Consider the following 72,089-nt stretch of genomic DNA (forward strand, 5'->3'; position numbering starts at 1 on the left):
CACTCGAAAAAGTCCTTTGCTCACCAGATTCAATCTGTTTCTATATCCTGTTACATACATCTAAAAAATATTTCCAGAACACACATGTATTTCACACAAGACACTGCAAAAACATAAATCATGCACTAACTACAATATATCGCCTATATTAACTATTGCAATCGCCACCTTACTAGTCTTCCCTAAATAGACAACTAAAGCAAAATTTACATGTGTTCTCTTTACATACTCAAACACCCATCTGAACCCAGGCAACATTACTGTATGACTGGATCACATAGCCCTAGAAGCACTTTTTACCCTTTTAATATGAATGGATAAATATGTAAAATACAACACATAATTACCTCATGTCTTATCTTCGTAATTCCCTTTAGATTGTAACTTTCTACCCAGTTTTTTTGGGGCTGTTTTCTCAATTAAAAAGCCCAATAGAATATACTGGCGTTAAAGATTTGTTAAAATAATAATAAATACGAGTATAAAGACCACTTGACTACATTTTATTATCCCTTTATCATTTGTTAATACTAAATTAAAATCGTGTATTTTCTATTATTTAAATTAAATCAGAAAATATTGATTTACTTGAAGTTAAAAGAACAATCACTGGATATCAGTTACTGTAAGAGGCAGCTGCCTTTATGACCACTCTGTCAGTAGAGGCATTATGTGAGATAGGGTACTTTGTAACTTATTCAGGGTTGAAGGCTGCAAACTATCTATTGGAACCAAGTAATATCTCTTTCTTGCATAATATTCCAGTGCACACCCACAAATTCCAAGTGTGACAACATCAATTAAACGGTGCCAATGCCCATTTTTAAAATATTTAACCTGTAAAGAGTAAAAGATATTGGGCAAAAATGTCCTATTGTTCTTTTCTACAGTTTTTTTTATATATAATATTATCCACATACTAAAATATTGTATCCATGTATCCCAGGGGTTCTAACATTTCTCTTTGTCCCTCTTGAATCTCTCCGAGTGTTGTCACAATCTTGTGCTTTAAAAACTACAAATGAGCAAGATGCTTCAATCACTCCAAAAGGCTAGATATAAGATACATTATGACCATACCTCCCCGCTTTCAGGTACTGTCCTGCCATCCCACCCGCTGGCTGCAGTGTCCAGCTGGGAATAGTACTGTGACTATGTGACTAGATGCCTTTGGCATGTGAGGAATCCCTTATTCTCTCTGCAAAATGTTGGGAAGTACACTGTGACACCCCTGTGTCCTAAAAGTTTTTATAGCACAAATATTGATATTTCATATTTCTGGCTGCAGGACTAAGTTGGTCATGCCCATCACATGGGCTACATATTCAACAGGATCACCCAGGTACACTTTGCAGCCCAACATCCAGCTTCATCTGCCAGTGAGTCCTATTGCCATGATCTCAGTGAGGTCACTGTGTATGAATCTGCACATTACCCCCATCAATGCTGCTGCCTGGCCTAGTCCTATGGGAAGGCCTGCCAAACTGCATCAGCCCCAGAATGCACATTACCCCATCAATGCTGCTGCCTGGCCTAGTCCTATGGGAAGGCCTGCCAAACTGCATCAGCCCCAGAATGCACATTACCCCATCAATGCTGCTGCCTAGCCTAGTCCTATGGGAAGGCCTGCCAAACTGCATCAGCCCCAGAATGCACATTACCCCCATCAATGCAGCTGTCTGGCCTAGTCCTATGGGAAGGCCTGCCAAACTGCATCAGCCCCAGAATGCACATTACCCCATCAATGCTGCTGCCTGGTCTAGTCCTATTGGAAGGCCTGTCAAACTGTATCAGCCCCAGAATGCACATTACCCCCATCAATGCAGCTGTCTGGCCTAGTCCTATGGGAAGACCTGCCAAACTGTATCAGCCCCATAATGATTACAGAAAAAATGACTTATATGACTCATATACAAAAGGATATAGCTACTAAATATAACAGAACTTAGCCTATACGGCTCTGAGTAGAAAGCTGCTATGCCACAGTACTAACAACTCTATAGTTTGTAAATGTTAATAGACAGCCATGGAAAAAACATAAATAACTAACCAAATATTCCACACAACCAATTTCAGTCAACATATGACATATAGCATTCCCGCTAGGCTGTTTTAGCGGGGCGGAGCGCCCTGCCCTCTTTCTGGAAGGCAAAAAGCGCCCTGCCCTCCAGAAGGAGGGCAAAAAGCGCCCTGCCCTAATAGCCTGCGGGAACCGTCTTCACCTGCGGGTCGCAGTGTCCCGCGGATGAAGAAATGTGCGGTGATACAGTCACCGCCGGGGAATAGATGCCGGGTGCATGCGCCCGGCATCTATTCTCCCTCTCTGTAGGGCTTGGGGGCTGCCCGGCGTGTCCGTAAGTGCCGGGCACGCCCCCAAGAGTGACAAAAAGGGGACGTGTCTTATAGACACGCCCCCTTTTCGATGACCACGCCCCTTCTCGGTCGGACGCGTGCCTTCGGCGCACGCACGAACGTACCCTCTCTAGCTCCAGCGCCCTGCCTCACACTGGAGTTAGAGTAAACACTAGACATATACATGTATCATATAACTTGAATGTGTATGCTATTAATATGAAAATATTACATGTGTTGACGTGAATTAAAACTTTATTACAAAGAATTTTAACTAAAATATAAAGGTGTGTGCTCAGTATAGATTCCATTTCACCCATAAATACAACTATACAGTATAATACAGCAGCTTCTAAGCCCAGGAGATGTGGTCCACATTGACCATACAAGTCATAATGGACATTCAGCATCATTATGACATCACTGCATAGTGTTTACGCTGGACACAGCCACATGTCCTCAGAGGTGATTTTACCTTGGTGACTTCAGGTCACTGCGTTTATTTACAGGTATTTTGTTATATGCTACAAGCATGGAGGAGAATGAGCGTAGTATAAGTTTGGAACCATCAAAGAAAAGTAGTAAGAGAAAGATTCCATCAGCTCTGATTGAGAAAGAGGAACACTCAGGAGGAGTGAAGAGGAGAATAGGGGACAAGGGTCCAAGTGGACAGGAGGGTAAGGCAGTGATGGTAGATCCTGCCACCCCAGGACAAAGCTGTAAAGGCAAACAAAAAAGAGGATCGAGCAAGAGAAGTGAGGAGAATGCTTCTAAGAACACTAAGCAAGACAGGCAGGGCCATACATCTTCCAGACAGGTTTCAGTGCATGAGGAGCCGAAGAAACAAAACAAAAGAAGGCTCATGCGTAATGCAGACATCGGGAATAGCCAAAAGAGGGCTAAACTGTCACCTGGTCAGAAGAGAGGGGAGAAACGGAGACGTGAGTCTGGAGAGGAAGAAAGAGACACAAAGATTCCGAGGGATGAGGATGACAGCAGGGAGGGTAGGTGATGACATAGCACTGTCAGTCCCACCTTTCCCTGTATGTTCTTTCTTCTTCTTTTCGTCTCCTTACTTATACATAACGTGACTGACCGCTTAAGGCCTTGTACAACTGTGACATGTTATTTTCCAGAAAAATATTACCTATATTTTAATTTTCTTTCAGTGGTCAGTGGTGCATCAGCCCCAAGGCCTGTAGCATCGCCCCATTCTTCTCTCCAATTTCACACCATCCTGGGGACTGGAATTTTTGGCAAGGTAGGTAATTTGCTAATGGAGGTTTCTCATGCTGACAAGGATTTAAATTAAAAGCAGAGACAATTAATCCCCTATCAATAAGAGGTTTCCAATATATTTATATCAAATATGCAAAAAGTGTGTTATTTTTATCCATGGACAAATTTTGCTATAATTATGTTCTTCTGTTGGGTGTATTTGATTTATTGAATTGCTTTGATCTGTACACCTAAATAATGTACAAAAGGAACACTTTGTAACAATATAGTAAAAAAATAGAAACGGTTGGTTGCGGAAGCTCATAAAATCCCATTATAAAATTAATCTAACTCAATATACTGCATTGTAATAGCATTAGATAGAAATCGCTAATTAAACACTGGACAATGTTTAATGGACTAAAGCAAAGTTTCCCAAACTCCGCCATTATATTCCAGGTTTTAAGGATAGCCATGCTCGAGCACAGGTGATATATACTTAAAATCTGGACTGTAATGGCGGAATTTGGGAAACACTGAAGGACATTCCCTATAAACCGGAGGCAGGTAACCCAACTGAAAATCAACCCTAAATGTGTGGCATCAATATTCCTCCCTTTGTCCCTGGGTCCCCATCTTTGTAGTGATATATTAGCAGCTGGGGTTCCATCTTAGTTTTTGTTTTCCTTTTCATTCACCATTACTTTGCCTTGCAGGTGATGTTGGCTACTTGTCACATCAACAACACACTAGTAGCTGTGAAGATACAGAGGAAGAAAGCCAGTAATAAAGCTTCTATACAGAAGGAGTGCCGTGTGCTGGACCTGTGTAAAGACTGCCTCTTTCTCACCTCAGGCCTCTATTATTTCCAGACTGAGGTACGGAAACTTAGGTTCCTTATTGTAGTTATCTGACAACAACAAAAAGTCTTTATTACACTCTCACAGTGCTAGAAAATGAATATGGAAACTGCTTAGTACCCACAGCTCTGCCTGGCGTTCTCTTTGTTCATCATATGTAATAATAAATCACTGATATAATAATAAGTGTTCCACAGTAAAGACTTTTAGTGCCAGGAAGCAAGACATGAAGCACCAGCTCACACATATCAGGAATGACAGACCATATTACACACTTACCCTACCAGTTCCAACAAATGGGCTTATGGTACAAATAACACAATGTTCATGCATCACCAGCTGTGTGTCACACAGGTTCTAATGGTCCTTCACTCAGATATTAAACATTTATTAACAGCTTTATTATGTTATTTGGCCAATTACTTTTACATCCATATCTTCATTATAGCCTATCCTATCTCACATGGTTCTATTCCCTCTGGGTACTAACATCTTCCATCCCATCCCAATGGTTACTATTATCTCAGCTTAGACTTTTCTCTTTATAGTGTAAGCAGTGGCGTCTCTACCTCTAGATGCACCTGGTGCAGGCAGCGGAGCAGTGAACGTGTCGTAGCCACGTGCCGGGAAAAGGGGGAGTGGCCTCTTGACAAGGTGGTGGGGTCGCCTACCAAACCCCAGTTTAAGTCTATCCGGGGGTACGGGAGGTGTGGGCTGCCTCCGTGGACCACTGTTCTTGTAGTGCCGGCTCCCTTGCTGTGACAGGAGCCAAGTGCTGCACATAATTCTACTGTGCAGCACCTGGCTCATGTCACTGAGGGGGAGCCTGCACTTTGGTGTCCCCCTTTGGTGGGTGACACTCGGGTGCGACCGGCACCCCCCTTGTGATGCCACTGAGTGTAAGCATGTTAGATAGGGCTCTCTATGCCTCTCTGTCATGTTTGTCAGGGACAGAGTGATGATGATGATAATGATGATGATGGACACTTATATTCTGAAACAGGAACATTGCTGCATGGTGATGGAATATCTTGGTGGAGGGACCCTGCGTGATTTGATGGCAAAACAACTAATCTTTGAGGAATCAGCAGCTGTGTAAGTCACATAGAGTACAGTGTATGATGAAGTAATGGGGTAAGATTGTGTATTATTCACACACATCTCTGCTATGTACTGTTTTCTCTAATCACCAGATAAGGTAGAGTGCATATAATCTAAAGGTGGGTTTACACTATGTTATGTATTGGCTGATCTTGCAGTCTGCGATGGATCGCAACAATCATTGTATAGAGTGTATGGGCAAATCTACCCAATTCGTCATGTAATGAATTGGGTGGTTGCATCATCCCATCAGATGTGCTGCACATCAGACGAGACCATGCAGTGGGTTGCACCATCATTCAGGTGTGTATCCAGCTTAAGGTAATCACATAAGGTTGTAGTATATGAGAAGGGTTGGTGCTCCTACCATCTTGCAGCATATATCTGGTAGGACATTAGTTAGTTATGAGTCCACATGGAACACTGGACATTTGGCTCTGAGCAGTCTATAAATTAGAGATGAACCGCTCAGTTTTACTTGGATCTCAAAAACGGCATCATATTGGCTATCCGGCTGTCACGTGTTTTGTATAGCCAATAAAATAAATCCAAACCAATCCAAACTTCTGCTATATTTGGCAAAAAGAAGAGTCAAAACCGAGCCGCTCATCTCTATTATAAATGCAAAATGTTTAAGAACTGGATGCCTATCTTTGCATCACAAATGCCAGTGCATATTAGGCTGGCCAAGGGGGTAACAGACCATTCCTATCCCATCTATGCATCAAAATGAAAGAGGAAAAAAAAAGAAACCTTTACAAACATAGAAAGAACCTACAAACTCCACACATATAGTTGCTGATTCCTGATGCAGCAATGCTATCCACTGTGCTGCAAATCAGTTGCATCATCTGTTTAGTATTGGATGACATTTGTGCTGTGCTTTATAGCTTTATCCCATATATTCCATTCATGTCTCTCTGTCTCTTCCTGTCAGCTTTTATTCTGCAGAGATCATTTGTGGAATACAATTTCTGCACACACATGGAATAGTACATCGGTAAGTGCTCTATGTAACTCTCAAATTCAATATAATGTTTTCATTAGAAAACGCTTCCCCTTCTCTGTGGTTCCTTTGCTGCTCCCACTATAGTCATCATACTTCTTAATTACACAGAACAATTGTGGCCTAATATATTTTGAGTGATCTGTTTCTTAAGGCATGCTCAACTCAAACAACTGCTTAAGCATGAGATCTTTTCAAGCTATGCCTGAAGCAAGTAAAGAGCTACAAGTGACAGAATGCCCAAACAATTAATTACTGGCAAGGCTTGATGGGAGTTGTAGTTCCACACACTTAACTAACTTAACACTTATTAATAATTATTGCATATTACCCTGCCTCCTGCTGCCTCCACTGGGCAAGACAGACCCCATTGCTGCTCAGCATGGGCCTGGCATTCCCTTGGAGGTTTTATATGTGCTTCGCCTAGGGAATTCTGGGCTGTGCTTTTATGACATTGGGACCCCATACTCTGGTTATTGCTGTTATAAAGTGATTAGCCTGGCTTAGCAGAACATGGTACTGGTTTTTGATTTTGCAGAGTGACCCCATGCTCTTTTGTCCCACTCATAAATGGTAACCTGGTAACCAGCCCAGGACATAATATGGATACGTGCTGTGGATAGCCATCTGGAACACGTAGCTTGAGGAGCCCCAGGTCTTATGTCTCCTAAGAAGGGTATTTGGAGATGCTGCCTACTATAAGTATTCAGCATCTCCAGGGGAGTGCTACACTTAGGTCTACACACCCTTAATTTGAATAAGTCACACTTAGGCAGCCCCTGATCTCTGCCTCTCTGACTACAGTAGGTACTGGACAGGGGCGGATTGGGCTGCCGGGAGATCGGGACAGTTCCCGCTGGGCCGACCAATATGTGCCCCTGCCCCCCTCCCCCAGGGCCAGGCTTCATGTAAACAAGCGCAGGCTCAGTGTCTGACTAACACTGGCCGCGCTGGAAAGCACCACGGCAGGCTGCAGGTCTCTGCAGAGCTTAAGTTCAGAGAGCATATGTACAGTATGTGTGCTTGTTGCCGCGTAACTAGTGTCTGCTGAGTGAGTGGGGGGCGGGGCTCCACTCTGTCTAATGAAGCAAGTACACAGCCCGTTCCCTGCCTAGACACTATGCAATGAGAGCAGCTGCAGGAGCACATAGGATGTGTTCACTGAGCAGGGATCTGTGTGACAGGAAGGGGAGGAGCCAGGCAGTATCTGGGCCCAGGGTCTCTCAGAGCCAGATTCAGCTGCCTGCAACACACTCACACACAGAGGGAATGAATCTTCTCATCTTCAATGACTGCAGCCTGGCAGCATCATGAATGGCTGGTGAGTACAGCAGGTGACTGACTGCTGTTATAAAGGGGCTGTGTTGTTATATAGGGATGTAGTGTTATCTAGGGTGGTCTGTGTTATATGGGGGTCTTTGTTATATGGGAGTCTGTGTGTTATATGAGGAGCTTTGTTGTTATATAGGGAGCTGTGATGTTATATAGGGGGTTGTGGTGTGTATATATACAGTAGAACTGGATTTTAGTGTATACAGTAGGTGGTTGTATCTGTATATATGGAGCTTTGGTGTTATATAGAGCTGTGCCAGTATAAAGGAGCTGCGGTATTATATAGAGCTATGTGTCAATATATAGGGTTGTGGTATATAGAGCTGTGTGTCAATATATAGGGGCTATGGTATATAGAGGATTGTCAGTATATAGGGGCTGCGGTGTTATATAGGAATTTTATTGCACCGTAACTCCCATGTAAAGTGAAGGGAGATTGGGGTGCTATATTCAATTGTTTTTGGGCGATCATGTATATCGCAGATGTCGTGCCCAAATAGACAGGGTTTAGCCACGTAAAACGACTAAGCCCATCTATAGACCTGCTTTGGGGCGGCCAAACTGTTAACTTATTGCATATTTCTGCTCACCTGCCTGGGAGACTGTGTGAAGAAATGTTTTCTCCTGCAGCTGTACATACCACAAACAGCTACAGTTGCATTGCTCTGTTGGGCGCTTACCGCTATCAGCCGTGGGCGAAAATATTTGAATTTACTCCCCATTATGTTGTAATGTTGTTGTGCTGTAACTATTTGCTGAGCCTTGAGTTCTGAACTGTTAGATATACAGGGGCAGTATCCTGTGCTCCCCTCAGTGGCGTATCAAAACTATGTCGTCTTTCACAATCAAAGCTCAGTTTGGGCAGCGTTCGGAGGTTCTTCGCATGCGCAGAGGATCATTGTATGGTGTTAATGAAATGGATGAGGGGGAGTTGCTGTGCATGCCCAGCCACCACAGCTCCTGCCATGGTCATTTGCTGATACCTGTGAGTCGCTCCTCACAATACGCCTCCAGCAAGGAGGTGAGAATTCTCTGCTAAACTCTTCTGACTGCGTCAGAGAATTAATAATGGTTTTAATAATAAGTATTTCAGTGTCTTGGGGAATTTGCTGCACCAGAGCACTGTTAAAATGAGGTGTTTTTTCCCCTTAAGATATTGTACGTGTACTGAAAAAAATAGATGTATATTCTAAATTCAGCCAAGTTTGCTTTATTGTTTTGGTGCAGCTATCCTGGAGCCCAGAAGGGAACAAATGTGTTCTACTTTTGTCTGGGGCGTGCTGCTGACCGTGGTAGCGTACAGGGCTGGTGCAAGTTTTGATGGTGCGACCAATGGTGGTGGTTAAAGAGGCACTAAGCATAATTGCAGAGTCTGTAGATGCTGTACATGGGCGTCTCAGTCCTTGCACATTTGGACACACGGCTGTACACAATGCAAGGGGTTTGTAATAACTGCATCCGACTCAGTATCAGGCCATATGAATAGGGAGTATCCTGCCCGCTCCACAGACCCATGCTCCCATTAGGGCTGCTTCCTGAAACTTCCTGGGCTGGTTTTCCATCCCAATACGCCCCTGGTACTGGATGAATCTGCAGTAACTACATGTAGAAACTGCCATGGAAACACATGGTGAGATGTGGGAGGTTGTAGTGGGGAGCGTCAGGTAGCATAGTGTACGGTAATGCACTTACTCGTAGCATTAGTATTTCTCTCCTGCGCTCTTTCTGTCTCCTCCTTTGCCCATTTCTGTCTATGCATCACTATTATACCATATACATATAGAGCCTGTTATTCCTTTGTATACTCCAGAGACCTCAAACCAGCAAACATTCTCGTCAGTAATGAGGGGCATGTGAAACTTGCAGATTTTGGGCTAGTTGTAGAGAATATCTACGGAACATCGAAAACCGACGGTTGGGCCGGGACGGTTAAGTATATGGCCCCAGAGGTAAGTTGTAGCAGGAGTTTTGCAATAGCTTGTCCACTAGCATTAAAGTAATGAATGTATTTTAGAGCTGGCTTAGGGCCGTATTCAATTTGAGGCGAAAAATCAATTTCCGCGATACTTTTTAGCTGATGACGTAATTTTCGCCTGTTTTGAGTTTCCTCCATATTCAATTTGGAAGACTTTTCACCTAGGCGGAAAGTCAATACAATATAATAGGCGAAAATGTTTCGCCTATGAATAGCAGGTGGAAAAAAGTGCAGAATTGCGGTTTTGGGGTACAACATTGCGGGAACCCCTGTGCAGCCTTCAGACAGTCCCCTAAAGGTGAACTCCATCAAAAAAAAGTTTAAAAATATTCGGGACACCCCCAAAAAATGATGTTTAATTTTGGGAGTAAAAAAAAGGGGGGACAAAGTGCCAAATTATCTAAATAAATTCAGGTCGGGTCCCTGTGTATGCGGCAGGTGTTTTCTCCATTGCGGGGACAAGCGGCAGGTGCAATTTTCCAGATTTTTAAAAATAACTTTAGGGACTTAAAAAAATGCTTACCCCCATTTTCATGTACCCCAAAATTGATAGATTATTTTTTTTGGGGAAAATAACTATTCCTAAGTGCTATTCTTTACCGCTTCTTCATAACCGCAAAATTGCACCTTGCGCGGCTATTACAAACCCCGACTTCTTTCAGCAGGCAACAATGGGGGTACCCATAGTGATCCCCCATGTCTGGACATCTTTAGGGGGGGTCCCAGGCATATTTCCAGAAAATTCCCATTTTTTTCCATAAATGGGGTGAAAGGTCATTTAAAAAAAACAGGGATAATTTTCAAATGACCTATAGCAGGTGAAAAAAAGTGCAGATTTGGGGTTTAGGGGTGTAGGCTTAAAAAAAATAGCCTGCACCCTTGGGAATGCCCCCTTAAAATGAAATGTGCCACACAAAAAAAAAAAATCGGGACAGCCCAAAAAAATTATTTTAAATATTGCGGTGAATTAAAAAATAAGTGAAAACAAAATGCCAAACTAACAAAATTAATTCTGGTGGGGTCCCCAAGTATGTGGCAGGTGTTCTTTTCATTGTGCAGAGTAGCCGCAGGTGTATTTTTGAAGAATTAAAAAAATTACCTTTAGGGACTTAAAAATATGCTTACCCCCATTTTCATGTACCCAAATTTGATGGGACCACTTTTAAAAGCGAACAAAAAAAACCTAAGTGCTCTTCTGCATCACTTCTTCAATGTCGGAAAAAAAGCACCTGCCGCAGCTATTTAAAAAGCCGACTTTCTTCTGCAGGCAAAAACGGGGGTACTCATAGTGATCCCCGAGGTCTGGACATCTTTAGGGGGGTCCTGCAAATATTTCCCGAAAATTCTCGTATTTTTTCGCTGATCCAAGTTTCGCCTGTTCCCGATTTCGCCTACTTTGGAATTGAATACGGGGAATAGCGGGCACGCGCGCTATACTTTTCAACCTGGAAAACAGGTGAAGGAGACGAAAAGTCCAGCAGGTGAAAAATCTGGACTTTTCGCCTCAAATTGAATAAGGGCCTATGACTACTTGTGCGCTTTTTTATGATATTATAAGATCAAGGGGTCTATTTACTAAGCAGTGTTAGGAGACAGAGTTAAAAGTGATAAGATAGTGTTAAGGTGCCAGCCAATTAGCTCCCAACTGTCACCTCACAAGCTGTGTTTGAAAAATGACAGTTGGGAGCGGATTGGCTGGCACCTTATCACTTTTCAATCTGTCTCCTAACACTGCTTTGTAAATAGAACCCTAAGACCTCTACTTTATGTACTAAGCCTTGGAGAGAGATAAAGTGGATAAAGATAAAGGGCCTGATTCAGAGCCGGATGCTCTTTGAGAGCGCTCGCTCTGAATCAGGGCGTCCCAGCTTTTTTTTAAAGACGGCCTCCTAGCCGCTCGCTAAACTGTGGGTGACCACCTACAGCTTTATCGAGTGGCCAGGTGATGGTCATGACCATTGGGGCTTGTGACGAGACCCTTGTGGTAGGGTCTCGTTCCCACAAGCCCCAGTGAGCTAATAGAGCCGGAAGCTCACCCACTGACATCACTCGTGATGTCAGTGAGGCCACCCCCAAACGGCAGGCGTTCTTTCGGGAATGCCTTCATTTGGCCAGCCACCCCCCCTGCCCACCTCCAAAATGCGGCAAGCTGTCAATCACAATCGAGAGCTGCCCCACTTTGGTGCGAGACCCGTAGCGACAGAGCCGGCTCTGGCGTGTGCATGCGCAGTAAGGGACCATCGACCCGCTTGCGAGCACTGTACGCTCACGAGCGGGTCTGAATCAGGCCCAAAGTACCAACTAACTTCCATGTTACAGGCTATGGGCCTTATTTATAAACAAATGAAAATACCAGCAGCAATTTTCATTTAGTTTCACTATGATACAAACACAAATGCCACTAGTACTTATTAATACTTACCCCTCCGGCGTGGTTCAGCGAAGTCCTCGTCCTCGGCGTGGTCCTCCGCTGGGCTGCTGGCAGTCTAACGCTGCCAGCAACGAGGCTCCAGTGTTATGCGCATGCGCAACGGTCCATCTGCGCTTGTGCATGATACGGGGACTGACACGGGGACCTGGTAGTGCCTAGAAGGCTTCGCTGAAGCCGGAAAGGCACCTTCAGGTCTCCATTGCCGGCAATAGGGACTGCATCTCTCTCGCCATCTAAAAGATGGCGAGAGCGATGCTGTGAAAACAGCGGTAATCTTAGATTCCCACTGTTTATTAAATGTAGAAAGGTGGCATAACCCCGTTAGTGAGCGCTAAAGGGGTTATGTTTCATTAGTAAATGGAACCCTATGTTTGAAAAATGACAGTTAGGTGCTGATTGGGTGGTACTTTATCTCCATTCTCTCTCTCTCTCTCTCTGTGTCTCTCTCCCTCTCCCTCCCCATAGATAGCTGAAATACACAAAATGGTTCATACAATGGAGCTCATTCAGACCCGCTCACTAGATGCGATCGCTCGCTCTGAGCTAATGGAAATTCGGCTAAGTGACGTCAAGGCAGCCGCTTTGTTTTGACGAGCGATCACCTTTTGTTTGTAGACTCCCATCAGCCTGTCTAAAGACGCCCACTTGCGTATGTTATCTACAGGAAGTGCATGAAACCATTGGTACATCGAGCACCATCGGTTGCAATCGCAGCGCTTGAGGTTGACTATACCCTGTCGCAAGCACTGCGATCACTTCAGTGTATATATCTAGCAAGTGACGTGTCCTATGACGCTGGCTGTTAATTATGCACGCCTCTGAAATGGCATTTAAAAACTTAGGCACACCTGCATCTGCAACTTAACTCCCCCGTTACTACTGCCCTGCCCCTGTTACCACCCACAAATGGCATATCCAGTCACTCATTCCTCTGGGCTGTTTTTGCAGGGCGAGCGAGCGTATCCCGATCGCTCATACTAGTTTGCGCACGCGCACTGTGAACTATACGCATGCGCACATTTGCAAGAATCGCCAGCAACAAGCGATCGCTTGCTAGTGAGCAGGTCTGAATCAGGTCCAATGTTCGATAGGTAGTTACATAGAGGTTTAAAAGGTATTCAAGTTTTGTCCATATCTAGACAAATATTTACTATAATTTTACATTAGAATTTTTTTTATTTATTAAGACCTAGGGGTAAATTTACTAAGCAACACATTTAAAAGCTGCCACCTCCTCTGTGGTTTTGGTCCCTAGATTTAAAGTGGCAATAATATTAGGTACCAAACATGTCTGGTTTAGCATATAAGATTCAGATGCTTTGAATACTGTAGATTAATTTAGTACATTTACTCCTTATTCTTCAAATATAAACATTAGTATATTTATTTTAGGCTTCCAGTAGAACTGAATATAAAATATTTCAGAAGTTGCTAATATAAGAACAGCTTTGTGTCATGTAATAATAATATTTCCTATTAGTCCATTTTCCGGGAAGATGTTTCTTATAATGATATAAGTGCTTTGAATTTTTCTTTCTTTTACATTCCAGATCATGAATAGAGAGCGTTATGGAGCGTCAGTTGATTGGTGGTCGTTTGGCATAATCCTGAGTAATATTCTGACAGGAAAGTCACCATTTGAAACGCCAAACATAAAAAGATCAGAGTACATAAGAAATGTGACCTCTCTAAAGACAATTAACACAAATGGCCTCTCAGACGCTTCTGCTGACCTCTTGACCAAGGTGATTGTGTTAAGTAAAAAGAGAGTATAACCAGCGGCGTCACTTACTTACGTGACACCTGGTGCGGCCGGTGGGAATTCTTGTGTGCGCTAAAGGCAAGAGGGCGTGGCTTTGCCCCCTTATGTATGCCGATCATGGGGGCATGACCGCATGTCGCGCCCCCATTCTCGTGCACACTGGGCTTACCCAACACTCCAGCAGCTGCTATGGCAGCCCACAGGCTCTCCCCTGCCACTCTTGTGGCTGCAGTGTTCGGTGACACCATCCGACAGGGTGACACCAAAATAGCAGCGCAGCTCTGCTATTTTGGTGTAACCCTCTCGAATGGTGTCACCCGGTGTGACCTGCACCCCCTGCACCCTCCTAGTGACGCCAGTGTGTATAGATAGAAGGTGTCACTACAAATTTACACTTTATCGCTGATATCACAGAACAATCACAATGATATCAGCCGCTCTAATTTTATAAAAGTTGATAATTATCTTTCTCTCAAATCTCATATTATAACTTTATCTTATGGTAAATATAAATGTACTTTTTCCGGATTGTTCCAGCTCCTGAACAAGAACAGCACATTGCGCCTTGGGGTGACAGGGGACATCAGGAGTCACCAATTCTTTTCCAATATCAACTGGAATGAATTGGAGAGAGGGAACATTGCTCCTCCATTCCAGCCAACACTAGTAAGTATGAAGCAGAGATCGGTAGGACAGACAGACAGGCAGATACTTTTGTTACTCCCATTATTATGAAACTTTATACTTGATGCTTTTCAGAAATCTGATCTCCATCAACAACAGATAGAGGAGCCCCTGTCGGTTTTGGTGTCCCCAGAGGTGAGCTCCAGTACAGCAGATCGCATTTGTATATCTGGGATTCCATTTTGCGATCTAGCTCAGGATAACTGAATCACTGGAGAAATCTAATGAGTTTACAACACATATCGGGTATGTAGTCACTAATTACACAAAAGAAAATATACTATATATATATATATATATATATATATATATATATATGTAGCAACATTTACATTCCTCCTCTCTTAATCAACAGGTAATGCCTGGCATAGCAAGCAGAGCAGCCTGTGGAGGAGACACTTTGGTTGCATTTACCAGCCCTCCCCACTGGCACTTCCAGCTGCCAGCTCTGCTACATTGGAGCATCAAGAAACCTGCATTACCGGCACTCCCGGACCTTAGATGCTGCAATGATGCAGCCTACACTGGGGTATATCCCCATACATGCTTGCAGCTTACCATCAGCCGCAAGCAGAGCAGATCTGGACACTTCCAGCTGCCTTATATACAGTGCATGTCAGGAGAACCTGGCCACACACTCAGAATTACGGAGCTTATTATTAGAGTGCGGTCCTTGCAGAGACCACATTGAGCAAGTGACTGGTTATGCACTGCAAGCCTGTGACAAACAAGCGCTGAGCATGTGACTGTAAATCAGTCACAGCGTACATCAAGTTAAGCAGTGACCTTGCTGGACAGCAGTCTCCAGGATGCTGGCAGCATACAAAATAATGGTGCTAACTGCATTTACCTTAGTAGCCATGATAGCTTCATTACAAGAACAAACTCCTAGTGGATCTAAATAATTATCTAGTTATTGGGAGTCAGAGGAAATTCACTACCAAGGGGAGATTCTTTCTGGTTCCTCACACCGAGATCAATAACCCAGCATCCTCTCATACCACAACAGGGAACGCCTGGCAGAGCAAGCAGAGCAGCCCGTGGAGGAGACACTTTGCTTGCATTGACCAGCCCTCACCACTGGCACTTCCAGCTGCCAGCTCTGCTACATTGGGGCATCAAGAAACCCGCATTACCGGCACGCCCGGACCTTAGATGCTGCAAAGGTGCAGCCTACAATCGGGCATTAACCAGCCCTCACCACTGGCACTTCAGGATGCCAGCTCTGCTACATTGGAGCATCAAGAAACCCGCATTACCGGCATGCCCGGACCCTAGATGCTGCAACGGTGCAGCCTACACTGTTAGTGGATCTAAATAAATATCTAGTTCTTGAGAGTCAGAGGAAATTTACTATCAAGGGGAGATTATTTCTGGGTCTCCACACCGAGATCAATAACCCAGCAACCTCCCACACCTGAACTCCCATTTCTCTCTGAAGTCCTCACTCCGTAAAGCGTGGGATTCACAGATTCCTCTCCATCAATGGACACCAGGGAGCAGCAATTAGTTTGCTGCAGACTTCATCATGCACAGGTGAGTACATTTGCGGGATGCTCCTTTAATTACTCAAGTTATCTGGGAAAGTGGGTGTAACCACATAAGAAGGGGCGTAGCCTCATAGAAAGGGGCATGGCCTCATGGAATGCCATACTCTCGAGCCACATCTTAGTTTTCTTAATGTTGCAGCATGGAGTACATACAATTAATTTCCAAGGCCAAGACAATTTGTCTTACCTGCCCGATGGTGTTCTAAGCTCTGTTGATAGTTGTCTAAATCTTGGAAAGTTTCAGACCTGTCTGTAAAAGAGAGAGGTAATAAATACCTACATTTAGAAGTCGCAAATAAGTTACATCCCTCCCCATGAATCTGCAACGGCCAGCCAACATAAAGCATTAGAATGCATGGATCTCTCTCATTGCTCTCTCCCTGCCCATATCTATATAACTGCCTTCTCCATAGCTGTCTCATTGCCACTGCATATATCCTTGATTGCCCCCATTATAGCCGTCTCATCTAGTCCTTCTTGCATATATCCCTGATTGCCTCCTCCATAGCTGACTCTCATTACCTGCTCCAAAGCTCTCTTACTGCCAGTTCCTTCCATATAACACTGCACCCCTCACAGCACACACTGACCCCCCCTCACAGCTCACTCATTGAGTCCCTCACTGCCCCCTAACAGCATCCACTGCCCACCTCACAGCACTCATTGTCCCTTTTATTGTCCACCTCACAGCACTCTCCCACCCACCACAAAGCACCTCCCCCAGCCCCTTTAACAACTACCTCACAATTTCCCCTTGGCCCATCCAATATCCATCTCACATCTCTCCCAACTCACTAGCACCCTGTGCGAGACATTTTTGAGCGCCCCCTTCCAACTATATCCAGAATTAAACTTTTAATATATTTAATATTGAAAAACACACACATTGACCCTCACATGAAAGAAATAAAACAAATTTGTAGTGTTCACTCTGTCCGGCAGCAGGCAGGGCGCCGGACCTAGAGATAGGGCTCATCTGTGAGCGCCCGAAAAGGGGTCGTGACCAAAGAAAAGGGGGCGTGTCTTTATGACGCATCCCCTTTTCACCACTCCTGGGGGCGTGCCCGGTACTTACGGACATGCCGGGCAGCCCCCAAGTGCTGCGGTTGGCTGGGGTAAACACCGCGTGCCATTGGCTGGGGAGACGCCATGCAGCCATTGCCTAGGGGAGACGCCGCTGCGCCGCAATTGGCTACTGCAGCACAAACAGCGCCAGTGAGTCCTACAGGACCCGATCAGTTTTTAAAACTGGGTCCCTAGTTTGCTATAGCGCGTATTTTGCGATCCCTGGTGAGTATGCGGGGACAGGTATAGTAGGTCACAGGGTGAGTGTGCGGGCAAAGGTCTAGTAGGTGACAAGGTGATTGTGCAGAGATAGGTCTGGAAGGTGACAGGGTGGGTGTGCACAGACCGGTCTAGTATGTGACAGGGTGAGTATGTGGGGCAGATATTGTGGGTGACAGAGCGAGAGAGTCTGTAGGCAGCCCTCCTTCTGTGTCTCCATCCACAACAGCCCCGAAGTTCTGTGTCTCCAGCCCCAGCAGCATTCCTAGTGTCCTCCGCAGCTCCCTCCTGTGTCTGCATCCTCAGCAGCCCCTTTCTGTGTCTACATACCCAGCAGCCCCCCCTCCTTTCTCTCCACCCCCAGCAGACCCCCCTTCTGTGTCTCCTTCCCCAGCAGACCACCTTCTGGATCTCTGTCCCCAACAGACCCCCCTTCTGTGTCTCCATACCCAGCAGACCCCCTTCTAGATCTATGTCCCCAACAGACCCCCATTCTGTGTCTGACCCCAGCAGACCCTCTTTTGTACCCACAGCCCCCTTTTCTGTGTCTTCATCCTCAGCAGCCCCCCTTGTGTCCCACGTAGCCTTGCTTCTGTGTCTCCATTCTCAGGAGTCCCCCTTGCATCCCCTGCAGCCCCCCTTTTGTGTCTCCATCCTCAGCTGCCTCCCTTGTGTTCCCCACAACCCTCCTTCTGTGTCTCCATCCTCAGCTGCCCCCCTTGTGTTCCCCACAACCCTCCTTCTGTGTCTCCATCCTCAGCTGCCCCCTTGCATCCCCTGCAACCCTCCTTCTGTGTCTTCATCCTCAGCTGCCCCCCTTGTGTCCCCCGTAGCCCTCCTTCTATGTCTCCATCCTCAGCTGCCCCCCTTGTGTCCACCGCAACCCTCCTTCTCTATCTCCATCCTCAGCAGCCCCCCTTGCGTCCTCTGCAGCCCTCCTTCTGTCTCCATCCTCAGCTGCCCCCTTTGTGTCCCCCGGCCACTGGTCTCATAACTACATCCCTTAGTAGCTAATTGTTTATTACAGTTTTTCTATCCACGTTATCCCTCTCTAAGCTTTGATTACTTGCCCCCTAAGTTTCAACAACTAGTATAACTGGCCTTTTTAATTTCAAACTTACAATGTACAATAATTTGCAAACATAAAATACTCAGAGATACATAATTGTGCTGCCCATGATATAAACAACAGCACAATAGTACTAGGCTGTTTATTTGTGTTTGTGGAAGAATTTCGTTAAAAGTAAAGTTTATGTTATAAATCTTTAGCAAGCAATATATTTATACTGTTGCTGAATTGTTTTCTCTAGAGACACTGTTATTTGTAAATAAGCTGAAATTAATTTAGTTGCATGCTTTGTAACAATTTTTAAAGTATATTTTACAGAACTATTTTAATTAGAAAAATACTATTTTTTTTATTTTCTTTTTTCAGAATCTATTGAGCAAGACTGTGAAGAAGTACCCTACGAGATAAGCAATGTAACAAAACTACATCACACTGCAAATTGTGTCTAATGTTAACTATTTTGCCTATTCATAAACAAATTTGTCACAAAAAAATAGTCCTTGTGTAATTCATTATACTGAAGGCACACAGCTATCCAATCACTCCACCACCATGATATGCAAAAGTCCTGTTGGCTTTAGTACAGAATCCAGTTCAAATCCAATCTTGAACATAAGAATCAGGTCTTCAATAATTCAATGGAAGAATTTAATAATTTTATGATGGATGAAATGGGAGAAATTACTGAGCAATTATTTGGTATAAATTCATCACTACAGACAGAGGTGCTATAAGAGAGGAGGGGGTCTATGTGCAGGCTCTGATCGGGCCCCCTCCTCTCTAGCGGTGCAGTAGCCTCTGGCATTTGGCCAGTCGACTGCACATGCACAGGTCTCCGGGAACATGGCGGCCTCGCCGCGTTCCCGGGATATCTCTACCGCGCATGCACAAATCCACAGCCAGCGCTGGTCTGACAGAAAGGTGAGTATATATAATTGGGTGCAGGGTGTGCAGTATGTGGGCGCCCTTGGACCCAGGGGTCAGTGTCCACCGCACACCTTGCACCTATTATAAATACGCCCCTGATTACAGAAAATTGTGGATAGTTAAGAAAAATTTCAAAAAATTAACTATATCATTAAACTCAATAGCAGACTCTTTTAATGTTCTAATAGAACTTAAAATTTGGATCAGCATGTCAGAAAACATATCAGAAAACAAAACAGTTAATACCAAAATTAAACCTCTCACTAGTGTGATGCCTTGGGGCTGTTGACTTGTTCTGGCCTGGGGAGTCCGATGCCCTAGACTCACTGGCGTGACTATAGAATGTGAAAGGGGCGCGCTTGCTATGGTGCACTGCGGCTCAGGGGGCCAACTGGCCCATCAAGCAATCCCATACACCCTCTATATTCAAGTACAGCGCCAATGTTATTTTTAATTAGGAGCCAGTCGCAAGCAAATAGGAACTCGCGGACCTGGAGCCAATCAGCAGCAGCTGTTGGCCTGCGAGTTTCAATTGGCTTGCGACCGGCGCCTGATTAAAAATTACATCGGCTCTCTTAGAAGCTGGGAGGAGGCATGGCTATAATGACATCCCCGGACCATGGCCACGCCTCCTCCCAACTTCAGTAAGCTCAGTGAGGAGAGATGGAGTGGTGCGCTGGGCTTAGGAGGAGGTAAGGAGTGCAGGGGTGGGTGGGCCTGTTTTTTGTTTCTACAGTATTATTAACCTTAATGACAATAATTTTCATGCATTTCCATGCATTTTTAACCACCTCACAGCTCACTATTACCCCTTTTACACCGGAGCTAAAACCCGGGTTTTTGAAGGGTTAACCCGGGGCAGCTCCCTGGTGTAAAAGGGGAGAGAGTTGGATCGCCGAGTCGAGTGACCCGGCAATCCAACCCAGGTAACTAGCAGGGTTTAACACGGGCGTAGCCTGTGAAACCCTGCTGTGAGAACAGCGCACTCCGGGTCACGATGACCTGGAGTGCGCTGCTAGCCGGCCGCTTGGTCCGGCTTCAGTGGCGCTTGGAGATGACGTCATCTCCAAGCGACCACTTTCACTCCGCAAAAGCCGGGTCTATGCAGCCACGACTGCGGTGTGAGTGGCGCTGACTCGGGAATATCCCGAGTCGACGCCGGCAAAATTCCGGGTCTGATCCGGATAGGAACTTTGTTCCAACTCAGGGTCAGACCCGGAATTTAGGTGGAAAAGGGGTATATATTGACTTCACTATTTTTCACCAATATAGGCCAAAGGCTGCAGCGAGCTGGCTGGCTAAAGTAAGCAACAGAGCAGTGGCACAAACGCATTGCAGTTTAAAAAAATATAGGACATCTATGAAACATTACCACACAGCAGTGGCAGATAGGATGGCAGTTTAATAAACTATAATAATGTCAGTCGGCAATGCCACAAATTGTGCAAAATGTATAGAAAAGAAGTGCAAGATGGAATTGTTCCTCCCACCCACTCTTATGTGGGATATTAAAAAGGACATGCACAGTTTAACAAACCAAGCACTTTAGCGACTAGGACTGACACTTTCATGGCTGAACTCCTTGGCTTGTATGGGCCCCCACAAAACATTTTTTGGAAGGACTACCTTCAATTATTAAGGAGGAGGTTGATGATGAGGGTGTTGGTGGTGGAGATTGCATGTGCTGGTCCAAACTGCTGGTAGCTGATACTGGACTGCTTGTTATTAATTTACAAATTATTATAATTTTGTTAAACAAATTGCATGAACTCACTGCAAATGACGCAACAGGGAGGAGGTGCCTAGATGGTTAATGTTATCTTCCTCTGCTAACTTTGGCTTTACAAATGGAACAGATGCCTTCACAACTGTTGTCAGAATTTAGATTAAAATAATTCCACACCCAAGACATGACTTTTCTGGCTTTCTTTTTATCACAAGCAAGAACTGCTGCCACTGGTGGCTGATTTACACAAACAACATCCTCATTAGCATCAGATAGGACACAAATTTCCCCCTCGTCCTCCTTTTGCACTTCCTCCACACTATCATCCTCATTTTCTATTATTTCACCATCTAATACTAGCACAGCCGTATTGCGTCAGTGATCCACTGTGAAACTGGGTGACAGCTGTTATACCTAATTCCTCTATCAAAGGACTGTTTAATAGTCAATTGCTTTTTTAAGTTACTACTAGTAATAGTCTTCTTGGTCTCTTTCTGTGATGAAGATGCACCCCCAGCAGCAGCAACAGGCGTAGCACTCAATGGTCCTTCTGAGGAATTACGGAGAGGAGAGAAGTCAGTCATGCTTATGAAATTGGATGCCGGACTACTTCTGATCACGATTTAGGATGTTGATGATGATGCAGGTGTTGGTGGTGGAGATTGCAGGCGCTTGGATCCAGATAGAAGGGAGCAGCTAGGTGACACTGGACTGATTGTTGTTCAGTTTTTCATCTCCAAAGTTTCAGAATTTGAAATACCCTTTCCAATTTGATGAATGCACTGCAAGTGACAAAACAGGGAGGAGGTTAAGATGGTTAAGGTCCTTACCTCTACTCACTGTTACATGGCAACGGTTACAAATGGCTTGGCAAAGGTTGTCTGGATATGGTTGGAGATAATTCCACACATGAGAAGTGGATTTTTTCGTCCTTTTCCCAGGCATGGCAACAATGGGAGTTTTCCCACCATGGGCAACAACTGTTGCCAGATTTACAGTTTTTACGCAAACATCCTCACCATCAACATGCTCATCATCCTTGTTGTTATCGCCAACTAAATAAATATCATCCTCATCCTCCTGGTGCAATTCCACAGTAGCATCCTCGATTTCTACATCAGCATGTTGACTTGTGTTGCTCATCCCCACATTTTAAGAGGGCACACAAATGGTGGAAGGAGGATCCTCTTCAAGTACAGTATTAGAAAGGTCAGGCTCACACATGGCAACCGTGGACACATTTGGACTCTCCTCTGGGATCTGTGACTTTTCGAAGCACACAGTTGGTTCCGTGTCTTACTCGTCTTAACAATTTTAAATTTTTTGTACCTCTCCTACAAGCAGAAGGGCTTAAATCATCACAACTAGAACCACCAGTCATAAATAAAGGACAAGGCCTTATCCTTTCCTTGCCCCTTCGTGTTGTAAAAGGCATATTGCCAATTTTTTGTTTCTCTAAAGCTTTAGATTTTTTTTCTTTAACAGGGTAAAAGTTGATTTTACATGGCCTGACTTAAGCTCAGGTGCATCGGCCTTCATAGATGACAATGACGGCCTTGCATCCCTGCGCAGCTAGCAATATTGCTGATAAGTGTGGCTAACGCCCACATACACACACTTATTAATTTCACAAAAAAATAAAAATATCAGGGCGCAAATCACAACAATATTTCAAACAGTAATAGATTGGAAAGAATGTCGGACGTATGGAAAAAATTTTTTGTGTAATCCACACCAATAGAAATGTTCAATATAGTCTCTCTTAAGAAATTTTCAAATGACAGTCCACTTTTCTTCTTTATTACACTGGACCAGCTTCACGTGGCTTCAATTGGACTTTTCTAAAAAAGACCCACTCACCAAGAAAGACATCCAAGACAAATTGGCCCAATGGCCCATTGTTAGATCTTTGAAAACATTGTTTTTATTAAAAATTATTATCTAATAGACATATATATAAAACACAATTTATTATATAAAATGCTTACACAGTTTCTTCAATAATCAATATAGAAGACAATATGGAATCTGCTATTATCCCTCAGGGGCCAGATTTTCAAAAATGGGCAGGTTTCTCCCTGCTAATGGTTCACAACCCAACGCATTTCGTCTGTTAGGACTTCATCAGGGGCATATATATATCTTCAATTGAAGGTAAACATTAATATAATAAGGGTGTACAATAACAATGGTGTGGGGTCTAAATTCTCATAATATCAATGATATCATACATACCAAATACACAAACTCCAACGGAAATTTGCAAAGTATTATCCTTAAGGTTGTCCTTGAAATGGACCTATGTATAAAATTAAATTTCACGTTGTAATTCCAAAAATGTCAATCTTACTTCCTAACAATAAGTTGCACCTTTAAAGATTATACACAGAAATATTGTACATACCAAATTAGGACATAAATCCAGAGTGAATATAGTACAATGCTGTCCTTTAGGATGGACCTATATATTAGAAAATTTCTGTCAATCAATACAGTTTGTACGGATATTCCACATGATTTATATCAATACAGTTTCTCAGGTTATTCCACATGATATCCTTATAATTTATATCAATAATTATGCCTCCATTAATTGAGGTTACCATATACCATATTTAGAACATCAATCTACCTAATGAAATTAATGATAATAAACTTGGTCATATATATACACCAGTATATACCTGCATACATATACACTAATATTACATCCATATCAATAATTTATATATCACCATTAACAATACTAGAAAAATAACAAGATACAGAATATACATTGCATAAATACAGCCTTTACTCAACCAGGATTGTACTGGAATTATTCAATAGGAATTAATGTACTCACTAGTTGATTTGAAGAAACTCCACACACTGAGATGTGCTCTGATCCCTGGATCAAATTATAATGAAAGGTTTGCTCTATCCCCCTTTATATACTCAAATGGGACTGATGTCAATTCCTGTCAATCATTCTGGGGAACGTTACTACCAATCAATAAAACCTCCCTTTTAAACTTCATAAAAGTGTCCTCAATAACTTTTACAGCTTCCTAATAGCTAGAATAACAAATATCTTTGAAATTCCTATAAATATAATGATTCTCCCCCATAGAAAATCTTTAATTGTAGTATTGGCTTGAAACGCCGGGAAAACGGCATTTCAGGGTTCGTTGCCCGGCAATAAATGCATGTCAAATGACATAAGGACTCCGGGTTAAATCCCTGGCTATATACTTGTATCAACAATCTCCACCTCTTACAAATTCGCTACAAATAAGCTTACACTCCGGCTATTCGCCAAAGTGTTCGCACTGATATCACAGTGCTTGCGCTCCAATAGCCTTGCTTATTAATTTAATTTTTTTTACACTGGGGTGGAGAGCACCCCTGACTGAGACAGCAGCCCTTTGATAAACTACACAGGCCGCACCCCTGCGCAGCTATGTTGCTGATAAGTGTGGCTAACACGCACAAAGACAGAAAAAAAGAAACACTTTTAATTTTTGGGGGGGGGGGGCACTTGGGGTGAAAGCACCCCTGAACGAGGCAGCAGCCCCTTGATAAACAACACAGGCAGCACCCCCTTGCAGCTACGTTGCTGATAATAAACAGCCCCTATGGACAGGACAACAGCCAGTCAGCTCCTATGGATAACAGCCAGCCAGTGACAAGTGACAACAGTAGCCAGCCCCTATACAAAGCAACAGCACATCACAGCCCCCTCCTTCCTCTTTACTCTCCACAGTGGGAATGAAAATGGCAGCGAGCGCAGGAACCTTTATAGAATCCAAAACCTGTGAGAATCCGACAGCGGGATGAAGACGTTTTGCCTCGTTTTGAGATCCGAGTCAGACAGGTAAACCAGAGCCGACTCGGATCTCGGCTCGGATCGCTAAGTTCATGTGGGTTCGGATCTCTGATATCCAAACCCTCTCATCTCTACTCTGGACACTGAGAGCTGGCATGCCTTTCCCCTGGCTACAGCTAGTTGACCTGCACTTCCCCCTGTACTTGTCACCAGGGCCGTAGCTAGGGTAGTGTGGCTGGTGCCATCGCACAGGGCACCACAGGTCAAGGGGCGCTGTTTGGGCCTGTCAAATTTCTGTTTATTATCATTCTCACTTGTAGCTTCCTCTTATTTCATCCCCAGCATCTCCTGGCCTCTCCTATCTCTTCCCTGGCCCTTCCCCATGAGGCCATTCCCCTTTTATGGGTGCATTATGTCCCTTTGAAAATGAGGGGGGGCGCCAATGCTCTTTCTGGCACAGGGCACCAAAAAGTCTAGTTACGGCTCTGCTTGTCACCACTTGTCTGTGATTTTCCTGCAATGTTGTATATTTGCTTTGTACTTATGTGATGGCTCACTGTTGTGCATTGCATTTATGCTGTTTATTTGTTTTATATCTATCCTATGTACAGTGCTGTGTACACCTTGTGACGCCTAGTATATAAAAGATAATAGGGCAAAGTAAACAATTTCAGATTGAACTGTTTGAAGAGCGACAGGTTTGTGGCTCTGAGAATAGCACAGCCATTACTATTGGCATGGCATTTAATAATAGCAAAAAGTCAAATAACAAAAGTGATGAAGGCTTCTACATACTGATAATTACAAAAAGGTTTAAGATTTCAAGTAACTTACACACCCTAATGCAGTGTTTCCCAACCTCAGTCCCCATTAATGGTATCAAAGTACGGCTATCTTTAAAACCTGGACTGCTAGTGTGCCTTGAGGACCGTGGTTGGGAACCCATGCCCAAATGGAACTTATTGTCGCATAGTTAGTCTTAATCAGAAATTAAGCATCAAACACCCTTACACCATCTCTATATTTCATAAGAATACCACAATCAACCCTACATCTCAAGTCCGCTGGCTAGGTGAGATTCTTGACTCGGAAAAGTCCTTTGCTCACCAGATTCAATCCGTTTCTATATCCTGTTACATACATCTAAGAAATATTCCAGAATACACATGTATTTCACACAATACACTGGAAAAACATAAATCATGCACTAACTACAATATTGCGTATATTACCTATTGCAATCGCCAGCTTACTAGTCTTCCCTAAATACACGGCTCAAACAAAATTTACATGTTTTCTCTTTACATACTCAAACACCCATCTGAACCCAGGCAACATTACTATATGACTGGATCACATAGCCCTTGAAGAACGTTTTACCCTTTTAATATGAATGGATAAATATGTAAAATACAACACATATTTACCTCATGTCTTATCCTCGTAATTCCCTTTAAATTGTAACTTTCTACCCAGTTTTTTTTTGACTATTTTCTCAATTAAAAGCCCAATAGAATATACTGGCGCTAAAGATTTGTTAAAATAATAATAAATACAAGTATATACACCACTTGACTACATTTTATTATCCCTTTATCATTTGTTAGCACTAAATTAAAACCGTGTGTTTTCTATTATTTAAATTAAATCAAAAAAATATTGATTTACTTGAAGTTAAAAGAACAATCACTGGATATCAGTTACTGTCAGAGGCAGCTGCCTTTTTGACCACTCTGTCAGTAGAGGCATTATGTGAGATAGGGTACTTTGTGACTTATTCAGGGTTGAAGTCTGCAAACTATCTGTTGGAACCGAGTAATATGTCTTTCTTGCATAATATTCCAGTGCACACCCACAAATTCCAAGTGTGACAACATCAATTAAATGGTGCCAATGCCCATTTTTAAATCTTTAACTGTGAAGTGTAACAGATATTGGGCAAAAATGTTTTTGTGTTCTTTTCTAGTTTTTTTTTTTATATAATATTATCCACATACTAAAATATTGTATCCATGTATCCCAGAGGTTCTAACATTTCTCTTTGTCCCTCTTGAATCTCTCCGAGTGTTGTCACAAACTTGTGCTTTAAAAACTACAAATCAGCAAGATGCTTCAATCACTCCTAAAGGCTAGATATAAGAGATACATTATGACCATACCTCCCCGCTTTTCAGGGACTGTCCTGCCATCCCACCCGCGGGCTGCAGTGTCCAGCGGGGAATGGGGGGGAATAGTACTTTCACTTTATGACTAGATGCCTTTGGCGTGTGACGAGTCCCTTATTCATTCTACAAAATGTTGGGAAGAACGCTGTGACACCCCTGTGTCCAAAAAGGTTTTATAGCAGAAATATTGATATTTCATATTTCTGGCTGCAGGACTAAGTTGGTCATGCCCATCACATGGGCTAAATAGTCAACAGGATCCCCCAGGTACACTTTGCAGCCCAACATCCAGCTTCATCTGCCAGTGACTCCTATTGCCATGCTCTCAGTGAGGTCACTGTATCTGAATCTGCACATTACCCTCATCAATGCTGCTGCCTGGCCTAGTCCTATGGGAAGGCCTGCCAAACTGCATCAGCCCCAGAATGCACATTACCCCCATCAGTGCTGCTGCCTAGCCTAGTCCTATGGGAAGGCCTGCCAAACTGCATCAGCCCCAGAATGCACATTACCCCCATCAATGCTGCTGCCTAACCTAGTCCTATGGGAAGGCCTGCCAAACTGCATCAGCCCCAGAATGCACATTACCCCCATCAATGCTGCTGCCTAGCCTAGTCCTATGGGAAGGCCTGCCAAACTGCATCAGCCCCAGAATGCTTACAGCAAAATTGACTTATATGACTCATATACAAAAGGATATAGCTAATAAATGTAACAGTACTTAGCCTATACGGCTCTATGAGTAGAAAGCTGCTATGCCACAGTACTAACAACTCTATAGTTTGTAAATGTTAATAGGCAGCCATGGATAAAACTTAAATAACCAACCAAATATTCCCCATAACCAATTTCAGTCAACATATGACGCATACATGTAACATATAACTTGAATGTGTATGCTATTAATATGAAAATGTTACATGTGTTGACGTGAATTAAAACTTTGTTACAAAGAATATAAACTAAAATATAAAGGTGTGTGCTCAGTATAGATTCCATTTCACCCATAAATGCCACTCTACAGTATAATACAGCAGCTTCTAAGCCCAGAAGATGTGGTCCACATTGACTATACATGTCATAATGGCCATTCATCATCATTTTATGACATCACTACATAGTGTTTATGCTGGACACAGCCACATCTCCTCAGAGGTGATTTTACCTTGGTGACTTCAGGTCACTGCATTTATTTACAGGTATTTTGTTATATGCTACAACCATGGAGGAGAGAGAGCGTAGTGTAAGTTTGGAACCATCGAAGAAAAGTAGTAAGAGAAAGATTCCATCAGCTCTGATTGAGAAAGAGGAACACTCAGGAGGAGTGAAGAGGAGAATAGGGGACAAGGGTGCAAGTGGACAGGAGGGTAAGGCAGGGATGGTAGATCCTGCCACCCCAGGACAAAGCTGTAAAGGCAAACAGAAAAGAGGATCGAGCAAGAGAAGTGAGGAGAATGCTTCTAAAAAGACTAAGCAAGACAGGCAGGGCCCTACATCTCCCAGACAGGTTTCAGTGCATGAGGAGCCAAAGAAACAAAACAAAAGAAGGCTCATGCGTAATGCAGACATCGGGAATAGCCAAAAGAGGGCTAAACTGTCACCTGGTCAGAAGAGAGGGGAGAAACGGAGATGTGAGTCTGGAGAGGAAGAAAGAGACACAAAGATTCCGAGGGATGAGGATGACAGCGGAGAGGGTAGGTGATGACATGAGAGAACTAAAACATATATATATATATATATATATATATATATAGCGCTGTCAGTCCCACCTTTCCCTGTATGTTCTTTCTTCTTCTTTTCATCTCCTTACTTATACATAACGTGACTGACCGCCTGAGGCCTTGTACAACTGTGACATGTTATTTCCCCTAAAAATATTACCTATATTTTTATTTTCTTTCAGTGGACAGTGGTGCATCAGCCCCAAGGCCTGTAACATCGCCCCTTTCTTCTCTCCAATTTCACACCATCCTGGGAACTGGAATTTTTGGCAAGGTAGGTAATTTGCTAATGGAGGTTTCTCATGCTGACAAGGATTTAAAATAAAAGCAGAGACAATTAATCCCCTATCAATAAGAGGTTTCCAATATATTTATATCAAATATGCAAAAAGTGTGTTATTTTTATCCATGGACAAATTTTCCTATAAATATGTTCTTCTGTTGGGTGTATTTGATTTATTGACTTGTGTTGATCTATACATCTATATAATGTACAAAAGGAACACTTTGTGACAATATAGTAAAAAATAGAAACGGTTGGTTGCGGAAGCTCATAAAATCCATAGATAGAAATCACTATTTAAACACTGGACAATGTTTAATGGACTAAAGCAAAGTTTCCCAAACTCCGCCATTATAGGCCAGGTTTTAAGCTCGAGCACAGGTGATATATACTTAAAATCTGGACTGTAATGGCGGAATTTAGGAAACACTGAAGGACATTCCCTATAAACCGGAGGCAGGTAACCCAACTGAAAATCAACCCTAAATGTGTGGCATCAATATTCCTCCCTTTGTCCCTGGGTCCCCATCTTTGTAGTGATATATTAGCAGCTGGGGTTCCATCTTAGTTTTTGTTTTCCTTTTCATTCACCATTACTTTGCCTTGCAGGTGATGTTGGCTACTTGTCACATCAACAACACACTAGTAGCTGTGAAGATACAGAGGAAGAAAGCCAGTAATAAAGCTTCTATACAGAAGGAGTGCCGTGTGCTGGACCTGTGTAAAGACTGCCTCTTTCTCACCTCAGGCCTCTATTATTTCCAGACTGAGGTACGGAAACTTAGGTTCCTTATTGTAGTTATCTGACAACAACAAAAAGTCTTTATTACACTCTCACAGTGCTAGAAAATGAATATGGAAACTGCTTAGTACCCACAGCTCTGCCTGGCGTTCTCTTTGTTCATCATATGTAATAATAAATCACTGATATAATAATAAGTGTTCCACAGTAAAGACTTTTAGTGCCAGGAAGCAAGACATGAAGCACCAGCTCACACATATCAGGAATGACAGACCATATTACACACTTACCCTACCAGTTCCAATAAATGGGCTTATGGTACAAATAACACAATGTTCATGCATCACCAGCTGTGTGTCACACAGGTTCTAATGGTCCTTCACTCAGATATTAAACATTTATTAACAGCTTTATTATGTTATTTGGCCAATTACTTTTATATCCATATCTTCATTATAGCCTATCCTATCTCACATGGTACTATTCCCTCTGGGTACTAACAACTTCCATCCCATCCCAATGGTTACTATTATCTCAGCTTAGACTTCTCTCTTTACAGTGTAAGCAGTGGCGTCTCTACCTCTAGATGCACCTGGTGCCGGCAGCGGAGCAGTGAGCGTGTCATAGCCACGTGCCGGGAAAAGGGTGTGGCCTCTTGACAAGGGGGCATGGTCGTGCACCAAACCCCGGTTTAAGTCTGTCCGGGGGTACGGGAGGTGTGGGCTGCCCACTGGGACCACTGTACTAGTAGTGCCGGCTTCCTTACTGTGACAGGAGCCGAGTGCTGCACATAATTCTACAGTGTAGCACCCGGCTCCTGTCACTGAGGGGGAACCTGCACTTTGGTGTCACCCCTTGGCGGGTGACACCTGGGTGCGGTCGGCACACCCCTTGTGATGCCACTGAGTGTAAGCATGTTAGATAGGGCTCTCTATGCGTCTCTGTCATGTTTGTCAGGGACAGAGTGATGATGATAATGATGATGATGGATACTTATATTCTGAAACAGGAACATTGCTGCATGGTGATGGAATATCTTGGTGGAGGGACCCTGCGTGATTTGATGGCAAAACAACTCATCTTTGAGGAATCAGCAGCTGTGTAAGTCACATAGAGTACAGTGTAAGATGAAATAATGGTGTAAGATTGTGTATTATTCACACACATCTCTGCTATGTACTGTTTTCTCTAATCACCAGATAAGGTAGAGTACATATAATCTAAAGGTGGGTTTACAGTAGGGGTGAGCGGGTTCGGATTTCTGAAATCCGAACCCCCCCGAGCCCCCCCGATCCGAGTCCGATCCGAGTCAGGCTCGACTTTTCCCGCCTGACTCGGATTCTGAAATCGAGGCAAAACGTCATCTTCCCGCCTTCCGAGTCTCGCGGGTTTTGGATCCTATATAAGGTACCCACGTCGGCGCCATTTTCTCACTCGGCTGTGGACAGTGAAGAGGGAGGGTGGGAGTTAGGGCTGTGTAGTGTAGTGTAGTGTAGTGCTGCTGTTGTCCACTACTTCAAAGTCCATAGGGGCTGGCTGTGTTGTGCTGTGCTGCTGTTGTTAATAGGGGCTGTGTCCACTACTTCAAAGTCCATAGGGGCTGGCTGGACTGTGTTGTGCAGTCAGTTCTCCATAGGGGCTGTGTCCACTCCAAAGTCCTGTGCAGTGGCCCAGTCCTAAAGAGGTGCTGTAGTGTTGTCCAGGGGGTGCTCTGTCCATCAGGGGTGCTCCCCCCAAGTGCTAAAAAAATAATATATTTTCTGTGTTTGTGAATTGTGTGCGCAGTAGCCGCACGTGCATCAACAAAGTAGTGCCAAGCGTGCGCCTGTGTCATAAGTAAAGGGCCGGCTGGCTTGACCGTTAAAGGGTGCTGTAACCCCCGAAAGTACACTCCAGTCCAAACCAAAAAAAAATTATTTTCTGTGTTTGTGAATTGTGTGCGCAGTAGCCGCACGTGCATCAACAAAGTAGTGCCAAGCGTGCGCCTGTGTCATAAGTAAAGGGCCGGCTGGCTTGACCGTTAAGGGTGCTGTAACCCCCGAAAGTACACTCCAGTCCAAACCAAAAAAAAAATTATTTTCTGTGTTTGTGAATTGTGTGCGCAGTAGCCGCACGTGCATCAACAAAGTAGTGCCAAGCGTGCGCCTGTGTCATAAGTAAAGGGCCGGCTGGCTTGACCGTTAAGGGTGCTGTAACCCCCGAAAGTACACTCCAGTCCAAACCAAAAAAAAAATTATTTTCTGTGTTTGTGAATTGTGTGCGCAGTAGCCGCACGTGCATCAACAAAGTAGTGCCAAGCGTGCGCCTGTGTCATAAGTAAAGGGCCGGCTGGCTTGACCGTTAAAGGGTTCTGTAACCCCCAAAGTACACTCCAAACCAAAAAAATATATATTTCTGTGTTTGTGACTTGTGTGCACTGTGGCTGCACGTGCATCAACAAAGGAGCAGCGCCAAGCGTGTGCCTGTGTCCCATAAGTAAAGAGCCGGCTGGCTCATTTCTTAAAGGGTGGTGTAACCCACAAAGTGCACTACTCTCCAGCAAAAATAAAAAAATATTTTCTGTGTTTGTGTGCGCTTTAGCCGCACGTATATATATCAATATAACATAAATGGAGGACCAAACTTTCTCTGATAAAAATAAAATAGGGAAAGATCAAGAACCACTTCCTACTAGTGCTGTTGCTGCTGCTGGGAGTTGTTCATCATCCCAGAGAGGAAGTAGGAACATCACTACTTTTACTAAACAATTGACCCTCCAACAGTCCCTAGCGATGAGGATGAAGTACGACAGCAGTCATCCTGAAGCAAAACGTATAACTGAGGCCTTGACTGCTATGTTGGTGTTAGACGTGCGTCCGGTATCCGACATTAGTGCAGTGGGATTTAGACAATTGATGGAGGTAGTGTGTCCTCGGTTCCAAATCCCGTCTAGATTCCACCTGCATCCTCAAAGCAGCAGCGACAAGCGTGCGTCTGTCTGTTAAAGGGTGGTGACACCCTCAAAGTGTGCTACACAAACAATAAAAATATTCTTCTTTTTTCTGTCTTTGTGAATTGTGTGGGCTGTAGCCGCACCTGCATCCTTAAAGCAGCAGCGACAAGCGTGCATCTGTCTGTTAAAGGGTGGTGACACCCTCAAAGTGTTCTACACAAACAATTAAAATATTGTTCTTTTTTTTCGGTCTTTGTGAAATGTGTGGGCTGTAGCCGCACCTGCATCCTTAAAGCAGCAGCGACAAGCGTGCGTCTGTCTGTTAAAGGGTGGTGTAACTCTCAAAGTGCTCCAAAAAATAAAAAACTATTTTTTTTGTGTTTGTGACTTGTGTGCGATGTAGCCGCACTTGCATCCTCAAAGCAGCAGCGACAAGCGTGCGTCTGTCTGTTAAAGGGTGGTGACACCCTCAAAGTGTGCTACACAAACAATAAAAATATTCTTCTTTTTTCTGTCTTTGTGAATTGTGTGGGCTGTAGCCGCACTTGCATCCTCAAAGCAGCAGCGACAAGCGTGCGTCTGTCTGTTAGAGGGTGGTGTAACCCTCAAAGTGTGCTCCACAAACAATAAAAATATTCTTTTTTTTTTCTGTCTTTGTGAATTGTGTGGGCTGTAGCCGCACTTGAATCCTCAAAGCAGCAGCGACAAGCGTGCGTCTGTCTGTTAAAGGATTACATCGGTGACAGCATCCAAGTAGGCATGTCAGACAGTCCGTACCTGTACTGGCAGGAAAAAGAAGCAATTTGGAGGTCCCTGTACAAACTGGCTCTATTTTACCAGAGTTGCCCCCCCTCCAGTGTGTACTCCGAAAGAGTGTTTAGTGCAGCCGGGAACCTTGTTAGCGAAAGGCGTAGGAGGTTGCTTCCACAAAATGTGGAGAAGATGATGTTCATAAAATGAATGATCAACTCTTCCAGGGAGACCAGCCTCCAGAACGTACAGAGGGACCTGTGGTTCCAGCAGGGACGAATTAATACTCTGTGAGGATGAGGATGTACATAACACTGAAGAGGGTGAGGAATCTGTGGATGAGGAGGATGAGGACGACTTCTTGCCTCCGTAGAGCCAGTTTGTGCAGGGACAGATTAATTGCCAGCTTGTTTTGTGGGGGCCCAAACGAACCAATCATTTCAGCCACAGTTGTGTGGCAGACCCTGGCGCTGAAATGATTGGTTTGTTAAAGTGTGCATGTCCTGTTTATACAACATAAGGGTGGGTGGGAGGGCCCAAGGACAATTCCATCTTGCATCTCTTTTTTTTCTTTGCATTATGTACAGTTTGGGGCCTAGTTTTTCAATGCCATCCTGTCTGCCACTGCAGTTTCACGCCTAGATGGGTCACGTGTTTGTGCCGCCCACTCGTGTCGCTTAGCATAGTCATCCAGCTACCTCGGTGCAACCTTTTGGACATAAAAACACTATTGTGAGGTGTGAGGTATTCAGAATAGACTGGAAATGAGTGGAAATTAAGGTTATTGAGGTTAATAATAGCATAGGAGCAGAAAAACCTACAAATTCTGTGATTTTAGCTGTTTTTATGCTTTTTTTCAAAAAAATACAGATCCAAAACACAAAACCCAGAACCCAAAACACGGAAGGGTGGTTTTGGCAAAACCAATCCAGATCCAAAACACGAAGAAAGATCCAGATCCAAAACCAAAACACAAAACACGAAAAGTGGCCGGTGCACACCCCTAGTTTACAGTATGTGATGTATTGGCCGATCTTGCAGTCTGCGATGGATCGCAACAATCATTGTATAGTGTGTATGGGCAAATCCACCCAATTCACCATGTCATGAATTGGGTGGTTGCATCGTCCCATCAGATGTGCTGCACATCAGACGAAACCATGCAGTGGGTTGCACCATCAGTCAGGTGTGTATCCAGCTTAAGGTAATCACATAAGGTTGTAGTATATGAGAAGGGTTGGTGCTCCTACCATCTTGCAGCATATATCTGGTAGGACATTAGTTGGTTGTGCGTCCACAAGGAACACTGGACATTTGGCTCTGAGCAGTCTATAGAGATGAGCCGCTCAGTTTTACTTGGATCTCAAAAACGGCATCTTATTGGCTATCCGGCTGTCACGTGTTTTGTATAGCCAATAAAATAAATCCGAACTAATCCAAACTTCTGCTAAATTTGGCAAAAAGAAGAGTCAAAACAGAGCCGCTCATCTCTACTATAAATGCAAAATGTTTAAGAACTGGATGCCTATCTTTGCATCACAAATGCCAGTGCATATTAGGCTGGCCAAGGGGGTAACAGACCATTCCTATCCCATCTATGCATCAAAATGAAAGAGGAAAAAAAATAAACCTTTACAAACATAGAGAGAACCTACAAACTCCACACATATAGTTGCTGATTCCTAGGTTTGGTGATGCAGCAATGCTATCCACTGTGCTGCAAATCAGTTGCATCATCTGTTTAGTATTGGATGACATTTGTGCTGTGCTTTATATTTTTATCCCATATATTCCATTCATGTCTCTTTGTCTCTTCCTGTCAGGTTTTATTCTGCAGAGATCATTTGTGGAATACAATTTCTGCACACACATGGAATAGTACATCGGTAAGTGCTCTATGTAACTCTCACATTCAATATAATGTTTTTATTAGAAAACGCTTCCCCTTCTCTGTGGTTCCTTTGCTGCTCCCACTATAGTCATCATACTTCTCAATTACACAGAACAATTGTGGCCTAATGTATTTTAACACACACTTAACTAATAAACTAATAATTATTGCATATTGCCCTGACTCCTGCTGCCTCCACTGGGCAAGATAGACCCCATTGCTGCTCAGCATGGTCCTGGCATTCCCTTGGAGGTGTTATATGTGCTTCCCCTAGGGAATTCTGGGATGTGCTTTTATGACATTGGGACCCCATACTCTGGTTATTGCTGTTATAAAGTGATTAGCCTGGCCTACCAGAACATGGTACTGGTTTTTGCTTTTGCAGAGTGACCCCATGCTCTTTTGTCCCACTCATAAATGGTAACCTGGTAACCAGCCCAGGACATAATATGGATACGTGCTGTGGATAGCCATCTGGAACACATAGCTTGAGGAGCCCCAGGTCTTATGTCTCCTATGAAGAGTATTTGGAGATGCTGCCTACTATAAATATTCAGCATCTCCAGGGGAGTTCCACACTTAGGTCTACACACCCTTAATTTGAATAAGTCACACTTAGGCACCCCCTGCTCTCTGCCTCTCTGAGTACAGTAGGTTTTGGATGAATCTGCAGTAACTGCCAGGGTCGCCGAGAGGGGAGGGAAGAGGGTAAAAATTACCCGGGTTCGGGCATGCTGGAGGGGCCCAACGGAGGCCCGGGTCCAGTACTGCTATGAAGCAGCCACAGTAGTCTCCTATGCCTGTGGGGGGAGCGATCAAGCTGATTACGCCCCCCACTGGTTATGCGCCGGGCTGATGGGGCTCAGAGGGCCCCCCTCGCCAGCGATTCGCACCGCTGCAAAACTTTTTTAGGAATTTTTCCTCGAAGGGGGCGTGGCCACGCATCCCGCAATTAGGCCACGCCCCCTTTACCCATGCCCGCCGCGGCTCTCGGCGGGCCTGGTAACTACATGTAGAAACTGGCAGGGAAACACATGGTGGGATGTGGGAGGTTGTAGTGGGGAGCGTCAGATGGCATAGTGTATGGTAATGCACTTACTCATAGCATTAGTATTTCTCTCCTGCGCTCTTTCTGTCTCCTCCTTTGCCCATTTCTGTCTATGCATCACTATTATACCATATACATATAGAGCCTGTTATTCCTTTGTATACTCCAGAGACCTCAAACCAGCAAACATTCTCATCAGTAATGAGGGGCATGTGAAACTTGCAGATTTTGGGCTAGTTGTAGAGAATATCTACGGAACATCGAAAACCGACGGTTGGGCCGGGACGGTTAAGTATATGGCCCCAGAGGTAAGTGGTAGCAGGAGTTTTGCAATAGCTTGTCCACTGGCATTAAAGTAATGAATGTATTTTAGAGCTGGCTTTAGGCGAAAAGCCCGTTTCCACAATATTTTTTCGCCAATGATGTCACAGCAGGCGGAAAGTCAATGCGCCTATCAATAGCAGGCGGAAAAAAGTGCAGAATTGTGGTTTTGGGGTACAACATTGCGGGAACCCTCATGCAGCCTTAAGACAGTCCCCCAAAAGGTAAACTGCGTCAAAAAAGTTAAAAATATTCGGAACACCCCAAAAAAATTGTTTCATTTTGGGGGTAAAACAAAAAAAGGGGGGTACAAAGTGCCAAATTATCTAAATTAATTCAGGTCGGGTCCCCGTGTATGCGGCAGGTGTTTTCTTCATTGCGGGGACAAGCGGTAGGTGCAATTTGCAGATTTTTTTAAATAACTTTAGGGACTTATAAATGCTTACCCCAATTTTTATGTACCCCAAAATTGATAGGAATAGTTATTTTCCCCCAAAAAATAATCTAAGTGCTATTCTTTACCACTTCTTCATAGCCGCAAAATTGCACCTTGTGCGGCTATTACAAACCCCGACTTCCTTCAGCAGGCAAAAATGGGGGTACCATAGTGATCCCCCATGTCTGGGGGATCACTGTAGGGGGCTCCCAGGCATATTTCCAGAAAATTCACGTTTTGTTTCGTAAATGGGATGAACGGTCATTTTAATAAAACAAGGATAATTTTTACATTACCTATAGCAGGTGAAAAAAAGTGCAGATTTGGGGTTTACGGGTGCAGGCTTAAAAAAAAATAGCCTGCACCCTTGGCAATGCCCCCATAAAACGAAATGTGCCAAAAAAAAAACCATCGGGACACCCCAAAAAACTTATTTTACATTTTGGGGTGAAAAAAAAAATAAGAGAAAACAAAATGACAAAGTAACGAAATTAATTCTGGTGGGGTCCCCAAGTATGTGGCAGGTGTTTTTTTCATTGCACAGAGTAGTGGCAGGTGTAATTTTGAAGAATTTAAAAAATTACTTTTAGGGACGTAAAAATATGCATTTTCATGTACCCCAAATTTGATGGGACCAATTTTAAAAATGAAAAAAAAAAACCTAAGTGCTCTTCTGCATCACTTCTTCAATGTCGGGAAAAAGAGCACCTGCCGCAGCTATTTAAAAAGCCGACTTTCTTCTGCAGGCAAAAACGGGGGTACTCATAGTGATCCCCGAGGTCTGGACATCTTTAGGGGGGTTCTAAAAATATTTCCCGAAAACTCCCGTATTTTTTCGCTGATCCAAGTTCCACCTGTTCCCGATTTCGCCTACTTTGGAATTGAATACGGGGAATAGCGGGCACTCGCGCGATACTTTTCCGCCTGGAAAACAGGTGAAGGAGGCGAAAAGTCCAGCAGGCGAAAAATCTGGACTTTTCGCCTCAAATTGAATACGGGCCTATGTCTACTTGTGCGCTTTTTTATGATATCATAAGACTAAGGGGTCTATTTACTAAGCAGTGTTAGGAGACAGAGTGAAAAGTGATAAGGTGCCAGCCAATCAGCTCCCAACTGTCATTTTTCAAACACAGCCTGTGATATGGCAGTTGGGAGTTGATTGGCTGGCACCTTATCACTTTTCACTCTGTCTCCTAACACTGCTTAGTAAATAGACCCCTAAGACCTCTACTGTATGTACTAGATTTAAAGTGGCAATAATATTAGGTACCAAACATGTCTGGTTTAGCATATAAGATTCAGATGCTTTGAATACTGTAGATTAATTTAGTACATTTACTCCTTATTCTTCAAATGTAAACATTAGTATATTTATTTTAGGCTTCCAGTAGAACTGAATATAAAATATCTCAGCAGTTGCTAATATAAGAACAGCTTTGCGTCATGTAATAATAATATTTCCTATTAGTCCATTTTCCGGGAAGATGTTTCTTATAATGATATAAGTGCTTTGAATTTTTCTTTCTTTTACATTCCAGATCATGAATAGAGAGTGTTATGGAGCGTCAGTTGATTGGTGGTCGTTTGGCATAATCCTGAGTAATATTCTGACAGGAAAGTCACCATTTGAAACACCAAACATAAAAAGATCAGAGTACATAAGAAATGTGACCTCTCTAAAGACAATTAACACAAATGGCCTCTCAGATGCTTCTGCTGACCTCTTGACAAAGGTGATTGTGTTAAGTAAAAAGAGAGTATAACCAGCGGCGTTACTTACTTACGTGACACCTGGTGCGGCCGGTGGGAATTCTTGTGTGCGCTAAAGGCAAGAGGGCGTGGCTTTGCCCCCTTATGTATGCCGATCTTGGGTATGTGACGGTATGCACGCCCCCGTTCTCGGCACACTGGGCTTACCCAGCGCTCCGGCAGCTGCTATGGCAGCCCACAGGCTCTACCCTACCACTCTTGTGGCTGCAGTGTTCGGTGACACCATCCGACAGGGTGACACCAAAATAGCAGCGCAGCTCTGCTATTTTGGTGTAACCCTCTCGAATGGTGTCACCCGGTGCGACCTGCACCCCCTGCACCCTCCTAGTGATGCCAGTGTGTATAGATAGAAGGTGTCACTACAAATTTACACTTAATCGCTGATATCACAGAACAATCACAATGATATCAGCCGCTCTAATTTTATAAAAGTTGATAATTATCTTTCTCTCAAATCTCATATTATTATCTTATGGTAAATATAAATGTACTTTTTCCGGATTGTTCCAGCTCCTGAACAAGAACAGCACATTGCGCCTTGGGGTGACAGGGGACATCAGGAGTCACCAATTCTTTTCCAATATCAACTGGAATGAATTGGAGAGAGGGAACATTGCTCCTCCATTCCAGCCAACACTAGTAAGTATGAAGCAGAGATCGGTAGGACAGACAGACAGACAGGCAGATACTTTTGTTACTCTTATTATTATGAAACTTTATACTTGATGCTTTTCAGAAATCTGATCTCCATCAACAACAGATAGAGGAGCCCCTGTCGGTTTTGGTGTCCCCAGAGGCAAGCTCCAGTACAGCAGATCGCATTCGTATATCTGGGATTCCTTTTTGCGATCTTCCAGGGTATAACGGAATCACTGGAGAAATCTAATGAGTTTACAACACATATCATGTATGTAACCACTAATTACACAAACTAAAATATACTATATATATACACATATACAGCAACATTTACATTCCTCCTCTCTTAATCAACAGGTAATGCCTGGCATAGCAAGCAGAGCAGCCCATGGAGGAGACACTTTGATTGGATTTACCAGCCCTCACCACAGGCACTTCCAGCTGCCAGCTCTGCTACATCTACCTTAGATGCTGCAACGATGCAGCCGACACTGGGGTATATCCCCATACATGCTTGCAGCTTACCAACAGCCGCAAGTAGATCAGATCTGAACACTTCCAGCTGCCTTATATACAGTGCATGTCAGGAGAACCTGGCTGCACACTCAGAACTACAGAACTTATTATTAGAGTGTGGTCCTTGCAGAGAGCACTTTGAGCAAGTGACTACAAAGGGGAGATTATTTCTGGGTCCCCACACTGAGATCAATAACCCAGCAACCTCCCACACCTGAACTCCCATTTCTCTCTGAGGTCCTCACTCCGCAAAACGTGGGGATCACAGATTCCTCTCCATCAATGGACACCAGGGAGCAGCAATTAGTTTGCTGCAGACTTCATCATGCACAGGTGAGTACATTTGCGGGATGCTCCTTTAATTACTCAAGTTTTACATCCCTCACTGAAGGTTGCATGGCAACCCAATTATATTTAGGAGGGGTGTATTATTAAGACAAGATCATAGACTATAGTGAAAGACATTATCTGCAGGTTTGTCCCACATCCCTTGGTGAGAAGGTGATTGGGGACAAATCAACATACACACATATCCTGACCTCATTTCCTACGCCCACATCATATTTAGTACAGTAAATGATAGCGCCAATAGGCCTATCCCGGACCGAAGAGACACATACGTCAACTTTATATAGATATAAACATTTATTGAACTGTATAAAGTAAATATATTCGTATTCTAAACAGACAATCTATAAGCCAATGTTCAACACATATATATGGTCTGCATGTAAACTAATACTATATATATATAAAAAATAGGATAAAAAGTGAGAAAAGATTATCTCAAATATACAGTCCACGATCTTATTCCAAATTGTATATGAGGAGCACCAGCTGTATGCTCCAATAATTATGCAGATTAAGCCATTTATTAGTGTCAGTCAATCCTTGGGTAAGGATATAGCTTAGAAAGTGGCATATGGATATGTTTATGACAATGTATCAATGTGTCACTTCTGCAAATGTAATACAGTATATCCAAAAATCTATCTATCTATCTATCTATCTATCTATCTATCTAGTGGCGTAAATTCATCCTAGATGCCTGGAGGCAAGTTATAATTTGGTGCCCCCTGTCATAGCCGCTAACACTGTAATGTAGTAATTTGCATGCAAACAGGCTATGGATAGACGAAGGCAACAGCTGATGGTCTGACATGGAGCTCTCCACTAGTGTATGGTGGCTTCTCAGGTGCCGGGAAGAGGTGCCATGTAATGTGCGGCTATGACGATACACTCCGGGTACATAGTTACAGTCATAAGTGGGGTGAATATGTTGTGGACAATGGAGGAGGTGGCCTTTCAGAGCTGGAGCCCAGCTTCCTAAATAAAACTATAGAGTACACTCACCAGGGACTTTTATCAGCAGAATTTATTCTTCGAAAATGGTACCACATCATAGTGCAGAGGTCGTTCCGGCTTGGACCCGGCCTTCCTCAGGACAAAGCCCAATCACATAAGGTGTAGCAGACCAGGTTTGTTGCTCCTTATTTGATGCAGGGAGTGTCCTGAGGGAGGCTAGGTTATGGGCAAAATGTCGCCTGTATGACCTGGTCAAAACTTCCCAACAGCAAGTGCTTTTTTTTAAAAAAAAGACCCCTTAAAATATTTTGTATGCACAATCCTTGCCTCATGGAACCTTTAGCTAGGGACAGTGCTATGTGAGTGCGGTAATGACAGCTGCAGATGTCAAAATTGATAGCTGCAGCTGTTGGAACGGTCAGTGCCACTGACTTCATACCTTGCCAAACAAGATTGCAGCCCTATCTAGTTAATAGCGGTGCCAATAAAGACAGGCATGCATAGCACCCCCATCATTCTGATCACTTCCCTGCATTATTACACACAGTGTACGATGATCTGTAGCACATAACGTGCAGTTACCAAAAATATACAGTACATAACAAATTTTCATATATCTACCCCCAAAGTACCATCTAACTATGCCTAACTGTAATTATAGAGGCTGTGTTTGAAAAATGTTAGTTAGGAGTGGAATGGGATTGAAATGCCGACAGCTTAATAGCCGCCAGTTCTAATCCCAACAGTGAGAGACCGACGGATGAAGATCCCGACGGGCGGCCGTAAGTATACTAACCCTCCCCTCTCCCCCCTCTAACCCTAACCTCCCCCCCTAGTGCCTAACCCTAACCTCCCCGCACCCTAAACCTAAGTCTGCTGGGGGGTGACTAAACCTAACCCCCCCCCCATCCCCGGACTAAGTGTATACTTGTCCAGCAGGAGGACAATCGGTCTGGTGTCCTTCGGTGCCGGGATCGGTATTTCCACACATATGTTAAATCCCTAGCTGGGATTAGGAGCTAATTATTTATTACGGTTTCTCTATCCACTTTATCCCTCTCTAAGCTTTGAGTAATTGCCCCCTAAGTTTCAATACATTAACTAGTATAACTGGCCTTTTTACTTTCAAACCTACAATGTACAATAATTTGCAAACATAAAATACTCAGAGATACATAATTGTGCTGTCCATGATATAAACAACAGCACAATAGTACTAGGCTGTTTATTTGTGTTTGTGGAAGAATTTCTTTAAAAGTAAAGTTTATGTTACAAATCTTTAGCAAGTAATATATTTATACTGTTGCTGAATTGTTTTCTCAAGATTCACTGTTATTTGTAAATAAGCGGAAAATAGTTTAGTTGCATACTAATGCTGGCCATACACTCTACAATTATCGGGGCGATCTGCCTGATATCCGCGGATCGCCCCGATAATTGTAACGTGTGTGCGGGAGACCGAGGGTTAAATATTGCTCAGTCGGGCATGCTGGATTGTCCAGCATGCCCATCCGATGCGATATTTCCCAGTAAACTGTCGGCCGCATCGGGCAGTGTATGCCCAGCCGCGGCCGACAGACAGACATTTCTTGTGTTCCTTCCCATGGAAGGAACAGGGAAATGTCTCCTCCCCCGGGGGTGGAGCGCGTATGTCGGGCTGATACACTGTGAGAGAAATCTCACAGTGTATGCCGGCGTCATCTGCGGCTGGCAGGCTGCCAGATAAAATGTCTGTCGGTCTGACAGACATTTTATCTGGCCATGTATGCCCAGCATAAATGACAATTTTGAAAGTATATTTTACAGAACTATTTTAATTAGAAAAATACTATTTTTTATTTTCTTTTTCAGAATCTTATGAGCAAGACTGTGAAGAAGTACCCTACGAGATAAGCAATGAAACAAAACTACATCACACTGCAAATTGTCTAATGTTAACTATTTTGCCTGTTCATAAACAAATTTGTCACAAAAAAATAGTCCTTGTGTAATTCATTATACTGAAGGCACACAGCTATCCAATCACTCCACCACCATGATGTGCAAAAGTCCTGTTGGCTTTAGTACAGAATCCAGTTCAAATCCAATCTTGAAACATAAGAATCAGGTCTTCAATAATTCAATGGAAGAATTTAATAATTTTATAAAGGTTGAAATGGGAGAAAATACTGAGCAATTATTTGGTATAAATTCATCACTACAGACAGATGCGCTTTAAGAGAGCAGGGGATCTATGTGCAGGCTCTGATCGGGCCCCCTCCTCTCTGGTGGCGCAGTAGACTCTGGCATTGGGCCAGTCTACTGCGCATGCGCAGGTCTCCGGGAACATGGCAGCCTCGCCGCATTCCCAGGATATCTCTACTGTGCATGCTTGAATCACCAGCCAGCGCCAGTCCAACGGAAAGGTGAGTATATTTAATTGGGTGCATGGTGTGCAGTGTGTGGGCGTCCTTGGACCCAGGGGCCAGTGTGCACCGCACACCTTGCACCTATTATAAATACGCCCCTGACTACAGAAAATTGTGGCTAGTTAAGGAAAATGTAAAAAAATTAACTATATCATTAAACTCAATAGCAGACTCTTTTAATGTCCTAATAGAACTTAAAATTTGGATCAGCATGTCAGAAAACATATCAGAAAACAAAACCGTTAATACCAAAATTAAATCTCTCACTAGTGTGATGCTTTGGGGCTGTTGGCTTGTTCTGGCCTGGGAAGTCCCATGCCCTAGATTCACTGGCGTTAACTATAGAGTGTGCAAGGGGTGCGCTTGCTATGGGGCACAGTGGCTCTGGGGGTCTGCCGGAGCAGCAAGCAACCCCTTGCACCCTCTATATTCAAGTACAGCGCCAATGTCATTTTTAATCAGAAGCCGGTCGCGAGCCAATAGGAACTCGCGGACCAGCAGCCAATCAGCAGTTCAAATTGGCTTGCGACCGGCGCTGGATTAAAAATGACATCGACTCTCTTAGGAGCTGTGAGGAGGCATGGCTATGATGACATCCCCGAACCACAGCCACGCCTCCTCCCAACTTCAGTAAGTTCAGTGAGGAGAGATGGAGCAGCGTGCTGGGCTCAGGAGGAGATAAGTAGTGTAGGGGTGGGTGCAGGCAGGAGGGGGGGAGTTGGTGCATAGGTAGACCTATGGGGGTCCCGAGGAAATTTTGCTTTGGGGCCCCCATACCTCTGGTTACGCCCCTGCCTAGACTTGAATCTTAGTGTTAGGGACCCACCTCATGATGAGGTCACTCTATGTTATATTGAAGAGTTTATTAGTATTCTGATTGGCAGTGTTTAGTATTTGGAGTGTGTACCTGCATTTTTTTTTCTCTGTGTGGAACTACTAGTCTCAGCAAGGTAGCACCTCCCATTATATTTAGAATTTAGGTGTGCAGTCCAAGGTTCCCCCATATGAGCTTAAGGTTGCAGCAACGCTGATGTTGGAAACCACTGAGTGGCTGCAGCTTGCAGAGAGAAATCCAGCAGTGATCATGTGGAGTAATGCATGAACCAGATAGGTGCAGGAGTGATCACATGATGAGAATCAAGATAGCTGTGCCCATACAGAGCTGGGACTAGTCACACAGCCAAAATGGAAACAGAGGTAATGCAGGGAGTGACATGCACAGGTTTATCCAGGAGACATGTCACACACAGAAGACCACAGGACACACCAGGATGCTACCTAAACATGGTAAGCTCATCCAGAGGGATGGAGCATGACATAAAGCATTTGTGCATGTTCCAAAGTGTGAACGTTCAATATGGGATGGCCATGCAAAGGAAGGAGTGCTGGTAGGCTACAGTGACTCGCAAAAGGATTACAGAATTCTGCATAAAGAAATTAACCAGGTGACAATAAGCAGTGTTATTATTGATGAACACTCAGTGTGGCAATCATTTCATGGAACTACACAAGCAGAACAGCTTGAGGAAGAAGTTCAGAAACCACCAGAGGAATAGTAACATTTACTATGGATGATCCAGTTTCTGCTGAAGAGGGAAGATCTGCTTTGTCTTCAGTCAGGAGATCTACTAGGTTGAACAAGAATTTACCACCAAAGTGGTTATATTATCTTGCTCAGACAGCGCCACAACCTGAGACAGAATCCTGGAAACAGAAGCAGAAACCGCCTACCCATCAATATAAAAAATGTATTAAAGTTGCTGATGAAGAGATTTGGGGGTCTATTCATCATCACATAATTTGTAGAAAAGCATGTGTAAATGCACACAGTTATCAGGCCATCTTCAGATGGTGACCTTCTTTATGGGAAGGAATCCCGGGACGTGAAAAGGCATCCTTTTGGATCCCTCCGCCTCTATCCGGCTCCATCCGCTGGACGTCAGGGCTCTTGTGCTCATGCGTGACCTGTAATTGTCAGGGTACGTTCAGCAGAGCCGTGACTAGACATTTCGGTGCCCTGTGCCAGAAAGAGCATTGACGCCCCCCCATATTTTTTAAATCTTGACATTAGGCATCACGTGCCCAAACCAAAATAGGGGTGTGGTCTTGTGGGGAAGGGGTGTATTAGTGTCATTTCGCCATGCAAAAAGTTTCCTCCATATTCAATTCCAAATACATTTCACTGGTGCGCAAACTCAATGCAATGGAGTGCAAAAAGTCCAAAGTTGGGGGACAAACTTAAAAACTAGCGAAATAGACTCCAGGGGGGCCCCCAAGTATGCCTCAGGTGTTTTTAAGATTGCAGGTGCTTGCGGCAGGTGAATTTTTAACAATTTCTAAAACTTCACTTTAGCAACTTAAAAATATGCTAACACCCAATTTCAGGTGCCCCAAATTTGCAGGGACTAGTTATTTTGAGCCTAAAAAAAAGCAAAATGCTATTCTTCAAAGACGCAAAATAGCAGCTATTGAAAGCATTTAAGTACCCAAAATACCTTCAACAGGGCTATTCGGGGGTATCTAGAGTGGTCCCCAATGGCAGTGCATCTTATGGGGGTCTCAGGCTGTTTTCCCCAAATCTGACAGCACTTTTCGCATGTTAGCGTTTCGCCGGCTCCCATTTTCGCAAAGCAGGCACGCGCGCGATAATCTTCCGCATTGAAAACCAGCGAAGTGGTCAAAAAATGCTGCATGTGAAAAGTACAGGACTTTTCGTCTGGAATGGAATATGGCCCCTTGTTTGCAAATGACAAAAATTGCACTATGGCCTTAATCAATCTGCAGTAGTATGGGTACACCCTTGAAGGACCCTGCAATCTTGCAACAGTCCGATATGAACAGGGGCTGGCTGGCAACTTTCAGCCTGGGGGGCAAACACAAGCAAGTGGCCCAGCAAATGCAATTTTAAAAATGGGCGTGACAATGTTGGGGGTGTGGTTTGCATAAAATCAGGTCAATTTAAGGCTGTTTATTATGGTGGGCCGATTTAAAAAAACAACAAAAAGGCTTAGACTGTGCTAAGGTTACAGTGGACATAGGGGCCTCTTTATGGTAAGGTGTTATTCAGCTATGGCCACTACAGTCCGCCTTTGTCTAGCCACCAGTCCGCCCTCTCCTCTGCTTAAGCCTCTCACTGACAATTACAAAATGACCAGCAGCTTGTGTGTGTAGCATCTAATAATGCCTGTCCTGCCGGATTCTGGCCCAAAGCTTTTAGCCTGCTCCATATCCTTCAGGTAACTTCATGTGCTCTGGTGTCTCGCAGTCACAGGGGAAAGCTGTACGTTCAGGTGTGCTTGTGTGGATTGGGCTGCTGGAGACATGGGGCCTGATTCAGAGGTGGACGCTAATGTGTACGCAGCCGCGCTTCCCCACGCTCGCAGCTGTGAAAATATGCTAATGTTAGCAAAGATCACCGAGCATAAAGACGCCCACTGATGCCTTCGTACTTGCGTGCGCGATCTCATGCACGCATAAATATCGGTAACATCGAAGGACATCGGTGGCCATTTTACCCTTGCGGAAGGCCTGACCTGCCGCAGCCTAGGGAGCCCTTCTGCCATGCAGGGCTGCGTATGCACTTGCAGTGGCTAATTTATGCACGCCCATGAAACGGCGTTTAAACGCCCAGGCACGCCTGCGTTTCCTTACCCACCACCCGTCACCACCCCCAAATGGTCACTTCCTTTCAACCAATCTGCAATGGGCCTCCGTGGTCTGCGGACTCGCACGGCGATCGCATGTTTAATGGCAAACAATCACTCAGTCTGCGTGCAAATTGCAATAGGTTCCACCTCTGAATCAGGCCCATAGTACATAGGGGTCTATGGTACTAAGCCTTGAAGAGAGAGAAAGTGGATGGAGATAAAGTACCAACCAATCAGCTCCTAACTGTCATTTTTCAAAAACAGCCTGTAAAGTGACAGTTAGGAGCTGATTGGTTGGTATGTTTTCTCCATCCACTTTATCTCCCTCCAAGTCTTAGTACATAGATATCTAAAGTGTTTTATCTGCTATTATTATGCTGTATGCACAGCACAGTTACCAGTCCAAAAATAGTGATACCGTGGAACTAATGTAAGTTACAACTTTATAACAAATTTTTTGGTTATAAATATTAAACAGAAAAAAATAAAACAGTTGTGTGGTAACAGTTATATCACCTTTCACACACACACACACACACACACACACACACACACACACACACACACACACACACACACACACACACACACACATATGTATGTATGTATATTAGGGGTGAGCGGGTTCGGATTTCTGAAATCCGAACCCCCCCGATCCGAGGCCGGTCCGAGTCAGGCTCGACTTTTCCCGCCTGACTCGGATCTGAAATTGAGGCAAAACGTCATCATCCCGCCTTCCGGGTCTCGCGGGTTTTGGATCCTATACAAGGTACCCGCGTCGGCGCCATTTTCTCACTCGGCTGTGGACAGTGAAGAGGGAGGGTGGGAGTTAGGGCTGGCTGGGCTGTGTAGTGTAGTGCAGAGTAGTGTTGTGCTGCGCTGTGCTGCTGTTGTCCATAGGGACTGTGTCCACTACTTCAAAGTCCATAGGGACTGGCTGTGTTGTGCTGTGCTGCTGTTGTCAATAGGGGCTGTGTCTACTACTTCAAAGTCCATAGGGGCTGGCTGGACTGTGTTGTGCAGTCAGTTGTCCATAGGGGCTGTGTCCACTCCAAAGTCCTGTGCAGTGTCCCAGTCCTAAAGGGGTGCTGTAGTGTTGTCCAGGGGGTGCTCTGTCCGTCAGGGGTGCTCCCCCCAAGTGCTAAAAAAAAAATATTTTTTCTGTGTTTGTGAATTGTGTGCGCAGTAGCCGCACGTGCATCAACAAAGTAGTGCCAAGCGTGCGCCTGTGTCATAAGTAAAGGGCCGGCTGGCTTGACTGTTAAAGGGTGCTGTAACCCCCAAAGTACACTCCAAACCAAATAAAAAAATATTTTCTGTGTTTGTGAATTGTGTGTGCAGTAGCCGCACGTGCATCAACAAAGTAGTGCCAAGCGTGCGCCTGTGTCATAAGTAAAGGGCCGGCTGGCTTGACCGTTAAAGGTTGCTGTAACCCCCAAAGTACACTCCAAACCAAATAAAAAAATATTTTCTGTGTTTGTGAATTGTGTGCGCAGTAGCCGCACGTGCATCAACAAAGTAGTGCCAAGCGTGCGCCTGTGTCATAAGTAAAGGGCCGGCTGGCTTGACCGTTAAAGGTTGCTGTAACCCCCAAAGTACACTCCAAACCAAATAAAAAAATATTTTCTGTGTTTGTGAATTGTGTGCGCAGTAGCCGCACGTGCATCAACAAAGTAGTGCCAAGCGTGCGCCTGTGTCATAAGTAAAGGGCCGGCTGGCTTGACCGTTAAAGGGTGCTGTAACCCCCAAAGTACACTCCAAACCAAATAAAAAAATATTTTCTGTGTTTGTGAATTGTGTGCGCAGTAGCCGCACGTGCATCAACCAAGCAGTGCGAAGCGTGCGCCTGTGTCATAAGTAAAGGGCTGGCTGGCTTGACCGTTAAAGGGTGCTGTAACCCCCAAAGTACACTCCAAACCAAATAAAAAAATATTTTCTGTGTTTGTGAATTGTGTGCGCAGTAGCCGCACGTGCATCAACAAAGTAGTGCCAAGCGTGCGCCTGTGTCATAAGTAAAGGGCCGGCTGGCTTGACCGTGAAAGGGTGCTGTAACCCCCAAAGTACACTCCAAACCAAATAAAAAAATATTTTTTGTGTTTGTGAATTGTGTGCGCAGTAGCCACACGTGCATCAACAAAGGAGCAGCGCCAAGCATGCGCCTGTGTCCCATAAGTAAAGAGCCGGCTGGCTCATTTCTTAAAGGGTGGTGTAACCCACAAAGTGCACTACTCTCCAGCAAAAATAAAAAAATATTTTCTGTGTTTGTGTGCGCCTTAGCCGCACGTATATATCAAATCGATATAACATAAATGGAGGACCAAACTTTCTCCGATAAAAATAAAATAGAGAAAGATCAAGAACCACTTCCTCCTAGTGCTGAAGCTGCTGCCACTAGTCATGACATAGACGATAACATGCCATCAACGTCGTCTGCCAAGGCCGATGCCTAAAGTCATAGTAGAGGGCACATACAATCCCGAATGGCAAAGTTCAGGAAAATGACCTTGAAAAAAACATTTAAATCATCTGAAGAGAAACGTAAACTTGCCAATATGCCATTTACGACACGGAGTGGCAAGGAATGGCTAAGGTCTTTCCCTATGTTCATGACTAGTGGTTCAGCTTCACATGACGATGGAAGCCCTCCTCCCACTCAAAAAATCAAAAGAGTTAGGCTGGCAAAAGCACAGCGAAGAACTGTGCGTTCTAAGAAGATATCACAAATCCCCAAGGAGAGTCCAAGTGTGGTGGTGGTTGCGATGCCTGACCTTCCCAGCACTGGACAGGAAGAGGTGGCTCTTTCCACCATTTGCATGCCCCCTGCAAGTGCTGAAAGGAGCACCCACAGTCCACTTGCTGATATGCAAATTGAAGATGTCACTGTTGAAGTACAACAGAATGAGGATACTGGTGTAGCTGGCGCTGAGGAGGAAGTTGGCGAGGAGGATTCTGATGGTGATGTGGTTTGTTTAAATCAGGCTCCGGGGGAGACAGTTGTTGTCCGTGGGATGAAAAAGCCCATCACGGTCATGCCTGGGCAGAAGACCAAACAATCCACCTCTTTGGTCTGGCAATATTTCTATCCAAATCCGGACAACAACTGTCTTGCCATATGTACCATATGTAAAGGTGAAATAAGTAGGGGTAGGGACGTTAACCACCTAGGAACATCCTCCCTTATACGGCACCTGCAGCGCGTTCATAAAAAGTTACTGTCAAGTTCAGAAACTTTGGCTAAGACCGTAAGCAGTCCAGGGACACCTAAATCCCTTTTTCCTGTTTTATCCAAGGAATCGGTGGATGAGGAGGATGAGGACGACATCTTGCCTCCGTAGAGCCAGTTTGTGCAGGGACACATTAATTGCCAGCTTGTTTTGTGGGGGCCCAAACGAACCAATCATTTCAGCCACAGTCATGTGGCAGACCCTGGCGCTGAAATGATTGGTTTGTTAAAGTGTGCATGTCCTATTTATACAACCATAAGGGTGGGTGGGAGGGCCCAAGGACAATTCCATCTTGTACCTCTTTTTTTTCTTTGCAGTATGTACTGTTTGGGGCCTAGTTTTTCAAACTGCCATCCTGTCTGCCACTGCAGTGTCACTCCTAGATGGGCCACGTGTTTGTGCCGCCCACTCGTGTCGCTTAGCATAGTCATCCAGCTACCTCGGAGCAACCTTTTGGCCATAAAAACAATATTGTGAGGTGTGAGGTGTTCAGAATAGACTGGAAATGAGTGGAAATGAAGGTTATTGAGGTTAATAATTGAATAGGAGCATAAAAACCCACAAATTCTGTGATTTTAGCTTTTTTAAAAAAAAAATACAGATCCAAAACACAAAACCCAGAACCCAAAACACGGAAGGGTGGTTTTGGCAAAACCAATCCAGATCCAAAACACGAACAAAGATCCAGATCCAAAACACGAAAAGTGGCCGGTGCACACCCCTAATGTGTGTATATATATATATATATGTGTATGCATGTGTATATACATATATAGATATGTATATTAGCACTACAAACAATGACAGAAATTCCCCACGATCCACTTATGTGCGTAATGGATGTTAATAGCCTGTATACATCCATCCCACATCAGGCAGGCCTGGAAGTAATGCATAACTTTCTACTTCAGGAACATATCGATAATATCAACATTGATTTCTTCATGTCACTTTTACAATTGACATTAACCCGCAATTACTTCCTGTATGACGGTAAATTTTACCAACAACTGCATGGCTGCGCAATGGGCAGTAATGTCGCTCCGTCCTACGCAAACATATTCATGTTCAATGAGGAACGGAAGATGTTTTTTGATGATCCTTCTACTGTGGGAGCAATATTACTATACTGCAGGTACATAGACGACTTGTTCATATTATGGTCAGGAGGGGCAGATCTATTTGAACATTTGATGACACAAATCAATAGTCGTGAGTCCCCTATTAAGCTCACTTATCAATATAGCGGTGAGTCTATCAATTATTTAGATGTACAAATTACCATCAAACAGGGTCGATTAAGCACTGGAGTATACAACAAACCCACAGATCGCAATACACTTCTATTAGCGAGCAGTTACCATCCGAAACCACTCAAGCGCGGGCTGCCCAAGTCACAGATGCTGAGAGTATCCAGAATCTCAAGTGATATATCTAATACTAACAAGGAACTGGATAAAATCATCGACAAATTCGTGTCTCGTGGCTATGATCTTAAATTATTGAGAAGGCAAAAAGATGAAGTGCTGAATATCCCACGGGAAGAATTACTACATCCAAAAGCCAAACCCTACAGGGATATCATTCCCTGGAAACAACGGTTTCAAACATCTAGTCCTGTCGTCCAGCGAGCAAGCCGGGCACTATGGCCCATAGTCGCCACGGATAAAGATTTACCCAGTTTACGTAACTAGACACCCATGGCCTGCTACACCCGAACCCGTAATATACGGGATATAGTAGTACACACCGATATCACGGGATTTCCCACAGCAGAAAGATTATTAACACCTTCTTTTTTACAGAGACCTCCAGGTTGCTACAAAAGCCTCCAATGTACTACCTGTAAACACATGATTACGGGGAACTCTATTAAACATCCCCATAAGGACAAAAAGTACTCGATACGGTTTGTTTTGAGCTGCCTGTCCACTCACGCTATTTATGTTATAGTTTGTCCGTGTGGCTATTACTACATAGGAAAAACAATTCGCACCATTAGAGAAATAATGGCCTTACATAGGTCGGCCATTAAGTTGGCAGTGAATAGGGGCAGCACTGAACAACCGGTGGCCAGACACTTTTTAGATTTGGGCCATCCCTTGTCATCGCTTAAACACATGGTTATCGACCAGGTACCCATCTCCATCAGGGGAGGTGACCGTGATAACTCATTATTGCGCCTGGAGGCATGTTGGATTCACCAACTTGACATCATTGCTCCACGTGGCCTTAATGAAAAGATTAACTGGAATACTATTTAATGTAGCAGCAGTAGTGGCCAGTATACACCTTGCGTGTATCAACACTCATGTTAAGTAATGATATACTTTAAATCACCAGGACTGTGAATATTTGTATTAACACGGCTCAGTTACTACTATTAATTGGGTTCAGTAGCCCGAGGGGGGGATTGTTATATTGTCCACCTCTGGGACATAATAATAGGTGCTACTTTGATTCATGAGTTGACTTTATTTTTCTTAAGTCGTAGCCAGTGTGTGGACAATGTCGATCTTAGGTTGTTTGCTACGCGATTCTAATTAGCCCCATTATATAGTGCTCTAATTTCTATTAATATAAGGCCCTTGTAGCCAGCGAAGTCTCTTGTCAACCTTGGTCACATATTGTTTATAGTGTATCAATAATTTAATCAGCGCTGTAGTCTGCATAGCAGACCGGGGAGACGCTGCCAGGTTCCCTGGCAACCAGGTCACGGCCGGCTGACGTCATCGCGACGGGATCCCGGCCTCGGCGTGGACGCGCGCCACCCGGTCTGCAGCAGACCAGTGATCTTCGTTATCTATTTAAGGTAAGAATGTATGTATGACTTGCTTGAAACTTTGTTACTTAATTGCTGTATCTTGACCGCCTTGAAAAAAGAGCATCTGCTTTGAAACGTCGGCAACATTGTGCCCTATCCAGCTTGAATGTAATCTGCCTAAATACAGTTTGTATTATAACTTGCAAAATGTGGGGTGCCGCAGTCTATTTCTTATGTATATGTATATATATATATATATATATATATATATATATACATAGAGTAAATTTGTGGTGTGGCACCTCAAGCTGTTTGAAAGAAAATCGCTCAAATGGCAGCGGTGATGGTCAACGTTTCAATGCCTTTAATAACACAGCATTTTCATCAGGACATAACTGATATAAAAAGTGTCTTACCTTAAATACCCCAACACCCAGTGAAGACGCTGCCAGAGCGGGACCGCACACCTGACTGGACGGCGGCGCACCAACGATGACGTCATCATGCTCGGCGCAGCAGCGCTGACTCATCGTTGTCATGACAACTGTAATAAACAATGAATGCAGTTGATATGCTAGTGAGTGAATAGAACGTTACTGGGAATTAAAAAAACTACATTGAACATAAATGTTAAAAACAAAATGAAGAACTTAGTAGAAAACGAATATAGCTGCAATAAATGTATAAGTGTCAGAAATAAATGGATAATTAATTAATTACATGGATAGAACGAAAAAAGAAAAGAAAAGAAAAACAGCTTGGAGTGCCACACCACGAATTTACTCTGTTTATCACAACTTTCTCCGGTGCCTATCCAGATCGTGTATATGGTAAGTGTATAATGGGTGGCACTCGGAGTCTCAGCAGCAAAGAAACAAATGCAGAAGCAGTCTGTGTAGTCAACGTTTCAGGGGAATAAGCCCTTTTATCAAGACATGCAACAAACAAATGACAAAAGACAACATATATACCTGAGTGATCCACCAGACGTGCTCCAAGCGGTCCGCGTGAACCCGTCTGAGACCTGATGATGTCATGGGCGTGCGACTCGCCGACGGCAGGGATCCCAATGCCGGACACACGCTATTCATTATATATCTTCTCTGACTGCCTCACAAGGATTCAGAGAATTTAGTCAAGGCACCAGGACTCTTTTATTTTATATCTGGAGATCTAGTATATCAGACTGAGTTTGCTTCCCCCTGTGATTACAGGAGGATTTTATATGGTGAAGGTGATTGTTGTGTTCTTCTCTTATTCGAAGGAATGTCAGCTACTGAGGAACCTTCTGGCTATAGTAACGTATGTCTGCTTATAGGAGACATATTGTCTCTGACTGATACGGAAGCTGAACATATCTTAGTTGACTCTAATCTAGAAGAAACTGCTGGAGCAGAAAGCACAGAACAATTGGTGGCACAATTAATTAGATTGAAAAAACGGGAAATAGATTACTACCTCCACGGGGTATCCCTATCGGATTATTATAGGGATAAAAAAATACCCTGTGGTTTCCGCATTCGGAACATCCCTACAATAGGTAGATACAATCCAGAGTTCTGCCGCAAATGGGCAGCCGTGCTTAATAAATGCTCTTTGGATTTAATTCTTCTCGTTATTGAGGAATCCCGCAGAGAATTAAACCTGGTAAAAGATAAAATCAGTTCCTTTGAAAGCACCTATAATTCCAAAATAACATCTGATACTTCCCAGGATTGGCTGGGCAATCTGTCACTACAAATTGAGAAATATCGCACGGAGCTGATTCAATTTAAAAAATCCAAGCTGCAGACTGTCTGCAGAGATTACGCCGAATACAAGGTCTATAGTTGGGCCTACAATCGGGGACAACTGAGAGACAGAAGACCCAAATTTTGCCGTCCAAGAAAATACCCATTAGAGACTGACGTCTCAAGTGGTGCTGCCTCTTCTAGTGAGACGGAATGTGTAAATACAGCTCAAGCCCCCAGCAGCCAAAGACCCCCTTTAGGGGCGGCTACAAGAACCACTTTGGATCTCACAAAAGAACCAAGACCAGGCGCGGGGGTCAGTGGGCTAGGGAGACAAAGAAGACCATACAACAAGAAGACGTAGTCTTCAATTTGTCTTTTAGGAGTGTCGATCTTTTTAAATTTGATCGCAGGTTAAAATTGAAAGAATTCTTTGGAGCGGACCCGCCATTGGTTATGTTGGCACCAGTGTTCATAAAATAATTTTTCACTCCACATTCCAATAACATGGACATCAAATGTTTCACCACATTTATGGACAATTCGATTATTACAAAATTGACTCCATCCAAATTCATTCGCCAGAATCTGATGACATCAGAGAAACAAGGTTTACAACAACTGGGGAAGTATCAAGATATCACAATCCGCCCGGCTGACAAGGGGGGCGGGATCGTGATACAGGACTTGGATGCTTATAAACTTGAGATCTACAGACAACTTGCTGACCCTATGGTTTATTCTAAACTGGACTTTTATCCGACAGATCTATATTCTAAAGAATTACTGAGAATATTAGATGCAGCAGTTTTGAATGACTACATTAACATCGATATCAAAGAAGCTCTCATGCAAAAATCGTCCAAGTTCCCAGTATTGTACACTATTCCAAAACTGCACAAAGATGCCCATTGCCCACCAAGACGTCCTATCATATCGGCCAGGGACTCGCTGTACTACAAAGTGTCACAATATTTAGATCATTACCTTCAACCATTACTATCTACAAAACCCTCCTTTCTTATAAATACCACATCCTTTATACTGAAATTATTAGATTTGTCTCCATTACCGGAAAAGTATCTAATGTGCACCATCGATGTTTCGAGTCTGTACACAAGCATTCCCCACATAGATGGTCTTGATGCTGTACGTAGATTCATCTCTAGTCATGTAGGATATGTTGGCCTGAATGTGGAATTTTTCATGCAACTATTGGAAATTACTCTCACTAGGAATTATTTCTGGTTTGATGGTAACATATATATACAGAAAACGGGCTGCGCGATGGGGTCTTGTGTAGCCCCGAGTTTTGCTAATATATATATGTTCTATACAGAAGAAGATTTATTTTTGAATGATTCAACGATTGCTAAAAACATTGTGGGCTACACACGTTACATCGATGATATTTTCCTTTTATGGACAGGCTCTACGGATGAATTTATATCTACCATGAATATCATCAATAATAAAACACACCCCATCAAATTTACGTTTGAACATAGTTTTGAAACGGTGCACTTTTTGGATGTCGCTATCAGCCTAAATGAAGACAATTACCTGGACATTTCTATTTATTACAAAAGCACGGATCGCAACACATTGCTACAGGCCGATAGTCACCATCCCCCTTCTCTCAAATGGGGATTACCATACTCCCAATTCTTGAGAATCATTAGGATCTGCAACAACTGTGAGGATGCGGTGTCTCAAATTGATAAAATGTCTCGCAAATTCCTGATGCAGGGATATCATTACAAATCTCTTCACAGAGCAAAGGACAGAGCACTCTCTATGTCTAGAGAACAAGCTCTCGCGGCGGTGAAAAAGACTAAACAACAGAATTATGTAGTTTGGACTCAACAGTAAAGCACAAGAAGTAAGGATCTTATGAATACAGCTAAAAACATCTGGCCCATTATAGCTTGTGATCCTAAGTTACCAGCTCTGCAGGGGTCTTCCATCCTACCCTTGTATAAAAGAGGGAGGAACATCAAGGACATAGTGATCCATAATGATGTCAGCAAAATGGGCACTGCCAAACTGGCACATTTTTTAACCCGCAAAGCGGGCAACTACAAATGTGTAGGGTGCATAACATGCAGTTTTTTAGAGACTGGCAACAGCTTCTGTCATCCCCGCACGAGCAAGAAATTCACCATTAAATTCCCATTAACCTGTACAAGTAGATATGTTATATATTATATCAGATGTCCGTGTGGACTTTTCTATATTGGCAAAACTTCTCGCCAAATGAAAGAAAGGATGGCACTCCATCGATCCCACATTAGAGCGGCCCTAGAGGGGAAAGCATGCGATCAACCAGTTGCTAAACATTTTCGAGATTACCATCATAACCTGTCATCCATCAGGTACAAAATGATTGACTGGGTTCCTCCTGATCCCAGGGGGGGTGATCGGGACAGTCGCCTCTTACAAAAGGAGGCTAGGTGGATATTTGTATTACAGACAGTACAACCGCTGGGCTTAAATGAGATATTGGGCCTCATTCAGAGGCGGTCGGAGGATGCAAGCGGTCGCTCAGAAACTGGGCGGCCACTTGCATCCTGACCGGCCGCCTCTGTTGCGGTCGTTAGGCTGTGGGTTAACACCCACAGCTCTAACGACCGCTCCGGTGATGGTCGCGATGGTCAGAGACCATCGCGACCACCGGGGCTTACGACGAGGGTAGGGTCTCCCTTGTCATAAGCCCCGGAGAGCTTCTGGCTCAGTCAGAGCTGGAAGCTCTCCACTGACATCACTAGTGATGTCAGTGGGGCCGCCCCGAAATGGTAGGCGTTCCCATGGGAACGCCTCCGTTTGGGCTGCCACCCCCCCGGCCCGCCTTCCAAATGGGGCGAGCTGTCAATCAACATCGACAGCTCGCCCCCTTTGGATCGAGACCCGCTACTACCGGCGCTGTCAGTCGTAGCGGGTCTCACACATGCGCACGACAGCGCCGTCATGCGCATGCTCTGTGGGGGGCCATCGGCGCTAACGACCGGGTCTGAATGACCCCCATTGTCCCTATCTTGTTGTCTATAAACATCGTTTTTTTCAGTCTGGTCTTATGGTCTACAATATATGTTTAAATTATGGCTTCTGCTGCATTATGACATTGCAATGACTTTATATCTCTTACTGTCAATGCCTGTACAATCATTAAGTCACCCATTTGTTTTATTATTCCCTTTTGTTAACTTAACTTATTCCTAAACCTAGAAATAAACACACTGACACATGAATATGGAATTCAAAGAGGTCACAGCCAGAATTTATTGATCAAATTGAAATTCTAGAATAGGTGGCAAGAAGAAAGCAGTGCTCCAAGGCCACAGCCCAGTGGATATCAATACAAATAAAAAGGGGCGGATCCCCGCCCTGCACAGACTGACCTGGGGCAGTACCATCCTTCCCTAATTGGCACAGCATTGGTCCCTCCCTTGGAACAATGACCATGTCCCCCCTTTAGGCGGTGACAAACTGGCCGCTCTCAAAGGAAGAATGCTACCACAGGCACTCCTGCGCTAATAATAGGCCGCCCATGAGCACTGCTTCCCGCCAGGCTGCACCTCTACCTGTTGGGAGAAAATCACAGACAAATGCACTATCCAACAACAGAAAAATTTACACAAACCATCTTACACGGGTGGGTGGGTGGGGTTGAAATAAACTGGAAAGAGGAAGATGGCTCCCCTCACCAGGCTATTTATATGGAACCTCTAAGCCCTCCCTTAAATCCTACCATAGGCTTATACTCCTCAAGTGACGAATACTAACCACATCCCCCTCCAGCTTTTAACTCTTAACTTACCTAACAAAATTACATATCAAACAGGGTGCTTATCTATCCTCAAACTTATTCAAGTATTCGGATGCATTAAGTCACCCATTTGTTTTATTATTCCCTTTTGTTAACTTAACTTATTCCTAAACCTAGAAATAAACACACTGACACATGAATATGGAATTCAAAGAGGTCACAGCCAGAATTTATTGATCAAATTGAAATTCTAGAATAGGTGGCAAGAAGAAAGCAGTGCTCCAAGGCCACAGCCCAGTGGATATCAATACAAATAAAAAGGGGCGGATCCCCGCCCTGCACAGACTGACCTGGGACAGTACCATCCTTCCCTAATTGGCACAGCATTGGTCCCTCCCTTGGAACAATGACCATGTCCCCCCTTTAGGCGGTGACAAACTGGCCGCTCTCAAAGGAAGAATGCTACCACAGGCACTCCTGCGCTAATAATAGGCCGCCCATGAGCACTGCTTCCCGCCAAAGCCCGGTTCGCAGAACCAGGCCCGCCACCAAAACTGTGACCTTCTTAATGAAATTAAAACTGCAGAGGTCATCGGTCAACCGCTCTAGCCGCGCGCTCGTGAGATGTACCCCGTCAGGCCTATGCAAGCTCTCTGCCCCGTCACATAAACTTGGGTATTGTATGATGCGTCCACCAAACGCTAAATGACAAGCGTGCAATGGCCATATCTGTTCAATACCCACGAACGCGACCAAATCATTGCCTCCCAAGTCTGGCCCCAAACTTCTCCTCTGCTGCCCATGGGGCATCTAGCAGGCACTTACAGTGCATTTCTCGTAATCCTAAGCAATGCCACTTACGCACTCACAACCAAAATTGGGCATGTAACTCCAAAGGGTGCTGGCTAGCCCAGTAAATATAGGAATTTTCCCACACCCGACAGTTAGCACTCACAGACAACCCTGTCCGAAAGTTCACCTAGACAGAATTGGCATTTATACAGACAGATATTGGTATTTAATACAAACAGAAATTGCTATGTATAATAACAACAATAATCTAACCACAAGGAAAGGGAAACAAATAGTTGGGTGACCCATCTGAAGATGAAAAACAGCAAAACCTCCTTGAGGGCAAAAGCTGAAAATCCTTTCAGAATCCCTAGCGGCAGTAGGCATAAGGCCCCTGGGTTTCCCAACAAACTCGCAAGGAGCGCAACTACTTAATGCTACTTGTTTTAAATACGACTTCCACTGCCCTAGCTATAATATAATTCTGAAACACCCTCGTAAACTACGACCTGGACAAAAGGGAGTTAGATTAACATGGATAACCACTGCCCGCCACCTGGAGGGCAAACCCTATTAAAGTACCCCAAAAAGCAACTGGCCAAATCACTGGATCTGCATGCATCTGAATAGAAATCCCTCGCTCCCTGCCAGTTAATCTGTCTTAGACCCATCTATTCAGCACAAGCTCAATACCGGTTTGATAACCACCTTATTTTAACATTAAACCTGATAGCGCAGAAATCTTAGTAGCAGCAACTAGCTCACCCATTCTAAAAGCCCTAAAGTAAGCTAATGAAAATGCTAACCAAAAAGGGGGGGGGGAAGGCGCCTAGCACTTGACCGAAGCCACTCCTTTACTGGCCCAATCAAATCCTGTAATAGGGCTGTGTTGATGGGGCTCCGCGCAACGCCTTTGTTAGGACGCTCCCTTGCCCACCCTATTAAATACCTTTGTTAATACTCTCTTGCCCACCCTATTAAATGCCTTGTTTAATACAAATAATTTGTCAGGATCCGCCAAACGTGCAACTTGGAAAATTATACTGGGTAACGCTGGAGACAAGCCGCCTTGGAACGACCCCTGTCATAGCAGCTACAGACAAACTCTGCCATACAATCATTAACCATCTGAAACCGCCCGCTCTTGGAAGCTAAACACCTTGCCAATCGCACAAAACTAGCGTGTAGGTCTTAATGTACTTGGTGCCCATGACTTCCGTGCTAGTCCCTGGATGCCGGCGTGACGATCCGCCGGGCATGGAAGGGGAAGGAGAAACCATGTAAATTAGCAGGAGGCGCGAGCGAATGAAACATGTCCTACTGAACGATATAAGATGTCCACTATCTTGGTAGCAATGCCCGAAACATGCCGTGCCCTAAACTCAATATTCCTTAAACACATAGATGCCTAACCACTGCGAGGCCGGATCCAAGTCCGTCCTAGATTAGAGCCTTCTTATACCACACCTAAGTTATCACCAAACAGGATTTGCCTAATGCAAGGCTTGCTGGACCACAGTTCGACCGCCACTACAATTGAAAAATTCTCAAGAATAAGGATGTTCCTGTCTAGGCCCTGAACCCCACAGGAAACCGGCCAAGGCTCCGTGCCACACTCCCCTTCAAATGCACCACTTAATGAACAGGATGCATACGTAACGGTCTAAGTTCGGACTTGGCTACGGGTGACGTGTGCAGAACTGTACTCCGTTGAATTTGCGCATAAAAAACAAACAAATGCGCAGCATGCCCACTCCGCTCCAGAGGGACACATATGAGGTGACGAGGCTTCCTAACCCCTGCTGTGGCTCCTTCTAGCCGTCTACTGAAAAACCAACCCCTATGTATGACTCTAAATGCCAAACTGAGGGGGCCCGATAGCGACTGCAACTGTACTAGCGAAACTTTTTTTTTTTTTTTTTTTTTGCCAAAATGAAATGCTTCTAGCAACTCCCCAAAACGCCACGCCTTCGCCATAGGCAAGCGGCATAATCCTATCAAGGTATCGATTTCTATCCGCAAATAAGATAATGCGCATAACTGAACCTTCTTACCTGTCACGAGCCATCGGGGCTCCCATAACGACTAAACTAAGGAAATTAATTGAATACTGGCAAACTCTGGTATCTACTAGCCCCATAACATGAAAACATCCAGGTAGCGGGACACCACAGTATGTCCCAATACCCGCATGGACAACTACTGCAAAAAGTAACTAAAACCTTCAACTAAAGTACACGAAATGAAAAAGCCAATCGGCCGCCATGTATAAACAGTCATCTTAACCACAAGGCCATAAGGGCTTTCCCTCTGTGTAACGTAATTGAGCCCTGCAACTCCAAACCCCAAATATTTAAAGGACTCGGGGTGAAACGGGCAGCGGTCAAAAAGCAGATGCGATATCTGCCTTAGCTAGTAGAGCCCTCCCCCCGTTTGTTAAATGGCGCAGTGATCTGACAGATATTTTGTGTGATTGCCGAACCCTTCCATTTATGTAAGAGACTCTGTAACAACCCCAATTTACCCAATTCCTTCTACGACACCCCCTTGAAGGCGGTGCACCTAAACCGTACCAAAAGTGGGTGGAGCAAAAGGGGCCACGCATGGGCCCCCACCCGACTTCCGCTTTCAGATTCCTCTCAGAAACCACGGATATTCCTGTGTCAAAGATAAATGCATACCCACGCCAAAAACCCCCAAATTAATCAATGACGGTGCTTTTCTGAACACCTCTGCGCTGCTGCTGCAATATTCTCCTTGACCCTGTGCGGCAGACCAACGCGCACACCTTGGCTGGATGAATGCTCCCACAGAGCATGCAGATATGACTGTATCCACAGCCTGCCCCATATGACCCTGCGTGTTATTACACGCGTAGCACTACCAGCGGCTGATGCCCACAGATCTGGGCAGGCCAGAAAGGGCTGCTTCCGACCAACCGAGGATTCCGCAGGCAAGCTAGGCAGTTGGTCGAGCAAACCAAACCTCAACATCCTTGAAACCTAATTGAAAACACTGCCTGTCCCTCCTGTTGTGTCTGGACTCAAGGTAGCACGCCGCAAAAAACATAACATACCCGAAGGCCCCCGCCATTACTCCTGCTGACTTAGCCTGAACTAAACCTACGTGTGTCAGCCGTTATCACAAACATATCCACAAATTTACTCTTCACTAACCGCTCCCTACTTTAAAATTTTAAATCTTTAAGGATAGCCGTATTCGCTCAGTAAACCATAACCCGCGCTTCATCCGGTACCTCAATTGCTGACACTGTGTTAAATCTCTAAGGGCACCCTTGCTACCCATTAAATTTGCACTAAGTAACGCCTAAGCTTGCGCGGATTTACAAATGAACTGGAAGAATCGCTAGAATCATCAGTGGAAGGGGAATGTGTGCTGCGCAAATGGGTTAACACCATGCTCACCTGATCCTGACGTGCAAGGCCCAGCCACTGGCTCCTTTGTGTTCGCCAACAGTCCCTCGCTGCGCGGTGCGCCCACCACGACTTGATTCGACATCAGCACCATCTGTCCGCTGGACTTCGACAATGGTCCTAGACGCTCAAAAAACTGTGACCTGGGGGCTCGAAAAAATATCCGGTGAAACCCACGCAACAAAGTCCCTCCGCAGAAGAAAGAGCAGGAGATGCTGTAGCCAGCGGCGGTACAGGATCAGGTTTTGGGGGGAGGGGTGTGAGGAGGGGGTGGAAACATGTATGGGTTCAGGAAAACAGCTGTAGTGGCATGCGGCTGGATGGGCATAGCTATTGCGCCTAGTAGTGATGCGCCAATCCCTGGGAAAAAAGGGGGGGGCCGCGTTAGCAGTGGAGGGGGCGAACTGGAGGAGGGTGGGGGAAGTGGCTGGCAGTGCATAAGCGGGGCGGATGATAAGGGGCTGAAAAATGCATTGGGCTTATGTGCAGCATCCCGGTGGCAGGGAAATAAGGGGGGGGGGCAGCCCGGCGGCGCGTCATTGTAGGCTTGAATGGGGCAGGATTATTGTGCTGTGCACCAGCCGCCCCTAAATGCAAGGGGGGTGTAACCCCCACCCCAGGGTGCGGGGGGGGAAAGGGGACAAGTTGGTGGTGGTGCGCTAGGGGACACCGCACCAAGGGAGTCTCTGGTGCTGGCAGAGCAGGGGGGAGGCTGTGCAGGGAGGTGCCCCCCTGTTCTTAAGTAGTGGGGGCATGGGGGGGTCGGAGGGGTGCGGCAGAGCACCATGCGGTGCCTGGCTGCACAAGATGGCCGCCGCAACCCTGTGGGTGGAGCTAGCTACCGGTGCAGGGAGCGGGATGGCCGCGCTTAGCGTGAGGGGAGACGGGGAGTGGGGGCCGTCTAGCTAATATCGCTGCCGCTTGAGAGCAGGCGGCCGCGGGGAAGGGGTGGTCGATGTGGGGGGCGGCAATCGAGAGCTGGCAGCGGGAGTGCAGGCAGGTGGAGCCTTGCGCCTGAGCGGACCATGGCCCTCGCGTGGCTGGGGAAGCAGCCACAGAGGTGAGAGGCCTGGCAGCCAGGGGCGGGGGGGGGGACGGGACACGGGGCCTGTGTATCTGGAAATGACAGGGAGGGAGGGCACTGGCAGGTAACAGGGACTATATGGAAACACAAGCAGGGGAAGGGGGAAGAAAAGTATGGAACATGTGCAGAAAGGAAAGGACAGGGGGGAAATTAGAAATAGGAAGGTAGTAAAAGATAAAATTAACAGGAGACAGAGAGGGTGGTAGACCAGGGGAAATAAATGGGGTGTGAAATGTGAAAGAAGAAGAGAAAGACAGACATATAAAATACAATACATATGCCACTTAGCCAGCCTGGTTGAAATAAACTGGAAAGAGGAAGATGGCTCCCCTCACCAGGCTATTTATATGGAACCTCTAAGCCCTCCCTTAAATCCTACCATAGGCTTATACTCCTCAAGTGACGAATACTAACCACATCCCCCTCCAGCTTTTAACTCTTAACTTACCTAACAAAATTACATATCAAACAGGGTGCTTATCTATCCTCAAACTTATTCAAGTATTCGGATGCATAAGTAAGATTATTTAGATATACATGTTTATATGTGTTCATTAATGTATTATCATTTTTCTTCAGCTTTATTCTTTTTGTGCTTATGACACCTTAATAGGGCTGCCGTTATATGACTGATATTGTCCTCCGTTAGGACTGTGAAATGATATACATTGGTTTATTCAGCGTTTGGATCTATATCTCCAGTTATGTTACCGCTGATATACAGACGAGTGTCTTGTAGGCAGTAGATATGTACATAGCCATGTTTGGGCAATGTTTTTACAGTTGGTTCCTGTATTGGTACACAGATAGTTGTTATCCTGTCACCTTGGTTACGGGTTTATCACATGACCACGCCCCCATTGGGATCCCGACCGTCGGCGAGTCGCACGCCCATGACGTCATCGGGTCTCAGACGGGTTCACGTGGACCGCTTGGAGCACGTCTGGTGGATCTCTCAGGTATATATGTTGTCTTTTGTCTTTTATTTGTTACATGTCTTGATAAAAGAGTTTATTCCCTTGAAACGTTGACTACACAGACTGCCTCTGCATTTGTTTCTTTGCTGTTGAGACTCCGAGTGCCACCCATTATACACTTACTATATATATATATATATATATATATATATATATACATATATATATCGAGCAGAGAGAGCCGGCGCATCCTTACAATAATTGTTAAAGTTTTAATCCATCACAAAAAGGTCCATAGTTAGCATCAATCAATATGTTGCAAAAATATACTTATCACAGGTCAAACCCCAGCGTGTAGTTGGGCACTACACGCTGGGGTTTGACCTGTGATAAGTATCTTTTTTCCACATGGATTTACTGACTGTTACTTGATGCTGCTATACATGTGTTTTGGTCTCCAGTCACCCCTATGCCCTGACCTCTTTTTTCACGAATATGCAGTTTATTGATTGATGCTAACTATGGACCTTTTTGTGATGGATTAAAACTTTAACTATTATTGTAAGGATGTGCCGGCTCTCTCTGTTCGATACAGTAATATTATATGTGCTGTGCACTCTTATCTTTTCAAGCTGGAGTGTGTGCTTTTTGGCTCATGAGGATATAAATATATATGCCCCACCACACCTTCCACTTACCTGGTATGAGTGGAGAAGACAGGAAGCAGGCTTTCCTCCACTCTGTGAAACTCATCTCTGCCCTCTGACTCTCACCTCCATGGCTCCATGCGTGCCATAAAATTTATTTTTTCAGCTCCTCTTCCCACTCGATAAGCCATGCCCCCTTTTCCCACTCTCCAGCCTCTTGGGTTTCTGGGTAGGCTCCCCATTGGTCGAAGGCGGCCTGGCTCCCCATTGGTCGAAGGCGGCCATCTTTTTGTAGTCTGTTATGGGGGCGGCCATTTTCTTTTAGTCCCTACTACTTCAGTCGGATGTCTCTAGCTGGGCAGCGGCCGAGGAGCAGAAGCATCGTCTGCCTGCCTGCTGCAGCCTGGCGGCCCTAGAACGCTGAAATTGTACCGCCCGGGAGACAGATGGCACCCTGCCCCCCGTCCCAGTCCGCCCCTGGATATGATGTAACAATATATTGTGTCCACGTACACACTGCACTATCCACTGCATGGTAACCCAATATATCGTTACAGGATTAATGTAACTGACCTGCATTGTACATCGCATCGTCCCAACTGAGGTACAGCACATCAGATGGGAAGGTGCAACCACACAATTCATTAATGAATTGGCGGTACACAGTATTTGATGGTTGTTGCTATCCATTTGCGATTGCAAGATTGGCCAATACAGTTTATGGTATAGTGTGTGCAGGAGCATACTCATACTCATACTCATACTTACCTCTCCGAAGTCCTGCTTCGGGTGTCACAGCCCTGCACTAAACACCTTTAAAAAGGCAGCGGCGGCCATTTTCCCAGCGTTTTGCGCATGCGCAGTGGGGAAATCACAGGGAAAATGGTAACCTGCGCATGCGCAGTAGACTCTGTGCACAGACTAGTGCCCAGAGTCTACTGCTGCAGTCAGTCCGCAGCCGGCCACTGGGGAGAGAGGAGGGGGAACGGACACTTGGTAAGTTATCCCCTCTTGATAAGCCCCTGAGTGTGTGTAGTGTACCCAGATTAACAGTCCAGGCTTTAAAGATAGCCATGCTTAAGATAAATTTAATTAGCACTTCAGTCAGTTTGATTATACCATCTGTACAAAATCATGGATATCTCCTAAAACCTGGACTGTAAGGGTACCTTGAGCACCGAGTTTGAGAACCATTGTCTAAAAAAATCAAATTTCACAGTATCACAAAAAAATGAAAAAGCATGGATAAAAGATGCAACACAATAAAACAATATCTATCATCTATCTATCTATCTATCGTACTGCTTTATTGTAGTGAGTAAATAACGAGCTACATGGCTGTCTGTAGATGTCTAGAGTTACTTGGCAGATATGATAACCCTAGCTAATAATGCACAGCCAGATGGGGTCTTAGTAAAAGATGACTAATGATCTTCAGAGAGGGTCCCTTATCTCTCCTCAAATAATGGATGACATAATAAGCCTTATGGTCGAAGGTGTGGCCTAATTATACACCAAACAATTACATAGCTAATAATTACCTCTTGTGATATAATTGCTGTGCTTACATTATATGATCTTCTAAATCCCTTTGAAATTGCTGATGAAGCATAGTTGTCAACTTTCCTTCATTTCCAGGCAAGTCCCCTGTTTCAGAGAGCTGTCCCTGGAAATGTATGTCCCATTAATTGCCCCTATTTTTGAAAAGTGACCAGCTGCTCATTACACTTCCTGTTATTATGGATGTGAGATGCTGTTCTCACTGTTATCATCATCATTGTTTATCCATAAGGGGCCACAAAACTCTACAGATCCTAGTCTTGTTGTCTGGTTTCTGTAATTTAAGATTTATTTAAAATTGTTTTGAAATTTTAATATGCAAAAAGTGAACCTACCATGATGGAGGTTATAGTTAAACAAGGTCATATTGGACTACACGTTATACTTACATATACCTCTTCCAGCAAGCTCTCCATGGAAATGAGCAAATGTTAGCAGCTATGAGCTACTGTGATAGACAGTGACTGTGATAGGCAATGATCTGCCAAGTAATTTTTTTGGAGATGACTAATAAAAATCTAGACATCTCAGAAACAATTACTTGCAGGCTAATGCATGTTATTACATACTTAGCATTCAAAATATATGGTTATTTTTAATTTATCTAAAATATTGGGCACAATTTAATTCAGAGCGATGCCGAATAGCCCTGTCAGGAGAAACGCTGTGTTTGAGGCTGGTCAGACTTGCCGCATATGCTGCACGGCTGCCCGATCTGCTGCGATGTTACCGATGTATACGCTGGTGCGTGACATCGGACGGATATGAGAAGGCAGCAGTGGGCGTCCCTATGCTCGGGTAAGCTTAGGAAACATTAGCATATTTTCGTAGATGCGTTCTGTGCGAAATCACAGATGCGATTGCATTAGCATCTGTCTCTGAATCAGGTCCTTAATCTTTTTAACATTTTTAAGAATAATTATTTTTTGGTTTGTCTAAATCAAATAAAAACCAGTACCTTTGGGCTCATTAAAATATGTGTGTGTGCTGTGTGGTGTGACTGGGCTTACCATTTGCACTACAGGGTGTGGTATGATTGGTTGAAAGTATGTCAACGTGTATTAGGTAGGCATGGGAATGTCGGACTGTCGCCATGCAGCATGCATGCAGTGACTATGGCAACATTCATCATGTCTATGGATGATATGTCGACTTAATGACTTCCGACGAATCATCCCAGGTAGTCTAGCGATGTCTTACCTTCTCCTGGCGCAGTAGCAGCTCCAGATCCCAGTGGTCACAGGTGGAACAGGTCCGGTGGTGACATCTCAGCAGTGGTGTTCCAGTGAGTATTCTACCCCTAAACCTAAACCCTGCACCTAGTGTCTAACATAACCCCCCTCCCCGCGCAGCTTAACCCTTATCCTCCCAGCAGAGCCTAACACTAACCATCAGCATTCTGAGAATGTCAACATGGTGTCTATCCATATGTTGAACTATGTTGACAATCTGATGTTAACATTGTGGTGCCGACATTATGAAAGTCGGCCATCTGACCGGATACCTCCACTACACGCTAAAAATATATATGTTATTAAAATCGCTAATCCCTATTTTAGAGCAGCTTCCAGCATTTCAGGCACTTTGTGCTCTATATTATTGTGTGCAGGGTTGATATGGAAGGGTCATGGCCCAATCCTGCAGGTGTGGCTCAGCCCTTCTGAAAAAACTAATAAATAATACTATGCATGCTGCTGGTGGTGGTATAAAAGGGCCAGAGTGGTCCCACATGGGTGCTTACCTCCATTACAGATGCTGACATTCTGGAGGACAGGTTCCAATGTTGACCACCTTGGAATGACGAGTTCTAGAAGGAAAAGACAATCCGTGAATGCCGGCTCACTTCCAAGACAGCTACAACACCCATCATTTGGAAACACCACCTATATGAGACAACAACACAACTGTGCAGGGCCCTATCCTATCATAAGGTGTCACAATACTACACTTACCTATAACAATAACAAATGTCCTCAACTCACTGGCCTGGCAAACTATAACTATGGATGTATTGGAACACAAATTATGGAATGTAATTATTCTAACAATTTATGATACCCTGCATGGATACAGCAACACAGCTATACAGTGCAAGAATAACCACATAGAAACCTAGCTACTACCCCTTTAAATTCTGCCTACCCATAGCTGGCCAGCTCCTCCCTATCAGAAGTTTGTGTCCATATATAAAGCTTCTTTTTGACGTAAAAATTGTGACTTAAAGTGGGGGCCAGGCTGCCTTCCACTTCCTATATGTGACTTTAATGGACACAGGCGTTCTGCCCAAAAGAGAAACACACTAGCCTGGGTCTACTGCCTGTGCTTATCAGTAGGGCACTATGCAATTGAGTGCCCCTAATGTCCGGATCTATTAATAATGTGCACGGGCCTTGTGCCACCTATCTGTTACAGTATTTTAAATAACCTGGGCCTAATGACCAGGTTTTTGAATGGGACACAAAGCCTAAGTTACAATGGAGTCACTTATACCTTATGGTGGCTCAGGCCTGTTGCCTGCCTAATTGTGGTGTAAGTGAAGTGACCTGGGCCTAAAGTCCAGAGTCACTAATATGAAGTGAAGGGCAAGAACTAGCCTGGGCCTAATGCCTTGGCTTACTTATTGTGGGTCTCGGCCTTCAGACCACCTATAATATGGCATAGGCCTAAAGCCTGACTCTGTCTATGGACCTAGTGCCCGACAACTCTGGTGGTCTAGCGGGAAATTAAGTGGTACTAGCCCAAGGCTGCCTGCCAGTATCAGAAGAAGAAGCTGCTATAAGGGGCTTTGTACAGGATGTGGTCAAAATACCGACATTCGGGATGCAGGAGCTTAGAATGCCGGCGCCGGAATCTTGACATCTGTTAGTATCCCGGTGATAGCATTCCGACCACCGGCATCTCAACCGCCGGCATTCTGACGGTAAGCACTGGGGTTGAGGGGGAGGGTTAGGGATAAGCACTAGGGTGAGGGTTAGGGTTAGGCACTAAAGGGGGAGAGTTTGGTTGGGTGCAGAAGGGGGAAGTTAGGTTTAGTCACCTGGTAGGGTTGGTTAGGGTAGGGAGAGGGGGAGGGAGTTAAAGAACTTTTAGCACCTCTGCGGTTAGTCCTGCAATCAAGGACTCTACAGTATATAATCTGGATGTGCCTGACACTCCCTGTCAGATCATTCTGTTCAGTCAGTCTGGATTGGTGATTGTCAGTATAATATTAATAAAACAAGCCAGAAACATTTAATTGTATTTTTTATTATGTACACATATTTAATAAGTGGGACAGTTTTACAAGGACTTCTTTGTCGCTTTCAATTCATTTTCACCTGCCAGTAATAAAGCAAACGTCTGAGCGCCACCCACAAAAAGTGGCACCCCTAATGGGAAATTCACCACTGCCGGTGCCCATGGAGCAGGAGGAATGCCCCCCTTGGGGCACATATAGTGTTTTTACTACATAATTTAACCAGTGGCCTTTGCCATGCTCTCATGTTTGGTCACATACCCCATCTAGCTCCCATATCCTGAGTATATCTCGGTGCCCTTTGGTAGCAAGTAGCTGTTATTTACTAGCTGTCATTACCTAGCATTGTGCTTTGCGTTGTGCTTTCTCTCTATTGCATATTAACTCATATATTCTTGTTTTGTTCTGACACACATAACAAACATCTTTTATTCACATGTCCTTTTTTTGCCTGACTGTCCAATTTACTGTATGTAGTATAGAAAATATTTCTTCAGGTGCCGAGTATAAATGATGAACCCCAGCAGCAGTTATGGGAGTCTGCAAACTTTCCAGCATCAAAACTAGGAAATCAATATGACAGCGCTCGGGGATCAGCAGATTACCTCTGGGTGCAATTTCACGTAAGGTTTCACTAGTAAAATGTATTTTAATAAAGCTCTATGTAGCGCTGGCATGAGTTGAACATGAAAATAGATATGTTATTAACTTTTAAAGGACAGCTCTGATTTATTGCATACTATAATGTATAAATATATATATATGCGTGTATATCCAGCCTAATCTTGAAATTTTCTTTCTATGTATATAGTACTACATATATACATATATATATACAAACTAATCTTTTTTTATTTCTTATGTCATTTTGATCTACTCTGATCTGTGCCTTATTTCCTCTTTCGAAACCAAATGTCACCCCACTACATATCTATGGAATTTACTGCAATACTCAATAAGAATATCTCTGTTCAAACAAAAAAGCCCACCCGTTTACAAGAGCCTACCATACTCCCAGCTATACTGACACTGGTGCACCCTTCCTACCGTGCCTATAGTTTACCATAAATCACACTCACTCTTCTTTTGCCAGCAAGCCGTAACTATATTTTTTTGTGCCCTGTGCCAGAGAGATCACTGGCGCCCCCCCCCCCATTTTTTAAATAGGGGCATAAGATAGTGCACCTGAAAAAGGGCCACGGTCTCATGGGGAATGGCCAGGGAAGAGACAGGGGAGGTCAGGAGATGCTGGGGATAAAAGAAGAGGAAGTGAGAAT

General features: G+C 44.3%; 1 protein-coding gene and 1 pseudogene across 2 annotated transcripts; both read left to right on the forward strand.

Annotated features, from left to right (window-relative positions):
- The first annotated feature begins 7,730 nt into the window (after window positions 1-7,730).
- Window positions 7,731-19,075, forward strand: LOC148537902 (protein kinase C theta type-like). Of its 2 annotated transcripts, none has more exons than XM_088460060.1 (6): window positions 7,731-7,858; window positions 13,826-14,020; window positions 14,575-14,703; window positions 14,797-14,967; window positions 15,077-16,257; window positions 18,991-19,075. In XM_088460060.1, the coding sequence occupies exons 1-4, from the start codon at window positions 7,826-7,828 to the stop codon at window positions 14,926-14,928; spliced, it is 489 nt and encodes a 162-aa protein (XP_088316186.1). In that variant the 5' UTR covers window positions 7,731-7,825; the 3' UTR covers window positions 14,929-14,967; window positions 15,077-16,257; window positions 18,991-19,075. The 2 variants fall into 2 exon arrangements, with proteins under 2 accessions (XP_088316186.1, XP_088316194.1); XM_088460068.1 differs by lacking the exon at window positions 7,731-7,858 and adding an exon at window positions 9,742-9,818.
- Window positions 19,076-51,719: 32,644 nt separating this feature from the next.
- LOC148537903 (uncharacterized) lies at window positions 51,720-53,147 on the forward strand (annotated as a pseudogene).
- The last annotated feature ends 18,942 nt before the right edge of the window (window positions 53,148-72,089 follow it).

The sequence above is a fragment of the Taudactylus pleione genome, unplaced genomic scaffold, assembly GCF_031769625.1.
Source record: "Taudactylus pleione unplaced genomic scaffold, aTauple2 ptg000042l, whole genome shotgun sequence".
In the NCBI taxonomy this organism is placed as follows: domain Eukaryota; kingdom Metazoa; phylum Chordata; class Amphibia; order Anura; family Myobatrachidae; genus Taudactylus; species Taudactylus pleione.

Coding starts and splice junctions, on each gene's coding strand:
- LOC148537902 (XM_088460060.1), top strand. CDS start 7,826: ATGACTGCAGCCTGGCAGCATCATGAATGGCTG. Junction 7,859..13,825: donor GGCAGCATCATGAATGGCTG/GTGAGTACAGCA, acceptor TTTACATTCCAG/ATCATGAATAGAGAGCGTTA. Junction 14,704..14,796: donor CTCCATTCCAGCCAACACTA/GTAAGTATGAAG, acceptor GATGCTTTTCAG/AAATCTGATCTCCATCAACA.